Source organism: Lepisma saccharinum, chromosome 23 (genome assembly GCF_977018435.1).
Source record: "Lepisma saccharinum chromosome 23, izLepSacc3.1, whole genome shotgun sequence".
Lineage (NCBI taxonomy): Eukaryota > Metazoa > Arthropoda > Insecta > Zygentoma > Lepismatidae > Lepisma > Lepisma saccharinum.
Window position 1 is genome coordinate 19719575 of NC_139251.1, and position 72089 is coordinate 19791663.

A 72089-nucleotide genomic window follows, 5' to 3' on the forward strand; every position below is an offset into this window, starting at 1 on the left:
ACTGTACTAGGTAATATTTTTACATAAGATAAGTTGGCATACTCTGGGAAGATATATGTTTCAAGCTTCTAGCTGTAGAGCCTATTTGCAAAGTGTAAGTTTGGCTCGTCGAAAGCAACTCAAACAGTGTTGCCAGCTGTAGGTTAATTTTCCCCGTTATACAATTGCAAGAGGTGAGTTGCTTATACCCTGTCTGGAAAATATGTCCATGGCTTATGTCATAGGTTAATTTAGTTTGCAATAAATCTTGTGTGTTGGCCCTTACAAGTGATATAGCTGCCTTTCTGCCTTTGAGTCACCTGTAAGGCTATATGTGGGTGGGCAAGTGAGGTTAGTTTAGTTTACGATAGATCAACCTGTCATGCTATGAATTACTTTCTGCTTTTTGAGTTACCTGTAAGACTATATGTGGGTGGGTGAGTGAGGTTAGTTTAGTTCACGATAGATCACACTTTGAATTTGCTCACACTCTCTCTATCTGTGTGTCAGGTGGTCGTGTCGATCACTAGTTGTATGTTACAGCTTAACCCAAACTAGGTAATATTAACTGTACTTCAAAAAATAAAATTGTGTGTATCTCATATCAAACTAGAAATAAAAAAATCAAACATTAAGCATTCATGCAGATTAATTAAGCCGTAAGTTCAAAATTTTGACCCCCACACAAATCACATTACATACATACATACATGTGGAAAAACAGAAATATACAAGAGCCCCCCTGTAAGTAAGACTAATTGGGGGTGGACCTACAGTTTCAAAAACCACTTGTGCAAGTATCAAATCCTTAAATACCACTGCACCATAGAGGGGGGAGGCCCGGTGAAAGGGGGTAGAGAACTAGAAACATTAACACCACTATTGCCAGTTAGCGTCTTCTTCATCTTATTGCATACTTATAATCTTATAGAAGATTACGCCGTCAACTTGTAACTTGTAGGTTAGCCTCGCCTGTGAAATATCATATGTTTAAAAAAACAAGAAGTTTGTGAAGCAACTAGTCAGTGTTGCCAACTCCTATTGGACGAATCTTCGATGACAACCCCCTCGCACAATTCGAGCACGAAGACTACCGCGACAGACCTCGGTGTGAAAAATAAATTTCCCCACTGGTCCAAGCACACCCTTCCACGCATACGAAAACATTTCGACAAGCACATATACGATTTGGATTTCACCTCGACGGTGCTGCAAAATAACAACAATCCAGCCGATGAGGCACCTCTGATCAAATTAACGCTGCACACTACGATCAAAATCCAATATAAGTTAGTTCAATGCACAAATTAAAAAATAATAACTCACAAAACTCTACAGAAGCATTGGGCTTTTGATAGCCGCAGCCGTTAGAACTAGTGTTGAGCACCCACGCACCCTGGCAAGATTATAGGGGGCAGAAATCCTAAAAAAACAACAATTATTATTTGTTTGTTTGCATCACAATACAAAAATAATAAGAAGCGCCAGCGCGCACGCATATGCATGTGCAGCACATCGTTCCTGCAAGAGAGGTTTACAAAAACCGTGTCCTGATTGGCAAGCGCTCCACCCTGTTCTCTCCCCGTTGCTCTCGCATGCCGTCGAAGTCACATCCAAGTCGTCCGAATCTGCATGTCCCCTTGTAGTACGGCTGTCACTTTTCCCGCCAGGTGTCAGCCCGAACTTCACCCACTGCATGGGGGCGCAAACAAACATGTCAATGATTTCCACCTAACTACTCATATTAAAAATATAACACGCTATTTCATCATTTACATTTTCTGCATTATCGATAAAATATTAAAATATAACTGAGTTTTACATCCTCTAATCAGTAAATGTTGCCTGTACAAAATAAAAGTTAGAATATGGCTGCCAAGCGCAGCATCACAGCAAGTTCAAGCGTGCATCTGTCGCGCCTCTCTGCTCTTCCCTCCGACTCCACGTCTACCGCAAATTCGGACAACAAAAATTAGCTGAGTCCCCGGATGTAACGGTGCAGGTGACATCTGCTGCTGATTCGGACGCAACCCCCGGTCACCTCCACTAGTCAGTGTTGCCCATTCGTAGGTTAGCTTCGTTTGTAAAATATCATATGGTGGAATATTCTTAAGGTGAGTTGGCAACACTGGCAATTAATGTTGCAGAACCCGGCCACCTCCACTAGTCTGTGTTGCCCATTCGTAGGTTAGCTTCGTCTGTAAAATATCATGGTGAAATATTCTTAGGGTGAGTTGGCAACACTGGCAATTGATGTTCTTGAACCCATGCACCTCCACTAATCAGTATTGCCAACTCCCATTCGTAGGTTAGCTTCGCCTGTAAAATATCATATGGTGGAATATTCTTAAGGTGAGTTGGCAACACTGGCAATTAATATTGCAGAATCCAGCCACCTCCACTAGTCAGTGTTGCCCATTCGTAGGTTAGCTTCGCCTGTAAAATATCATGGTAAAATATTCTTAGAGTGAGTTGGCAATATTAAACCGCAATTGATGTTGCCAGTGTTGTCAACTCCCATTCATAGGTTAGTTTTGTCTGTAAAATATCATATGGTGAAATATTCTTAAGGTGAGTTGGCAATATTGAGCCACAATTGATGTTGCCAGTTTTGCCAACTCCCATTCGTAGGTTAGCTTCGCCTGTAAAATATCATATAGTGGAATATTCTTAAGATGAGTTGGCAATATTGAATCGCAATTAATATTGCAGAACCCGGCCACCTCCACTAGTCAGTGTTGCCCATTCGTAGGTTAGCTTTGCCTGTAAAATATCATAGTGAAATATTCTTAGGGTGAGTTGGCAATATTAAACCGCAATTGATGTTGCCAGTGTTGTCAACTCCTATTCATAGGTTAGTTTCGTCTGTAAAATATCATGGTGGAATATTCTTGGGGTGAGCTGGCAACACTGCGAGCCTCGCCGAGCGCCATTTTCTGGCACAGAACCTGGGCACCCCCACTATTTTGGTGATTTTTTCGAGTAAAAAATTGGCAACACTGCAAGAAAAACCTCAAGCAAGATTGCCAGCTCCTTGTTTTAGGTTAGGTTAGACCAAAAAACAACCTTGGTGATTTTTTCAAGTAAAAAATTGGCAACACTGCAAAAAACAGCCTCAAGCAGTATTGCCAGCTTCTTGCTTTAAGTTAGGTTAGACCAAGCTAAAACCTTGGTGATTTTTTCGAGTAAGAGGTTGGCAACACTGCGAGCGCCACCGAGCGCCATTTTCGGGCGCAGAACCGGGCCACATACTCTACTATTGTCCATGCCTAAAATATAAACACACACCACGTGACATAATTATAAGGTTATTGTTCCATCAGTATTGACTTATTTAAAAGGTTTATGGCACAGTAACACACTAACGAGGTAGTATGCAATCAATCCTGTAAACACTGACACTGCACAACACTATGAAATATTTTAAAGTTAATATTTACAAAATCAGCAAAGTTTGTGATACTCATCCGAGTTACACTTGCACACATATGTCATATTATCGATGTAAATTTCACCGTCTCTTACTTTAGTGTATCGTGTAAATATCGCTGTTGTTTTTATTTATAATATATGCCAAGTATCACAGTAAATATTTAATTAGAAAACTTGAAGTTAATCAAAATATATACGCTGTATCAGTAACTGTCCTTGAGTAATAATATATGTACATGAATTTATGTATTTGAAAATAAGAATATAATAGTGTTCGATAGATAAAATGACAGCACTAACATTTGTCCATAAAATAATCCTTGAGTTATACTGATTCTCACAAAGAGTTCAAGTAAAATACCATACTTTTACTCTTGTTATCGTCACTTAATAGTCTCTGCGCATAGCAATAAAGTTTCTTCTTGAACCAAACCATGTATATATGAATATATTAGTTCCTTGTGGCCGTGAAAAATGTTTTTCACTTTGATGCATTAACTTTGCAGCTACAAATATTGTCATTGATGAAAAACGTACAGTAGAGAACTGCATATCGTCGAATTGTGAATGTGAAGTATTTAGTTGTATGTAAATATTCCTTCAAATCGATGTATGTATTATCAGCGTTGAATATTAGCCTCGCTACTACTTGACTTCAGTAGGAGTTAATTGAATAGAATGAAGGAGATCCGTGTTAAACGATTTGGTGCTTATCAACTGATTTCGCTGAACTGCGTAATTAAAATTGATAAAAGGTCTAATTGTAATTTATGTTTCCACGTGTCAAAAAATTAAAAGAAAATCTCAGAAATAAAAATCTTGAGAAATTATCAAAAATGTTCGTAGATCAAAATAATTTCTCTGCGTCCTTCAGGTGTAAATCGTGTTGATTTCTTATTTCTCCAAGGTTTTAGCTGGTGACCATCTCTAGACGTTGACATCTGTGAAAAAGCTGAACTGAGGACTGTTAACATGGTTTCATAATATTGATAAAATATTCGTTTCACCGTTAAAATTTGAATTATCTGTGAGGCAATTCAGGTAGGTTTTGGAAAGGAAATTTGCTTCATATACCGAACAGGCATTTCCTCCTGATCGTTGGTGTAATGTTGTGTGTGTGAGAGAACTTAATATGTCGGTATGTGTAGAGGTTTTGTTGAGACAAGGGCGCCTCTAAGTCACCCTTATTTTAAAAAAATAGTGCTTGTAAATATTACAAGTATGAAAAATCTTGTAGTTGAGGGTTGTTACATTTTAGGAAATGGAATTTGAAAAGGAGTACCGATTCAGTCATAACATTTACTCTTACTATAAATTACCCAAATTCTAATTAATGCCATCCTTTACACACCAAATATAATTAGAATCTTGAAAAGATAAACAAAATATAACTACTAATAATTACTGAAAACAAATGGAACTTTACATATGAATAGAATGTAATGCTGTAAATACTCTTGAAGATGTTATGAGTGTATACTGTATACTACTGCAAAATTTTAAATTATAATTGATTTCTGAAAATATATGAATGCTTAAATTTACTGAAAATATTTATAAATAACAATTGAATGAAATGAAATACTTCAAATATTACCTAAAAAAAATAATGTGTCGAACGATTGTCCTTCTGTTAGTATAATATTGTTAAAAATAACGTCATTAATAAAGATTAATTGTAAAATATCCTGTGCACTTGCTAATATTGTCCACATAAATTGAAATACGTAAAATAATATTCTAAGAATTCGAAATCTCGTTGTCCATTATTGACTCTTTCCCCACTAATGATATTGCTATCAGTCTAAGAATATTAAATATATATATACAATTGTGTATACAAAAAAAATATGGAGAGAAAAAAATGAAAGTTGACAATTGGTAGTGTTTAACTATATATATAATCACCTAAAATTAAATGACATAAAAATGAAAACTTAATTGCAATTTATATTCCAAATGTTGCCAGATGAAGAAATATCGTTCTGAATGGACATAAGGTTGCATGTTCTTTTGTATCCTTGAAGTCGATAACCTGAGTTGAAAGAATGCTCTATCGGCAGTTTATTCAGTTCCCCGGCTAATGTGGAATGTGAGATATCTGCTGTTTAATTTGCAACGTGTTGGTTACTTCATGTCAAAGAGAATTTTGCCCCTGCCGATGTAGGGAGATATCGTTGCCGCAAGAAACGAATAGAATGCCTAACTTGCATATTTCTTCAGTTGTTCTGTCTTTCTGAATGTTTCTCAAGTTTCCCCATTGCTTAAAGAGGAAGGATTTCCGTTGCATCCGAGTTGAACTTTATCCTTTTGCTGACGAAAGACATATTACCATGAAGGCATTTGAAGTTGACTTTGGATATCGCTTCGAGAAGTGTGAAATACATGTAAGGGAAATTTTAAGTGGGAATTTTACAAGATGGGAAATTTCTACCATGCGGAAAAAAAATTAGGAAGTACTCTAAGTAACTTGATTATAACATTCAATAAACTAATCGAGTCGTATTTGGAATGAAATATCCCAAATTACATGGATCAATGTAATGTCTACATGTTTAATAAAAGATACTTTACTACTTCAAAACTGTCGTAATTCATCTCATGACTGTGTCGTTAAATTGTTAATAAACTGTGACAAGTGGCTGCTGATAACTCACGATCGTAGCTGTAACTTCTCCTATGTTCTTAATTGACTGATTAATCTTCGTATTAGATTTCAAATCTATCTTTTATGTAAAGTTATATAAGAAAGATATACAAAATAATTAAATCTCAATGTAAAATGCGTATAATTATAAAAGAAATGTTAATATTTATATTATTTCCATGTGATACATTTTATTTGAGCTTTATAATTATCCAAGAACCAAAATATTTACTATTCTCTTCGTATTATTATTATCTATATTATAATTCTTATTATCGCAATACTTATTTAGTTATTATTGATCTGTAGCTCGTTTAATTGACTAATTTACTGGCTGTACGCATATTCAGCTCTTATTATAACTGTTATCTATATTTTAAGGTTGTTTAAACCTTATAAAACTGTTAATCTCATATTTCTGTCATTTATTTAGTTATTAAAATTATAAATGTAATTATTATTTAAATTTAACAATTGAAATATTAAAATGTATACTTGTTTAAACCCTATTTTCACTAACCACGCTAAATCATAGAGAATTTTATTCTCATTTTCCTTACCGAATGTGCTTAACACATTTTATTAATAAAAAATACTAAAGTATATTATCGACTTACACTATTTATCTTTTGTAGTTCACAAAAGATTATTTCCATCAGTTCTCTGCAGGCCTACAGAAATCTGAGGAAAATTCCTTGCGCGCAATTTATATTCATCACCATTCCCTTTGTTCACTATCCGTGAATACAATAATATTAATTATTATTTTTGCGCGTTACTGTACTTGTTGTTCATTATATGAAACCTCGATGACTACGATTTATAACTAATGATTTTAGTGTGGTAATAACTAGTTTTACACTGCCGTGAAATTATTAAGGGCTAAACAATAATATTTGACATAATTTTAGTGTTTGTTCGTTTAAAAAAATATTTGCAAGATGTAAAATTTATTTAGTGCATCAGAGTACTGAAAAGGAAGTTACGTACAGGGTAAAAGGTATGTTCTCACTCATTCACTCCTGACTGTTCCTGTTTTTCAGTCTCATCATCACCATTGACATTCTCATCGCCGCTACCGTGTTCCGAAGAATAGTATTTCTTCAATCTCTGGACCGAAATTGAGTCCACGACTGTCTGTCCCTGTTTTGTCTTATATTCCACTTTGTAAACATTGGGATTTTCTTTTGCTATAATTTTACAAGGTCCTTTATATACTCCCGAGAAGCATTTAGCGGTGTGTACACGATGACTGCCATCGTATACTAGAACCAATTCTCCTGGCGTAAATTCAATGGACTGATGACATTTATCGTAGTACTTTTTTGCTTGTCGGTGGCGTTTCTGTAGAGACTCATAAGCTGCTTCTCGTGCTTTTTCGAGAATCTTGAATCTCATCTCGTTGTTTACATTCGCACTGGGCCTTAAATGTAGTCCGCTCTCCCAGACTAATCTACGCGTAAATCCATGAAGAAGAAAGAATGGACTGTTCTTCAAATTCTCCTGGTAATTAACATTGTACGACCACACGGCCGATTGCAAGTATAAAAGCCAATCTGTGTGTTTTGAGTTCACGAAGTTTTTCATAAGTCCCTGTAAAATAGCATGTGATCGTTCCAATAATCCAATTAAATTGTGATTGTCAATGCTGAATCAGTCAAAAATGCCGGTAGCATTTGCCTTTTCTTTGAGTCATTCCACTCATTAAGAATAGCTAAACTTTCAAATTTATCAATGAATGTTAATACATCCTCGTGAATGTTACCTTGAAACTGGATAGTTTCGAGAATGTCGGGGTGGATAAATCTAGATTGCGCCATGATTCTATGATTAGCCTATGCGCAGGAAAAATGCTTGATTAGCTTAAAACTAGCACTAAGTTGCTTGTTTTCCTTTCTCATCCCCCCTTTGCTTTGACAGGACATTATTAGCAATTCAATTGTTTACTCTCCCGGAAATTTAATTTGATAAGTTAGTTTCAAACAATCGCGTAACAGAGTGACGACAGTACCGAACACATATTTGAAATAGTTAACCAACCTTTATGCAACATCCTAATGTTAATTCTAATTTTTCCACAATCCAATCGCCGAATAACCTAGTTGAAACTCTACTCTTATTTATTTGCGCCTTACCGCGTAGCATATTGCTAGGCCTACCTTTTGCTTTCTTTTCTTGATACTTGGTAACAGTTGATAATTAACACAACGTGAAGCGCTAACAAGTGAAACTTCCGGCGCCATATCGCACGTATAATTTGAAAAGCTAGAAGGCTCTATTATTTTCATCATATTTCGGGATGAAATAGATGAAAATCGCAGTATTTCACGTACTGCAGTGTTTTCTCATCGCATTTGCAAAAAAAATGGATGAGAAGCCCAAAGCACGTCCACCACGTAACGCGACTCCCATGCTGCGTTTGGGATCGAACCAAGAACCTCTAGATTGAATGGGGTGATGTAGTTATTTGTCATTCATCTCTCAGATGGTTATCACTCGCTTGGCCTAAATGAGATAAATGCAAGAGGTTACTTTTAAAGGAATGGCGATAGAAATTAACTTAGCTTAGATATGGGTTTTATACTCTCCATGACTGAACCGATATGGATTGGTTAAGAAAAGGATATTACTTGCCTTACAAATATATGAAGATGTTCCTACGCTTGTCCTCTCAACTATCACTTGTCTGACCTCCCTGTCAGACATCGAATCTATCACACACCATCGTCCAATAATCGTTCTCCACTTTGCTTTTTCTCTCACAATCTGCAGACCTTACTCTGTCTCCTATTCTCGCCAACTGATCACACCTCCTGACAATTCCAACACTCATGCCACATACGCCTTCCAAGTCAATCACCCGACCTTTTCCTGATTACTTATTCAGCATTCCTTTCTCTGATACCTGCTATGCTAAGACTTTTTACTTCTTCCCCAATACCTTGGGTACGATACGATACGTATGCATATATATATTTTTTTTTAACGTTGCTTTCTACTACAGGGAGGTTATTTCAGTCGTTCACCGCCAGAGTGACGGCCGTTCCGCGGACTCTTCATGCAACAGGTCCCGGCAAATTGCGTTCAGGAAGTCCGTAACAGAAACCGCTTGTTTTGTAATGTTTCCACTTTTCACAATTACAGTTACAATTACAATTGAAATAAGCACGTACCTTGTCGCACGGATGCAGGAAAAGGTGTCCTCCCAAATACAAATATTTCCGGCACCTTATTTCTGACATCTAATCTTAGATTAGTCATCGCTACTTTATTCTCAGTTGTCGCGACAGCGCCTGCAGCTTATCGGGGGTTGGGTGAGTTGTCAGCCGCGAGAGGGCGCTTCATACTGCACGTGTCGGCAGTGATGCCAACCGTAGGGACATGTCCCTACGCATAGGGACTTTTCACTAAATTTCGCCCGCGTAGGAACGTAGGGACAGATTTTGCCAAATGAGGGAAAACGTAGGTACTTTTTTCAATCTTGGTAAATTACATTTTATGAATTAGTTTATCTGGATACTTTAGCGAGGAGGAGAAAAAAGAACTAACTAACAGATCTCCATCAGAATTTTGGAACATGTTATCGGTTACCAAAAACTTTCAAGGCAAGTTCCTTTTTGAAAACATTTCCACTCTCGCGAAAATAGTGCTAACATTGCCGCATTCTAACGCGGAAACGGAAAGAATATTTTCAATGTTAAGTGATACAAAAACAAAAAAGGGAAATAAAATGGGACCAAAATTGTTAAAGAATGCAGGAAATACAGCATCACCAACCAACATCTATCTCTTCACAGCAGCAGCATGTATGACTTCAAATAACATAATCAACAGTAAACGACTCAACGTTATTCATTAGGGGTGTGCTGGATTCTTTACTTTAAAAAGTCGTTAATTCTCGACGTTTTCTGCCTTGTAAGTTTCTGGAACTTATCGAAAGTTGTAAGTTTTTATTCTAGAAATGCAAAAACAATCACTTAAAGTGAAAATGACTTGTAAAATTCGAGATTTCCAGTGCTTCGGGAAATTTCGAACATTTCCCGTCCAGAAAATTTTCCGACTTGGTCGGGAAATTGCAAATTTTTCAGTCCCGAATGTCGGGATTTAAAAAAATTACCGTCCCGATCCCGTCCCGACCCAAAAAATTCTGTCCAGCACACCCCTATTATTCATTAAGGCAAGAATTTACAATACCGGACCCTTCTGTAATTTCTATGCTACGTCTTATACTCACGAAATAATTATTCGTGATTATTTATCTCAAGTTAACATGTTGGGGTGAGGGGGAAAAAATGTTCATTAACGTGTAGAAGTTGTAAAATAAGCTTTTCAATTCTCGCAATGATTCTCCGTATACAAGTATGGTAGCCATATTTGTTGATATGAACAAATTAAAATTAGTTACGCTGTCTACAGCGTTGCCACACTGTTGATTTCATACTTGGAGAGCATGGATCGTGTAAGAATGGCGGAAGAGAACAGTAAAAAAGTTGTTAATGTTGTACAGATTGTTAGGTGGAGTGTGCAGGAGGATGGCTGTGGGCTAATTAATAAACTTATGGATTTCAGTATATTGCCCAAAGAACGTGCTTACATGTGACAGCGACAATCACGATGTAGAAGAACTGATTTGATTACAGGTAAATTTGGCAACAGTACATCAATCATAAAATTGCAGGATACGAAAATGGCGTCTTCGATGATGAACGTTTGCCGTTAAAGTGCTACGAAAATAATATTTTTTATCGGTTCGTAATCACAATTACCGCAAAACCATTCAGGAATAGCCCCACTGACCATTCTCGGTAAGTTTAGGTTAAGTTAGGTTAGGCAAACATAGTTAAAATTTGGGCTCGAAAAAAACATGCACGGGTAGCCCAACAAACAATTGACGGATAGCCCCACGAACCATTCAGGTACGGTTAGGTTAGGTTAGGATAGGCAAACATAGTTAAAATTTGGGGTCGTAGTAATATCAGGAATGTATATTTCGTTTTTTAAGTATTGGAAACACAAAATCTTCCGGTAAATAATAAGCAATCGTGCCGATCGCGGACCACTCAATGTCACTTATTTTGCAATTTCTACACGTGACCCCCCAAATTTTAACTTCAAATTCGTGATTAGGAGGCCTCAATTAGTGAGTATGCGAAATATTACAAAAAATCGGGGAGAGGTCCTGTATTGTAAATTCGCTCCTTCATTAATTGTGGAAGCACCGAGCAGAAAGATTTGGTAAGTAAATGTGTATATTTTATCTTCTGTTTGCATGCTCATGAGGTGTTTTTTTTTTTAGTCACTTTACTTGGCTTAGGGACATTTGGTCAGTTGTAGGGACATTTTGACTACGTCTGTAGGGACATTGCCGAAAAATGGTTAGCAACACTGTCGGCTACCAGACGTCAGTGTACGTTCATGTTCACTTCTGTTCATTTATCAGTACGCGTGTTGCTTATACTGTGTTATTGTAATGTGCTTACTCGTGGCCAGTGCTTTATTGTGTGTTAATTGTTATTCATTCATTACTTATGTCGTTAAACAAATATAGTCTTGAACATAGAGTTTTTATGTACGATAATTACGTGAAAACGAATTCTTGCAGAAAAGTGGTCAGGGATTACGATAGACAGGATCTCTTGAACCTAAGAAACGTGTTGTATTGCTGTTGAAGGAAGTCATTTTCAACATCTCTTATAACACAGGAGGTTAGTGATCATCATTATTATTACTTTTAAATATCATTTTACGCTTTCGGTTTGCTTTATGCGCCGGGATGCTGTCTTCCCTTTCTGTCAACTGAGGATAAAGTAGCGATGTCTAATCTAAGATTAGATGTCAGAAATAAGGTGCCGGAAATATTTGTATTTGGGAGGACACCTTTTCCTGCATCCGTGCGACAAGGTACGTGCTTATTTCAATTGTAATTGTAACTGTAATTGTGAAAAGTGGAAACATTACAAAACAAGCGGTTTCTGTTACGGACTTCCTGAACGCAATTTGCCGGGACCTGTTGCATGAAGAGTCCGCGGAACGGCCGTCACGCTGGCGGTGAACGACTGAAATAACCTCCCTGTAGTAAAACACCTTAACACGTAGGCTCACCGCAGATGGCCAACAGCTGTTTATATCACTCGTGAACATGACCCACGTCCATCTTACGTAGTTGTTCCTAATTCTGCAGTCATTCAATAAAAGCTTTTTTGCAGTATCATGTACGATGAGATTTATGATTAAACTTCTATATTTATTCTTTAATGCTGTTTTCATTAGTAAAATATTTACACGTTAATGTTAATGAAATATTTCACGTCATATGAAAACGATTTTGTCAGACAATGTTTAAAGTTCACTTTATGCTCAGATAGTCTAATCGGGATTGAAGCTACATTTTAAACTGGGGTCTAAATCACTGGGCAAGGTGCCTCCACCGAGGATCGAATCCGAGACAGGAAGCGATTTCCTTACCAGGATTTAACAAGAAATGAAAGGATGGCTGAATAACATAAATAAAACAAACTCCATGGTGCATGTTCTTTGTTTCTTGGTTTCTATGTTGGCCAGCTTGAAATAATCTTGGAGTGACAGATAAGTGGTGTCGCCCTCCTCAAAGTAAGCCTATTGACACCGAAAGTTCCTGGTTCGAACCCCAGCCCAGAGATGAGTGGTAATCTGTATTTAACCTCTTGTCAATTACTCTAATCACCATCCATCCTCCGTCGTTGCCTTGTAACGATACCTGGTGGATCCCACTTTAAACTGTAGATCCAGTCCCGATTAGCTTATCTGTACGTAAAATTCATTCATCCTCTCTGTCAATACTAAGTAATTAGGTATAAAAGATGCATAAAATACAACAAAGCGTGTTAGGCAGTTAAAATATTGAAATTGAATTAATAAATTATAAAACATAATTACTGCATGCTAATTTATAAGAAATTATAGCATTTTAAAATTTGTTTGTTCCTTAATGGGAAAATAACTAGTAGCTTATTTCTTCTGTTCATTCTCATGTTAACAGATTTGTTTTCTTGGATAAATAAAATTGAATGTGTAAATTAAAAGGTTTACATGTGCACGAAGCGGAAGAGCAACTCGATCGAGTATCGTGGTGAGACAAGATGACTTGGCACATCGTTTCAACTCGTGAATGAGAATGCATATCTTGTTCGCGATTTGATTTCAAGTTAAAAACACCTGTCTGGCCTTGTTCGCTTATCGATTTCTAAAGCATAAATCGGTATCGTTACTTCAATTAGACGAGATTCTCGGACAGTAGATTTTACACAGAGTGTCTCTCATCATCTCACCAACTTTGGAATGGTTGGCCCTGTTTTCATTGCGATTTTGTAATGTCCTGCTACTTGTGAAACTGATTCACTTCCCACAATTTCAGTCACCTCTGTGGAGGAGTGGTTAGAACAGTGCGCTAAGAGGAATCCCGGAATTGAGTGTCACTTCATCAATTTTTTTCTGATTCACCCTAATAGCAGAGTGGTTAACGCTGTCATGTATTAAAATGGTTTGCGTGGCAAAAATTGTTATTAGTGTTGCCCACGAGACGAGACTTTGGCCTGTCTCGTCTCGTGGAAATGCTGTCTCGTCTCGAAAATATTCGTTTGTCTTATGACACATGGTCAATCTCGTCTCGTCTCGAATTTTTAAAAGCCTGTCCCGTTTCGTCCCGTGGGCAACACTAATTGTTATAAGTCCACTTTTATGCTCCAATAGGCTAATCGGGTCTCCCCGATGGCGTAGTGATAACGTCGCCGGTAATCAAGGTGTACCGTGTTCAATACAAAGGGGAGGTTCGGATCCCACTTTAAACTGTAGGTCCAGTCCCGACTATCCTATCTGCACATAAAGTGGACTTAAACAATAACAACTCAAAATATTGTAATCAAGAGGTCTCTACCTAACACCTTCCCAAAATTTTCACAAGACTCCCCTAATATATTTTACTAACATTTAATTTCTTGTAATTTTAGCGCTAATTTTGTCTGGACGTCATAACTTGGTATAGGCTTCCAGGGGCTTGACTTCCAGCGAAGAAACACAATGGTTTGGCCGAACTTGAAACTACAGGACAAATTTGTTGGCTGTTTTTCGTTGCCCGTCATGGCCTGGGGTTGCGCTCTCTCTCTCTCTCTCTCTCTCTGCAAACAACACTCGCGAGTCGCGAGCTCGCGAGTCGACTCCTTCCTTCGTTCAAAGAGTCGTGGCACACTTTAGCGACTCCTTCCCCTCTCATCGTACACGGTACGTTTCAGCGAGCTTCACTCAACTAGTTTAGGGAAAAGGAACAGAGAGGACCCCCCCCCCTCCTCTCCAGTCCCCATTTTCTGCCCGCAGAATCGACTTGCTTTCTTTCAAAAATTCCGGCCGCCAGGCGAGTATACACTTGCGCATGCGCCTTCCTCGCAAAATTCGTGGAAAGGAGAGGGAATAATGGAATAATAGTTGCTTGGCGGGCGGAGGAGTCGTGGCGCACATACGACTTTTTGAACGTGTCGTTCAATTCTGGTGAACGAGTCGTTCACCGCTCACAAGAGAGAGTCGTTACTTTTGAACGACTCGTTCACGAACGACCCATCACTAGCCACATTATAACATAATTAATTATTTAACAAATCGCTTGGTAATTTTGACTAAATTATTTGGTTTTACTAAGCAAATGGGCTCCATTTTGTTAGATTTACCAAAATAATATTTGGTTTTTATAACCAAAAAATTGTTTACGGCAAACAAATAGAACTTGGCCAAATCTCTTTGTACTGGTGATCAATTGTTTGGTTGATGCCTATTTAAACAAACGATTTGTTCATCACTACCATTTTTTGGGTTAATCCAAACAAACATTTTTCTCTGTGTACATAAACGCAGTGTGCTGCACACAACTACGTGGCATGTTCACTACATAACTCATATGTACGAACAAGAAAGGTACATACATGAAACAATCTCTAACGATTTATAATACTCTCCATCCAATACAATTACTGTATCTCGCATATTTTGTACAAATTAACTTTTCAAATGTCCTCCCTGAATACCACGTTGAGAGGTGTTTCATACAATGTATACAGCCTGTACGAACAAGTATGGTACTACATACTGTATCTTTAAAGCGTTACGACTTGCTCACTCTTTATTTTCCACGGACGCATTGAGTGTACTTCAAGCGCTATCACGAGCAGGCCGGGCAGCATACAAGTTCCCTATCTTATTCTCCGTATCATGCTACAACTACAACAAAGAGGTCTGTCAGCGACCTTCACATATATCCGAGCCCACAGTGACCTAAATAAATATCACGATCGAGTTGACGTAATGACTGAACAGGCGAGAAGGAGAGAACAAACACGTTTACCCGATGTGCCTGCCGTACACTGACCTCCTCCCACGGGTCAAAATCAAATTAGAAAAAACCGAACAAATACAACATACCACTGCCTATAAGTGGTACGAACAAGTCGGAAACAAACGTCCTTGGTTTCAAAACATGAATCTACCCCGTGCAGTAACCGTGCGAATGCCTACCGGCCACGTGATAATACACCCCAGATTATATACAGTGCCTGGAACTTCCTATCAGTGTGGAGAACCTACACAATCAATCACGCATTTGTTTCTCTAATGCCCACTTCGGCAACAACATAGCAATACTCTTTAAAAACAATTACAGGTCGTGGATATCCCATTTCCGATGTCCCTTTCGACTCTACTTTACGAACAACGGACTGACGTCATGTGGATATTGTACAGCTTTGCACAGAAACACAAAATCGTAACGTAAACGAACTTTCAAATAACAAAACACGCACGTGTTTAGAGGCATAGTATTAGAAGAAGAAGGGTGTTCACAGAACCGTGGCATACAAAGCATTTTTCGAATTAAAATCATTCAAGCAAAGCAAGCAATTTGGTGCATCATTTATTTGTTGTAGTATTATAAATATATGAATACTCATACACAGTGGCGGCGATTAGGAGGGGCCGTTGCCCCCAACTTTTCGCCACTTTTGACCCGCACTATGCTAAACCATATCTACAAAGGGAAATATACTGTCTTTGCCCCACCCAGTTTTAGCACTTTGTAACCCCCCGGTTTTGGAACCCTATCGCCGCAACTGCTCATACACCAGAAACATATATACAACACACGTGTGTCTTCATATATTTACTGTGTTACGATTAATTGTGTGTAATGTGTTTGCAATGAAATTTCGAGCAGAAAGTAACTTTAAAAATAACTTACAGTTACTTTTCAACTACCAGTAACTGTACTGGAGTTACTCTCTGAAAAGAGTAACTAAAAAGCAATTACTTTCTGAACGAAGTAACTGTATTTGCAAACTTACTTTCATAAATAACACGTAGAGGTCGCGAGAAATCTCGAAGCGATCCGTCAACACAAATCCATCCCCGTGAACTAACATTGTTCAACAAAATGAGAGAGGAAAGAAAAATTTATAATTTTAATAATCAAAAACAGAAATAACGTTCAGTTAATTATTATTCCGGCAGAATAACCAAAGGAAAAATCACATGCCATTATCAAATGATTTCAAAATGCAATGAAATTTAAAGAAATTTTGGCCACCCATGCCCTACAGAATTCTTCGATTATCATTTGAACCAACATTAATACATTTGTAGTGCATACATGGATTTGAGAGTGAAGTTATCAGTATGAAGTGTTTATTCTCTGTCTGATGTGATTGTGTGCCATTCACTCGCATTGGTCTTCCATACCTGTGCATAAAATTCAGAAACTGGTAAACAGTTCCAAGTTTTCCCGACAGATGGCCGGCCATCTGGCGACCATCGTGGGAACTACGTCGTGTTTTCGTGCCTTGTTGCTCGCAGTCATTACCTGTTTTCCACCTAAAGTTTGTACGTACTTCATAATGAAGCACGGTAAATATGTTTTATACTAAACTTCTGTTGTACCGCCAACTTTTGAGAAACATTCGGTGGGTTGAACTCCTAGCTATCTTTTATAATTTTAGGCTAAGGAATTGCTCTGAAATGGCTTTTTCCCCCTTGCGCAGAAAATGTAGGCTTTTAATTAAAAAAAATAACTTTCAGGCCTTTTCTGAGGGGAATACATGCATTTCATAGTGGCCGTTTTTGCCTATTAGTCACAATTGTCTATTTCGAAGATAACTGTATCTTTCAGTGACTGATAAAGGGAATATAATGAAAGATCTGCCGATGTTCATCGCTTGTAGTGCCTATTTTCAATTTTTCAGTGTTTTTTTTTCTGAACATCCTTGTTATAAGCCCTAATTCTTTCTTCCTTTCCTAATAAGGGTGTGACCATGGATGATGTTAATTATATAGGACACTGCCAAGTATCATATTCAAGATGTAACAAACTATTAATATTAAATATTTTGATAACACTCACTCAGTAATTAAGTTGTGCAATTATTTTACATGTGTAATGAAGAGAAATTTGGTTTTCTTAAGTGCGGAGATTTTTTTCTAAAATACAATACAATAACAGGCAAATTATTTGGTAGGCTCGAGCCCCACAGGCCGATACAAGTTGGCACCATTGCTAAACTTGTTTGTAGTAGGATACATAGTTTTAGTGTTGTTTTTTTACAGAATATAGCAATAAAGTTGAGGAATTTTATTCCGATAGCTAACATCCCCATTTCTCCATTACAAATTGTAATTATAAACAATTATGTTATTCCTAGCGTCTGCAGTAACTCTCCACTAACTTCTAGCTTTAGGCCTACACTATTTTCGCAAGTTGCCTTATACAGCATTTATATTTTTGTTATCATTATAAACATGATCGGTTTGTTTTGCATTAATTGCATAATCAAATTAACATTTCATTATATTACTTTAAAGAATTTTGAAAAAAATATGCATGGTTTATTTATAATGGATGATATACACATATTCTTCAGTTACAATATTATTTTCTTCATAACCTAAGCATGTTTCAGAATTTGTTAAGGAAAATATGTGCTCAAAGTGACAATAATTAATTGTAGGTAGTCTTAAAAATTGAATGATCGAACAAATTTTGACAGATTTTTCAAAAGTTGAAAATAGAAGTGCGTATGTACTCCTACAATAAATAACAATAATAATGTTCTTGTCAATAGGTGCGGGGTGTAAGGGGTTCTCCTTCCACGCAGTGCACCCAATAGTCAACCTCAATTCCACTTAGTACACCCTGGACTGCTGACTAACGAGGCTCTGGCGAATGGCCAGTATAATTTTGTTTGTGTTGTCCTGTTTTTTGTCCTTATTCGTGCTGAGTGCTCATTTACAGCCTCAGCTATTAACGAAAGTCGGAAGATTTTAATATTTTATATTTTATGATTTTAGTTATGCAACGTTAGAGTTCTTATTTGTAACGATAAGGGGCTGGACCCCATATAATGTGACGGGTGCAAAATAGCTTTAGTGCTGACGCACCCAAAATTTTAAATTCAAATTCAAATTGTCAATAGGAGCACAATGATGTACACACAATGAGATTCTCCAAAAGAAATGTATTATTGTTTCATTGTGAACTGTTTACTTCAGGTTTTGCCACTTCAAGTTTGTCCTGATGATAATAATATTAATTACTAAGCGTGTACAAATATAAACATTTACATTAAGCGACACTTACCTTACCTTACCACATGGCGCTACAGCTCCTCATGGGCTTTGGCCTCCTCAACTATGTGCCTCCATCTATTCCTGTCCTCTGCAATCTCCCACCATCTTTTCACCTTCATGTGACGCAAATCTTCCAGGACACCATCTAGCCATCTTGTCATTGGTCTTCCCCTTCTTCTTGTTGAATAGATTTTTTCTTGCATCACTTTCCTTTGCATTCTATCCTTTCCCATTCTCTGTACGTGACCCAGCCACCGCATTCTTTGTGATTTAATAAATCTCACAATATCCTCTTTCCCTAGTATATGGTTAATTTCTTCATTAGTTCTTATTCTCCAGAAATTATTTTCATTAACCGGTCCATATATTTTGCGTATCACCCTCCTCTCAAATCTGCGCAATGCTTCCTCTTCTGTCTTATTCATTACCCATGTCTCTGAACCATATGTTATTATAGGTCTTATTAACGTTTTATATATGATAATTTTGAGATTCCTGTTTATTAGTTTGCTCTTTAATAATTGCATGTTTGCATAATATGCTCTATTCCCCACGTATATCGTTTCCTTTATCATGCCATCTTTTTATTTTGTTCATTTATGATCAGCCCTAAGTATTGGAATGACCTGACTCTTTCAAATTCCTTCCCATTTATTTCTATTCTTTCCTCTCTATATTTGTCAGGTTTTTGGGTAACAATCATGTACTTTGTTTTATTGACATTTGTTTCTAGTCCTAACCTATTTGCAGTTTCTTCTAATCTCTGGTATGTTTTCTTTAAATCGTTTCTTGTTCGTGTTATTATTGCAATGTCATCTGCATATGCGCATATTTGAGTGCTCTTTGTAAAAATTGATCCTCTCTTATCTACCTTTTGAACGGCCACGTGTAATGCTAATATGAAGAGTGTGGTTGACAGTCCATCTCCTTGTTTGACTCCTCTGTAATATGGAAATTCTCTACTTGTTTCATTCCCTATTTTCACTTTTGCTCTGGTCTGTTTCATTGTCATTTCTATTAAATTTATTAACTTGATGGGGATTTTTAATTCTTGCATAGCTCTACTCAGTTCGGGTCTCCTTATAGTATCAAATGCTCTTTTGTAGTCAATGAATAGAATTAGGAGGTCTATTGCATATTCATAGTGTTTTTCAATTATCTGTTGTATAACGAATAATTGATATGTTGTACCCCTGCCTGGTCTAAATCCACATTGATATTCTCCTACTATAGCTTCAGTATATTTCTTCAGCCTTTCAGTAATAATACTGGTAAGAACTTTGTACACCACATTTAGCAGCATTATTGGTCTATAGTTACTACATTCCCTTCGATCCCCTTTTTTGTGTATTGGGCATATTATTCCAACTTTCCATCATTCCGGCATTTGCTCTTCTTTCCAGATCTGTTCCAGGAGTTTATGGATTTCAATTTTCATTGTCAGTCCTGCCATCTTTAGCATTTCTATTATTATACCGTCTTCTCCTGGTGCTTTGTTATTTTTCGCTTTTCTAATTGCTATTTCTATTTCCTCCATTGTTGGTGGGTCTTCAATGCTTCCCTCATTGTATCCATCTATTCCTGTTGTTCCCACTAGTTCCTCTTCCTTTCCTAGTTGTTCTTGATAATATTCTGCCCATCTCTCTAATTTTCTATGCTGATCTCCTATCACTGCTCCGTTTTTATCCTTATAGCCAATTTCCTTTGGTTGGTATCCTTTATTTACTTTCTTGATTGCGGTATATACTTTTCTTGTTTCATTTTGTCTACTCAAGTCATCTATCTCCATCAGCTGTTTCTTCATTATCTCCTTCTTTTTCCGTTTGCATGTTTTATTAGCTATATTCCTTTTTTCTCGATACCTTTCGACATTTCCTCTCGTTTTTCTTTGTATCATTTTTTGTCTAGCTTTGTTCTTTTCCTTTATTACTTTCTCACAATCCTCATCGAACCACATTTTTTCCCCTACTTGTTTATCTTCTCCTATTATTTCTTCTGCTACTTCTTTTAGAGTTCCTTGTATTTTCTCCCAGTGTTTTCCGGTTGAGCTGCTGTCTTCTGCTGTCCAACTTTGTGTTTTTTGAGCTATTTCATCTTGGTATCTTTGTCTGATTTCTTCTTTTTTCCATTTCTGCATATTCCATTTTATTCTTTTTAGTTTTTCTGTCTGTTGTGTTGTTCTTATTCTCTCTCGAACTTTTACTTTCAAAAGAAAGTGGTCAGAGTCGCAGTTAGGTCCTCTGCAACTTCTAATATCTGTGATTGAGGAGGAATATCTGTGACCTACCAAAACATGGTCGATTTGGTTTGTTGTTGTTCCATCTGGGGATCTCCAGGTCCCCAAATGTATATCTTTATGTGGGAAACACGTGCTTTTTATTATCATTTTGTTTCTAATTACAAACTGATAGAGTAGATTGCCATTATTATTGCTTTCTCTATGTAAGGTATAGACTCCACTTATTCCTTTTCTCCTATCCTCCTTGCCAATTTGTGCATTAAAATCTCCCATGATAATAATTGAATCATATCTAGGTGTTTCTTCTAATGTTTCCTCCAGCTTATCATAAAATTCTTCTTTCTCTTGATCACCTTTGTCTTCTGTAGGTGCATACACTGTTATAATTGTTATGTTTCTGAATGATCCTTTAACTCTGACACTTATTACTATTATTATTAACGGTCTATAACTATTAAAATCTTACTATCCTTAAGCTGATGAATGTTATAATGCTCCACGAATATTTTCATATAAAGTAATTTTTGCTATAAAAAGTGTTGTAAGATTCTTGTGGTAACATTGTGTCATTTCCGTTTACGAAAAATGATTAAAGAAATGTTTTTGAACTTACCTTAAGAGTATGCTGTGAAACATTTAAGACTTGAATCTTAAAAGCTCATCTGAAACACGATTCTGCATTTCTCAGTTCCTTGCAAGTCCTTCTCAGTGAAATATTGGGTAAAGGCAGGGTACTTCGGTCACTTCAAGTTTCTCTGATCCCCCTTCAACGCTTCATTACGATATTTCCAAACAGCAGACAAGAACTGCTAATCCCTTCACCCTTGTAGCAGTGTTGCCAACGAGTGTTTTAGAAAAGCCTCCATGACCTTCTTTAATCCGATTGTAATTTTTTTGTTCGCGTGCGGAATCAATTGAAAAGTACACAAAGTTATATTACTATCATTTGCAGCCCGACATGAAAACCATTTTGAGCGGCTTCCTCGTAGAAAATACTAAAACCTTCAATGGAACTTTCATACGGGTCTTATCCAGTTTGTAGTAAAGCATTCCCTACACATCCGCTACCAACCACTAGTGTACCCAGACTTTCTTTTTGGAAGGAGGATGGAATTGTAAAAGTGAGTACCACATAGCTGCTTTCAAGGTAAGATCTGGATAACCATAACATACTCTGAAATTACGGTTTTCAACCTTCGTTTTAAAAGTTGTTCAAATAACAAAATGGTAATTTTAAGGGGGAGCTTATAGGGTGTTGTACTTACTTTACCACTGTAGTTTTTCCATAGTTTTTTCTATTTTAATTTGTACATTTTATATTCTCAAAATTTCTGGAGGGCTGTAATCCCTTAAGCTCCCCCTTGCTTACGCCAGTGTTATCAACACGATGATGAAACGGCCCCAAGCCGCACGAGTCCTCTCGCATGAAGGATTTCCAGTGGCGGCGATTGGGTTCCAAAACTAGGGGGGCAAGGTGCAAAACGTGTTGAGGCAAGGACAGTTTCCCTTGGTACATAAGGTTTAACATACTGCGGGGGCAAAAGTAGAAAAAAGTGAGAGGGCAACTGCTCCCCTCGCCCCCCCTATTCGCAGCCACTGAGGATTGCATTTAATTCCGAAGGCTGGTGTCCAAGTGGCACGTGTTGATTGTTAAATCTGTTTATAAGCTCCATGAGACTACGAACGACTAATGTGCAACTAGCTTGCTCCCCCCCCCCTTTCCCTCCTGGGACCATATAATTATTGTGGTTACCACTTCTTGAATTGCAAATTCTTATTTTGTACCGAATTTAAGTTGACCCTCATGATAAACAGTAAAAAATCTAGTACTACTTTAAACACTGTCCCTCAAACATGAAACAGTAAATAAATGGCATTGAATAAATCAGACAACCAAATATTAGTAATAATTTAGTTCCTTCCACAATTGGTTCCACAAAAAAGACAATTTCTTGATATTTCATGGGACCCCTTTCTTCTGGCTGCTGCACCCTCAACAACAACAACAACAACAAAAACAACAACAACAACAAACTTGCAATTTAAACGAACTTGATATGATACGTCATCCCACAAATTACATCTTTACTGGATTTTTGCTTACGAAAAAGAATGATAATGATGTTTGCATTTCTGTTTCGAGTAAAGTACATTTTGTCACATTTCTTTCAGGCCACATTCTATCTCATATTCGAGGTACCTTACTTTAAACATATGTAATACACGAAAAAGGAAAGGGGGGGGGGGTAAACCACGTGAACCGAGTTGAATACTGGTTCTCTTTACTAACAACTTGCACCAAAAGAGATTCCCTTTACTTGGATAGATGTTTGCAAACAATATCCACTTACTTTGTAACACAGCATTTTACCTTTAGGGCAGATTTCGCCCATATGTCAGTGAACCAAAATACTCGATTCCTAGCAACATATTTTAATAGTTGGCAAAACTGATTACAAACCTACTGCAATGCAGATCGGGCATTAATACATTTAGAATTTTTTTCCGTTTGAATGAATTCGTTGTCGTCAAATTCCTTTACATTTCGAGATTGTTAAGTATGAACATACTCTATTTTGTCCAAAGTAATTATGCTTCTTTCTGTTCATGACAAAGTCCCTTGACAATGCTCATCGCATACGTATCGGAACTACTTTGTTATGTGGTCTGTACACAAGAGCAAAGTGTCTTGCATGCGACCCTGCCAAGGTGAACAATATGCAGGTTGCCAATTCATCTATTTTGTAGCGAAACTGGATCTTTTGAATGTCTTGGAACTATTTGAATCCTTAATAATGGGAAAATAAAATATCTTGCTTTAAATAATGCAATAATATAATAATAATAATAATAATACAATAACAATAATACAATAAAATTGTATTATATCAAGCAAGACAGACGTTTAACATGATTGATTTGTTGTTTTTAAGTCCACTTTATGCACAGCAAGGCTAATCGGGACTGGACCTACAGTTTAAAGTGGGATCCGAACTACTGTGCCATGTGCAGACGTTTAACATGCATGTACATCATACATTCATGTTTCCTTAAACTCCAAGGAAAGAAAAGAAAATCGAGATTTTTTGTTTAACCGAGCCTAATATTTACTCTGCTTCAACAATGATCTGCTAGCTTCTATGACAAATGAGTTTAACTTTGATTGTAAGTAAATAAAGTAAAGATCGCCGTGCACATAGCACCGGGCCATGAAGGCACATTTATGGGATGCGGGGGTAGGGGCCCACGCATTCTCGATCTCAGCCATTTTGGAGGTGATGTAATCAGCATCATGCCCCGGCCGCCTTTATTCCCCATTGATTTGAGGCTGTATGGACCTCAGAGCCGCGTTATGCTGGGGAAAAATCCGACCTTAGATCATTCTCTTCCCCTTTCTCAATTATATCATACGTATATAATTATCAATATATATATAATTTTCTATTACATTATCATTGTGTCGAACATTCAGCACGTCCCCAAGTCCCCGTCAGTGCCTGCGAAACCAAGCGAAGGTTATTTGCCTTACCCCCTTTCGAGAGCCCACAAAAGGGGATGGCTATATTTACACTTTCTCTCCCAGAAACCCCTTTGTTTTCCCAACGTCCAAGATTTTCAATTCTTTCCCGCAAGCAACCCCCTCCTCCACGTCAGCCAATAGAAACTGGACGTGTACAAAACCCTAACCATAGACAAACTAGTAGGAGAGACTTGCGAACTCAATGTTATAATCTGTGGTCTTATTACGTCACGGGCGAAACTAGCTACATCTATTGGCAGTGCACCAAACTATGTTGCCGATTTGCTTCTCTGTGGGCACGCTAGATGGCAGGCTGGGCAGAGGAGATGGAGAGGAGGGGTTGTATCAAACAATGTATTTCAAAACATTTCTAAGTTTCTCCTTTTTACCTTTTAAATGTCATCTTCTCTTCAATGTAAGCATGAGCGAAATAACTTATTTTGCAGCTATAGATTACGATAAGAGTGTTTTAAACAGCATCCACTCACTGCCGTTGCTAACGAGTTCAAAAACAAAGCAGCCTCCATACATCACGCGGCACCCTCGATCCTTGTCCATCCACGTCCTTTATCCAACTGGATGACAGAAAGTATGGTAATTGCATTGCGGAAATAAATATCAATGTGAAGCGCTGTGTAATATAAGCTTCATATTACAAGCAGCAAATACCAAGGATTAGATATAATTCACAACTAATGCTGATTATCAAATAATTCGTTTTAAGATGAGTACAGTCTTCTTTGGGAACTAAGGGCTATGTTAAGGGCCAGGGAATATATTTCAAATGGTACACTTCATAAGATTTATCGTGTTTCTTATTCAAGGAAAGAAGTTCAACACTGTGTTACATAATGGACATTATGCATAAGACCATGTCGCATCTCGGATGGCGTAATGAAACTTCGTTCGTTCGTTGACATGTAATTAAGGTGTGTCGGGTTCGATATCACACTGATGGATATACGAGGGGGTATCAAAAAGTTTTAATTATCCCCATGAAATAATTGAGACAGAAAGTTGAGTTTTATATCCTTTTATTGTGACTTCTCTACATAGTCACCATGCAGAGTTACACATTTCTCCCAGCGTTTTTTGATCTGTCGAAGATCATCATTGTAGAACTCTGCAGATTGCATGGCAAACCAGCGCTCCACCTCCAATATGACATCGTTAGTGTTGTCAAAATGGCGACCCCGAAGTGGATTCTTCATATGTGGGAAAAGGAAAAAGTCACTTGGTGCTAGATCGGGAGAATAGGGCGGGTGCGGTAATAATTCATAGCCACAACGGTGAGCTTCAAGAACCGCTGTTTGCGATGAATGAGCGGGTGCATTGTCCGCAAGGAGACGGATCCCTTTGGAGAGCATGCCGCGACGTTTTTCCTTCACAGCATCTCGTAACTTCCTCAGAAGTGAGCAGTAGTATGTCCCAGTGATAGTTTCTCCCTTCCGAAGGTAGTCTGTAAGGATGACCCCATGACAATCCCAAAACACTGAGAGCATGACCTTCCCAGCAGACTTTTGCACCTTTGCTTTTTGGGGGGAGGGGACGAGGGGTGCTTCCATTGTTTGCTCATCTCTTTTGTCTCAGGATCATATAGGTAGATCCAATATTCATCCATAGTTATCATACGGGCAAAAAAATCTTCCTCGTTTTGTTCCAAAATGTTCAACATCTGACTCGACATGTCACGCCGTGTTTGTCTCTGAAGAGGAGTGAGCAAACGCGGAACCCAGCGGGCCGACACCTTAGACATATGCAATTCCTTATGCATAATATTCCAAACACTACCATACTGAGTCCACTTTGTCGCATGATGTATGGATAGTATGCGTCGATCTTCCAGTATCAGATCCTCGATTTTCTTCACTGTGGCGGAGTCATCCGTGGATGATGGGCGTCCAGATCTAGGTTCATCTGTAACAGACATGTGACCTGTTTGGAAATGTCTCTTCCACCTCACAATAGTGTCATAGGATGGGCAATCACCACCATACACAACTTTCATTTCTTCATGAATTTGGCGGGCGTTGTGACCCTTCAAATGCAGAAACTTAATAACGCTGCGAGCTTCGATCTTGTCCATTTTGCACTTTACTGACAACTAGCGCCACCTATAAAGAACAGAAATAACACACATTAATAATTTTCACTACAGAACACATAGAAGGTCTAATGACTACAGAAGCAAAGTTTCTTCGAAATCACTCAATAAATTCTGGGGGGTAATTAAAACTTTTTGATATCCCCTAGTAGTGTTCGAAGTGGAAATTTTTAGATGAGGGAATGTTTGCTCGAGCCGTGTGTCTAGTTGTTGTATGTTCCTGTGTTTTGAAATAATAAATAATAAAATAGAACAGGCGCGGATGCTTTTCGTAGGTATTTCTATCTTAGAGATACCCGTCACATCGTTGCTAATTGTAAGCATTGGATGGTGTGGATCCCATTTTATCCTACTGGGCCAGGCCCAAATAACCTATCTGTGCATAAAACAAACACAAACAAGCTTAAGATTCACGACTTCTTCTGGAGATATTCCTGCAAAAGCTTTCAAGTAGATGTCCTATAAACGTTCGTTGTAACTAGGATCAGCAAATGTATATTGTGGTTGGTTTCACTGTTAGTTGACGATTGCCTGACATCTAGCGTAGAACTATGAAATACTTCGCGACTGAGAAGCGCATAGATTGGGTGCACTGCCAATAGATGTCGCTAACATCGCTGGAGTCACGAAGATCACAGCTCACGCCATTAGAGTTTCACCCCTGACCCTAACCCAACTGTGAATTTTGGCGGTTGAGGGAATTCAGTCTGTGTTGAGAATTCAGGTGACAAGTGTGTGTCTAGAACTTGTACCGGAGAGTCTGTTGTCGAGAAGTTGCGATGAGAGTGTGAGTTGAGAATTCAGGTGACAAGTAGGTGTCTAGAAGTTGTACCGAAAAGTCCGTTATTGAGAGGTTGCGCTGTAAGTCTGTATTAGAAGGTGATACAGAAGTGTGTTGAGGATTTGCCAAGTCTTTGTCAAGAGGTTGCGCTGAGAGTCCGTGTTAAAAAGGGTTATACTGAACATTCTGTGTCTAGAAGTCAGTGTCCGTCAATGCTCAGAGCATAGCATTCAACGCTTGATTTACGATGAACGGGACAGTTTTCGCTACAAAACAGACATATAACTTTTACATATAAAAGTATGCATTCAAGTGGTCAGTGTACAGAACATTGGTAAGAAGAAAGTGTGTCCCTACGTCATCCAAGGGTAGTGCGTTCTACACCTGAGGAAGCAGCCGATGGTGTAACGGTGCCAGTGAAAGAAATGGGAACTCTGTCCGAGTTCCATGCCGCATTGACCGACACTACGGACACTTGTGACAACGATGTTCCCTAACGGCAGACAATAGATTCATGAGTGGACAGTAAGTGTGACCGGAAACAAAATTAAGGTGTGGACTTGCAATTCTCATATCATGTAGTTATTCTTAACAAAAAAAATACATATTCACATATCACCGTCCATGTTTATGTGCACCGTACAGGTACAGCAGGGAATCGAACCCTGGACAGCTTTGTCCTCAACCGCCTATTGTTCGGCTTCAACCAAGCGGCCCAGTGTGTGCGGGGTGGTGGTGGGTGGGGCAAAGAGCTAGCCTGTACGGCCACACGGGTCTCCAGCGTAGGAAGTCAGACGCATTACCGACTAGGCCACCGCGGCTCTAGCGATTATAGGTGATTAATATTATTAAATATGACACTTTTGAAGTATTATCTATGTTATATTGTTGTAGAATTCATTAACAATGAAATGTGTTAATTAAAAACTTTATATTTACAGGAATATAGTACTTCTTACTCAGAAGTTACTAATGAGCTTGCAAACTTTATTTTCTGGATAATATTGCCCTCTATGGACTGATGCAGGAACAAAAAACTTCACTTTGCATAAGAGGAAGATAATGCGAGTAATTAAATATGTTGCCAGTCATGGGCGTCGCCAGAAATCAGGGGTGCCCACAGGGTGGATCATGCCGCAGACTGCGCCATCGAAATTTTTTTGGGGGGGGATTTTTTCTTTAATGTAATATAAAATTCAACACATATATTTTTTCGAAAAGAAATGTAAAGACGTTTACACCTTAGGTACACCATATTTAATCCATTAGATGAAGAAAATGAAGTATTTAGAGGTAGCGTTGATGCCCACAGGTGGGTTTGTGAACTCACGTTATGTCCAAGCAACTTATTTGGGGGGGGGACGATTTTTTGTGATGGAAATTTGATGTGAATCAGTACAACATTTGGCACAAGTTGAATTACGTTATTAACTATCCATTGCTGTTACATAAATAGCAAATTCTAGACTGCCAAGGAAATTGTAATGGGTAATATTATTATTAAGGAAGGGGAGATATCCAACTCTTACACATTGGGTCTTAAATCAACACGTGGATTCTGCTGGGGGATTGAGGATTAAACTTTGGGGGAGGGGGGAAATATCCGACTATTGAATATCAGTGTTAAATCTTAGATTATCCTGGGAATTTTAGTTAGGGGCTGAGCATTAAATTTTTTTTGGGGGGGAATATCCAACTCTTGTGTATTAATATTACGTCTGAGATTGTAACGGAAAATATGGTTTGGAGACGGAGATTTTTATTCTTTTGGAGGGTGTAATATGTAGGTTGATGGATTGAATATTAAATTTGAGGCGAGGAGATATGGAGCTCTTAATAAAGTGAAAAATCTTAGATTGTCAAGGGATTTCTTTTGGGTTCGAATATTATATGTATATTTGGGGACTATATTTAGCGATATGGTATGCGCACGTTTCGGCGCAGAACATGCGAAAAGAGAAGCTGGAAAGAATAAATATCGAGGGATCCTATGAAAGTATTGACGTCCCATTAAATTAATATTCTTGCAAACCTGCAAAGAAATGGATATAAAAATTTTCTTAAATGTGTGTCTGGCATTTTCATGAGATGATTGTGAAGAATTATACTGCAGCTGCATTACAAAACATAAACAATATTCTCGATATTTATTAATAATATAATTTCTTAATATATAATGTTTAGTGTCGGTATACTGCTTAATTTAAAGCAGGTGAGTCAGTTTGATGATATGGTTCTATTAGCAATATTATTCTACGTATTATTGATTCCCTGTAGGCTATGCTGCAATAGCTGTACTAACTGTGTACTTCATAGTAACGCCTTGCACATTACTCGATCAAACAGGAAAATAAATAGTGTCAAATTCGCATTTCTAACTTATTGTTGCAGGGTAATTTTACTTAGGAAGTGAAATTTGCACTTAAAATGAAATCCATGTAATTATTGCTATGGATTACTAAAAAAATGTAATTACCCCAAGCAGAGGGGGTGAGTTCTTTGAAGGAGACACCTTATTATATTCTCGTCCCGTCCTTAGGAATTTCTAGCTAGGGTTCTGTAATTTTCGATCTTAAGTTGTGTAAGACTTTGTGTTAAATACCCAAATTGTGGGTTATTAAAATCTTGTTCTCCAACCACAAACACTGTTAAAATATATATTTATATAATTACGACACTTGAGATTGCTAGCTTTCCGTTATTTCGAAATTTTGAACCATTAACAAATATGGTCAGTTTAACAGGCTATTGTATTCAAATAAAATGAATGATTACGTATTCACTAAAATATTTTGAGGGGTTTAGCTTTGGGATGGAAACCTCTGTTTAAGGAGGACGGGCAGATCAAGTATCGTGTTCAATAAAGCTTAAAAAAACGTTACTTTCAGTAGACACGCAATCCTAATTAAATACTTCATGTGGATTACAACATGATTTGGGGGGGACGCATGACGACATTGGGGGGATGGGCACCCCTGCCAGAAATTTTTGCAGGGGGGTCGGGAAAATGATAAAAGTTGAATAGTACATAAATAATAAGTATTATTACCACGGTTATAAATGTTATTATACAATAATAAATCTCGAAACTAAAAAAAATTTTTTTTTGAAATAATAATAATTATTATTATTATTATTATTATATAAATGGGGAGACTCGATCCACCAAACGAGTGAATACCACCATAACTATTCTCCATTATTTATTTTGCATTTTATGCAGTTAGTATTTGAATGCATTTTGATATTAACCTTTGCATGTCTCGTTCAAGATAAGGCGTTTTTTTATACAAAGTGAGTTGTGTGACCTCTCACCTACAACTATAATTATTAGAATTTTGAAAACTGTGAAACCATTTGTTATTTGGATGAAATGGTAGAATGTAACCTTGTTTCTGCATTTTTTACTCAAATGCATTCTTACTTTGATTATTCTCTTCGAATACTAACTAAATGAACTTTATTTCTGTTCTTAACAGTAAGAGTAACAAACTTTCTGGTTTCTTGTGAATCTTTAAAATAACTATGTCAATTTCCAGGGGGGAGGGTCCACCGACCCGTTCGACCCCCCCCCCCCTGACGCCCATGTTGCCAGTGTCTTTCAAAGTATTAAGCAAGCTAAAATACCAGCTTAAAGTATGATTTTATGCCATATTACATTTTGCCACTAGTAATCGTGACGATGAGAATAAAATAGAGGGCTAATGATTCACCTCGTCGTAATCAATGGGTCCCGGGTTCAGTTCCCACTAGAACTGTAGATCCAGTCTTAAGCTTTGAGGGCGAAGAGGATGGAAGAGGTACAAAGATCCATTGATATCATGTCCGGGATTTCAACCCAGAATTCCAAATTTTGCAGCACCATTCGCTAGTGACATACAAGAGTCATAATTATTGTACAGTGAGATCTGTGAGTATTATCGTGAAAATTGTCCATCTCCATGTTCGTGCACAATACCTATTTGACCCAATAAGAGCTTCAAGAATTAAAAGAAAACTCAAAATAAGCTGTTTACAACTTCTGCACCAAAATACATAAAAATACATGGCTTAAAAACACACAGGATGTGAGAGAAAAATTAGTAAAAATAGTCATGAACGAATTGCATGGTAATACTCATGAATCCCACTGTACGTAGGTCCATTACATGATCGCTGAAAATCTATGCTACACGTTCGTATTGTATTTACAAATATAAGGATGAATTGGAAAAGAATGTACGAACACAGTCACACATTATCCATGATTCAATCCGAACTAATTTAATGATTCGAGTTACGTTAGACAAATTAGCTCCTTTTTGCCAGTCAGAGTCGCCAACACTGTCGATACGATAACGAAGCGCCAAGAAAGTCTGGTCTTGTTTCTGGCGACTGTGGTTATGATTGTGTGTGAAATTGTGTTTTATTGCGAAAATATTGTGCGTTTAACTGTAGTTCTAGTTAATATTAATACCTTATAGTAAACCATTTATCATTCCATAACGTACGCTAGTGAACATGCGAAATTACAAGTTAAACAATCCATTTGCGTTGAATGGCGAAAGGTGCTACGTGCTAGGAGGGAAAACAGTGCCAGAAGCTAATCCTGTTAACTTCCATTCCGACCCCAAGCCGAACCATATTAACGGTAAGTTCTTAACGTATGTTATAAACCCTGTTACTATACTTATGATAAATAATGTACATGAAAGCTTATTTGCATTAGAGAAGTAAAAACTATGTATAAATTAAAATAATAATTTTGATTTTCTTCTTTTATCGTGTAGATGACACTGCAGACCTATTTTTTATGTCAGTCACAAGATGCAATCCATTTTGACGTTGTTTCGTTAAATTATAAACTTGGTATGGGCATTAATCTGTAACACAAGAGTAGGAAATGGATATTGTATCAAATATTCGTCAAAATCCAGTATTATGCGATTATATATAGTATTATACAACAACTCGTATGTCGTTGCGATGCTTAGGGTTTTCCATTCAAGATTTAAACCACAAGCTGTATGTATAATTACGCCATTCGTTTATTTCTACCTTTTGAGGTTATACCACGTTATACCACTGCATAAAGGTGAAGCCTGGTTATCGTGTAAGTTCTTATGTTGAGAATAATATAAATGTAGTAGTTATATTACAGTGTTGTTGGGCAATAAAATCGTGAATGGATAAACAATAATATACTATTTTGCCACAGTCAAGGTCGACCGTAAAGGGTGGGGGGAGGGGGTATTTGGCGCGGACTGCACCATCAAACTTTGGTGGGGAGATTTTACCTTAGAACAGGGGTGCCCACAGGGTGGATTATGGGGCACGCTGCGCCATCTATGTTTTTTTTTTGGGGGGGGGGGGTTTCCCTTCAAATAATGTAAAATCCAACATTTATATATAGTTTTCCAAAATATATGCAAAAATTTTACAACATAAATGCACCATTAGAAAAAGTGTTTAAGGGTATTTTCGAAAAGGAGGGTAAATATCCAACATTTAGATATTAGACCTTAATTGACACTTGGGTTCTGGGGGGGGGGATTCTGAATTAAACGTTTGGGGGGGACAGTATCTAACTATAGGTATTTTAGTTTGAGAGGGATTGAATTCCTGTGTATTACTACTGTCTTAGACTGTTGCGGAAACTCTAGTGTGGAGACAGAATTATTTTTTTGGAGGAGGTAATATCCACTCTTCAATACCAACAGTAAGTCTAAAATTGGCATGGAAATTTTGGTGGTAGGATTGAGTATTGGGGGGAATGCGCCATTGGCCTTGGGGGTGATGTACACCCCTGCCTTAGAATAATATATAATTCAACTTGTATGTACCTAAAATAAATGGTTACACCTTGGCACAGTGCTACAATATGTGCTAAGTGCTATGAAACAGGCTTGGGGGAAATCAGAATATATTTCCTTAGTTTTACTTTAGCTGAGTCCAAATCACTTTTATGTAGGTGCACAATATTTAATTCGTTAGGTGACGATAGAGAAGAATTTAGGGGTGGGTGGATGAAGTAAAGTGTTCAGCAAAGCTAAAAAAGTGAATATCAGTAATAGTATAGTAGTAGTCCTAATTAAATACTTTATGGGGACTATGGCATGGTCTTCGGGTGGGGGATGGGTTCATAGGCTTTAGGGAAAGAGTCATGAGGATGGGCACCCCTACCACAACACATCTTTTCCACTTGTAAATATAACTACTATAGTATGATGTTGATGGAAAGGTTAAAATCACCATTTTCCCTATAACCATAAATATTTACATTTTCACTGATCAATTTTCAAAACAAGAAAACTTTTTCTGTGAGAAAGGCGTGGGTGACATGGATGATTTAGCATTGATTTGTAAGGAATGTTTATGCTAATACCCCCCCCCCTTTTACATTCAGAAATTCATTTCAAATTGAAAAATTTTGTTTTCCTTCTCCCAGTGATACTGTCACATTTTTCTTATTCACAAAGAATTTGAATTATTAATATTCTATATGGTGCCAGATGGCACTGCATCTCCTGTGTATATAATACTAGCATTTCAATTTTTTCCTGAGAATATAATTTTAGAAATGTAGATTCAACAACTGTATACAAATTTACTTATATTATTGTTTCATTTTGGAACAATTACAGTTTGGTGCGGAAGAATGTTTCTTTCTGTCTTACATACACGTGAAGTCTTTGTAAGAGATTATTTCAACAAATATATGAAGAACCGTGATAGGCACCGTTATTTCTATTTATGCGTTGTAAAGCATTTCAAAGCTACCAATACCGCAGTTTAAAGGTGTAAAATAAATACAGGGTGTTTTTGACAGTCTGGAAATACTGGAAAAGTCCAGGAATTTATTTTTTCTTGTAAAGTCATTGAAATTTCAGGGAAATATACTGTGTTTCTGGAATATTCAACACTTTGTTGAAGTAGTGCACTAAAAGCACGGTTTTGAACAAAGAAATAAAGGACAAGAAAGACATTTTAAACTTGTTGAAAAACTGTACTTCAATTTGATATACTAAGTATTACCAGGAGTTAGAGTAAAATTTGAACTATTTTCATGTGTAAATCTACTACAATAGGCGCAGAGCTGCCAACTTAAGATAAATTTTTGGGGGACAAGGTAAATTTTACTTACTTACTTTCACAGGTATTGCTCCCATTCTATCCGAGGTCTTCCTTGTTGGGATCCCATAATCTCAGGTTTTGATGAAAGTTGGCACATTTACTCCAAACCACATTTTTTTTGTGTCTAACTTGTCTGGTTTCATTTTTATAGCTCCTCAAAACTTTTAGTGATTCATCATTTCTTCCATTCCCAGACCCTCCAAGTGTTAGCTACATTGACATAGAAAAATAAATATATTTCCCTCATAAATTAGTAAATCTTTTTGAAACTTCACAACAATGTTAACCAAGCAATAAGGATTCCAGAAAAAAATATATCAATACATCACATTTATATTTTAGTGCATCAATAAATTATTATAATATTATTGTCTGATTTTTTTTAACCAAAAACATGATGTACTAAAATTTGAATTATTTTTGAAAGCAAAGGTGAAACACCAACAAATTAACTTAGATACATAATCTAACTTACCCAGAAATAAAGTTGATGGATTTTTCATTCCTTCTGAAAACATGACAACTTATTTCTGAAAATGTTCAAAACTGGCTACCAATTTTTTTTTTTTTTTTCAAATTAACTCAAAATCTAAGAATCTAGCTTGAAAATATCATTGAAGGCAATTTTTAGAGCATAACATTTTAAATAATGTTTTCACGGGTGCTTGGAAGGTTGGGCAAGGTGAGCCGTGTTCCCTTCCCTGCAAAATGAATGTCAGCCTAAAAGTATGTATTTCACACATATAATTTTATTATTTTTATTAAAAGGATATTGCAGGAACATGATATCTTCATATCGACGGAGTTTTTATTTCAGGGGAACATTATTATGGGAGGAATGTGTCTCTCGCCCCCCCCCAACAAAAATACTTGCGGAGTGATTATTTTATTGAAAGCATACCTTTACTTATATACGTAGTATGTGACTGTGTGGTTTAGGAGTGGTATGAGCAGGGCCCTTGACCGACAGTACTCCTTGAGAATTACGTGAATTTTTTTATGTATTGGTTTAGACTTTGATGTAACATAAAATGTGTTTCCTAGTGTGAAAATCACAATAACGGAGATTTTTATCACAAAAGTATGGCCCGTGAAAAAGAACCTACCTCATAGTACTTTCACTGTGCAGGACTAGAATTTCATCTGCAAGGAGGCTCAATTGAGGAAAAATTTGGGTTGAAAATGGTCATAAAATGAAAGTATTTGAAATGCATGTGTTCAAACACATTGACTATCTGAAACAAGTTGGTTTAAAAGTTGTAGCTGAAATTGTATATAAGGGAACCCTCACAATGTTGTTAACCATCCCCTCCCCTCTGTTTTTATATCTGTGTGGGTGGGTGGGTGGTAGGGGAGCTAGTTCTTCCCCTCAGCTATCAACTAGCATGGTTTAAAAATTGGTGCAATTTAACAAATTACATTAACAATATGCACAATTCACATAAAAAGCAACATTAAAATATGCTGCAACTGCAGTATTAAAAAAATGCTGAAATATGCAAACCAAATATATGACTACAAACACAAGATAATAAAAAGCATCACACAAGCCTCCCCGATGGCGTAGTATCCCACCTGAGCACACAGCAACAAACAATATTCATGCAATAATATTCAGAAACTGTCACGGAATAGATTTTTTTAATATTCGTATGCAAAAAGATGAATGTGGATTGCAAAGGGAACTAAGTATTGTAGGCATCAAAGTCACCAAAGCGATAAAAGTTATGAAAGTACATTCCCCATTAATTTCATTCAATGTATTAAGAAGTTAGAGTATCAACTATTTTTTAAAATGAGCCCTTTTCCTAAAAAATGTAAATAAACTAAATTTTAAGGGTATCCTTTCAATCAAATAATAATGATTAAGAACAAAACATTCATTGACATCCGCAGGATTTTCTTTGGTGGTGTGGGGATCGGGTTAAACGAGACATATTCCCCCCATAATAGTGTTACCTGTGAAAGAAACACTCCGCCGATATGAAGATATCATGTTCCGGCAATATCCTTTTAATAGTAAACTCAACCGACTGTGACTGAAATAAAATTATATGTGTGAAATATTCGTACATGTTTTTAGGCTGACATTCATTTTCCAGGGAAGGAGACACGCACCCATGAACATATTATTTAAAATCTTATGCTCTAAAAATTTGCTTCTAATATATTTAGAAGCTAGATTCTTAGATTCTGAGTTAATTTGAAAAATGTAAAATCTGGCAGCCATTTTTGAAAATTTTCAGAAATAAGTTGTCATATTTTCAGAAGGAATGAAAAATCCATCAATTTTATTTATGGGTAAGTTGGATTATGTATCTAAGTTAATTTTAAAAATACCTGTGTTGGTGTTGCACCTTTCCCTTTCAATGATAACACTGGGGAACAAAAACAAGATTTTATTTTGTGGCAAAAAGTTTAATAACAGTTTCAGCACACAAAACAGCTGTGATTGCCAATTGTATGATTGGTTCAGTTGAATTGACTCCAGTTTAAAAAATAATCACACCATGGAAAATGTAGGAGGTAAAATTACTCCACGCTTTTCTCGGTAATATCAAAATTTGATAATGGGCTCAAATTCCCATTAAGAAACTTATTAATATATTTTTAAATTGTTGCTAGGCAACTTATGAAGCATTGCTAGGCAATATATCTCCTATGTTTGTGGGATAGTCGTGCTAGAGAAAAGCATTGGACGATAAAAGTTTGGCCTCCAAGGGAAAATATTACAGTGGGAAAAGCTAATATCATTCATGAACCGCTGATAGATAGGGACAAAATAATCCTTCCGCCACTGCATATTAAACTTGGGTTGATGAAACAGTTTGTCAAGGCCTTAGATACAATTGTTGATTGTTTCAAATATATATGCCACATTTTTCCAGGACTAAGTATAGAAATATTGAAGGCAGGAATCTTTGACGGACCACAAATTCGTACACTTATAAATGCGTAACGAACCTTAAAGTTCGTGGGATCTTAAGAGTATCTAGCAGGTTAACCAGTTAGTTGATGGGGTGATGTAAACTACTCATCATTCATCCTCTTGATGAGACCACTCGTCATTGACATGACGAGTTATTGCTTGGCATGCGAAAGGTACAAATCACACAAAGGAATTAAACTACTGAAAAGACAATGGTCACTCGTTGGATTTTGTGAACCGTTGAACCTGTATCATGGCTGGGTGTAGGATAATTACCTGTCTAACTGAAGTCTCTGAGCTGAATGAAAATAGCGAAGTCCTCTGTAAGCTTCTCTCTAATGCTGACCAAAGCGTGCTTCCACTATCGACCTCCTGCCTTGCTGACCACCTCTCTCTACCAACTCAATTCCCAAAAGTCCCGTCACTTCCCAGCTTGTCTCACCTCTATATTCCCTGGCCATCGAGCTCTTCCTCGATGCCGAATCGCCGAATCGTGTTTATTATAATTGCTACCATGCAAACCGCTGACACCAAACCCAGAAGTGTTACCTGTTTCCTGAATGCTCAGGAGGTTTGCATGGCACAACACAATGCATTGTAAACATGCCTAAGAGGCTTGAGACAGCTGAGAAAAACAAGTGAATGCCCTGGTCAACATGAAGCGTTCAGAGAGACTTAATAAAATAAACATACAATCTTAGGGATTGTTACGAATGATACTAATTTTACATGTCTTACATCGAATCTGAGGCCTGGCTGAGCTTTGTGTCCGTCGTCAAAAACTTTTGGGGGAATCACAGAGCAGAAAACTACCGCGATGTAGTTGGAAATACGTTGAAAAATTTTTAGAAATTGGGAGCTAATATGAGTGTGAAGATACATTTTCTACATAGCCACATTGACAGATTCCCTGAGAACCTTGATGATTTTAGTGAAGAACAGGGAGAAAGGTTCCATCAGGATATAAGGATAATGGAAGAAAGGTACCAGGGACGGTGGGATCGCCACATGATGGCCGACTACTGTTGGAGCTTACAGAGGGATTGTCCTAAAAAGCAATACAGCAGGAAATCGTATAGAAAACGTTTCACATAGTTTGTTACTTCATTGTGTACATATTTTCTTAATTATTATGACCATAGGCCTATATAAATTTATTTTTATAATAATTATTGTAATCACAAAAAGAAATATTAAATTGTTGTTGTTGTAAGTTCATTTATATGTATGCCTTATGTTTCCGCCATTTTGATTTAGTTGCATTTATTTCATAAATTAGAGCCAATTCAGGAAATATATTATTATATCATTATTCAGCAGCATGAAATCGCCCTAAATTAGCTCTCAAACAATGTGCCGCAATTTCACTGTTCCTCAGTGTAATTCAAATTTTAGTACACCATGTTTTTGGTTTATATAATATTAATTTATTAGTGTACTAAAATATAAATCTGATGTGTTGACATATTTTTTTCTAGAATCCTTATTGCTTGGTTAACATTGTTGTGAAGTTTCAAAAAGATTGAATAATTTATGAGGGAAATAGATATATTCTTCTATGCCAATGTAGCTAACACTTTGAGGGTTTGGGAATGGTAGAAAGGATGAATCACTGAAAGTTTGAGGAGCTATAAAAATGAAACCAGACAAGTTAGAGACAAAACATTATGTGGTTTCTCACCACCATGGATGGTTAATGCACGTTGACAATACCGTTTTATTGTTTCGTGTGAATAGCTTCGGTAATCTTACATGAAAGTGTTAAGGATGTCAGCTTAATGATCATATTGTCCGCCTTTTATCATATATTGAATCAGAGTGTAGCGCACTAGTTCCATTTCTGCTTTGTAACTACAAGTCTGTTATCCACTTAATACAGTTATGTTCAATATTCTGTTCCTATTCTACATGCGTTCCTTGTGCTTCCATCTATCAACTGATGGAAGAACTAGCTCTTCAGAGCTTTGAGAGTGTGCTGCTTTCTGCTACTTAGTCTTGGAACTACGTGAACTTTTGAGATAAAAAAGTTGCGTTGAAGAAATTTGGCAGAGACTGAATTAAGATGCATTACTAGCGCTATATGAACCGATAATACTTGTGACGTGCGTGTTGTTAGACCGTGTTCGATAACCCAAATGACTTGATAGGTATTCAGAAGACTTAGCTACGGTTTTCCAGTTCAATTTAATGAAGGCAATTTTCCCCTTTCGTCACGTCATAAATCATTGGTTCAGGAACTTATGTGCCAGTGGCTCTAGTGTGATCTGCTTCGTGGTTACCTATTTCAAGTAATTCTGGGGCTCACTCATTCTCCTGTCAATCTTCTTGAGCATTAAAGGATGACCACCTCTGGCGCTAATATTGATCATCTTTCACGAAGTTGAAAATAAGTGAAACCTTATTTACAAGTGCTCTTTTACCCGAATGTGATCAAAAACTGAACTTCCGTTGCAATGTAAAGATTTGCTTTCAAGATGTGATACACTTCAGTGGTTCATTTTTTTTGAACTGGAGATTCAGCATATATTAACATCTGTGCATAATTTGGACTGTCAGTATATTTTGCACAACCATCCAATTGTACGCCAATGCTGTAAGATGCCTAATTTCGATGACTCTGATTCGGGACCATACTCAACTCACTCTTGCTAAATATTCCAAGCGCTTTGTCTGATATAATGTCCTACTAGAACAATTACTGTGTTAGCCATCTTTACATTCTTACTGCCAGTGGCGTAGAGCGATTTTTGTGGCATACTTCCATGTAAAGCCCTTAGCGAAAAATAATATTAGCGTTTTCTCCTACTTTCCCTACGATTTCTATTCGCGATTAAAATTACCATCTGAGCGCTAGTGTTGCTTCCAATATGGCCGCTCTACGTAGGATAGATCTTTGTTTACATTCAGTAGTAGTACGTAATAGCAGTGTGTTGTCATTGCTGGTATGGAAGGAACGTTTAAATTACGCGTTATATTTAAATATTGCGAATGCGAGGTGAATTCCAGAAACTATAACGAAGGTGAAGCTGTGCTGAGAGCAAAGCATTTAATTATGATAGGCAAGAATAACATGGAAAACGCAGACGAAGTATACGCAACTGGTTCTTCAAAGCAGTGCTGTTTCATCTGCACTTCGGTTGTAACTGGGGGCTCAGAAATGATTTGAAAATAAAGCAACTCTCTTGTATTGCAAAGCTTGAGCAGGAGAAAGATGTAAAAATGCCGTTGCAATTCTTTCCCAAAAGAGGCAGGCTGGTTTAATAACAATACAGGATAATATTAATAATAATAATAAGAAGAACAACAACAACAACAATTTCATTGAGGCTATCTTCAGTCTTTACTGAAAATTAACTTACTGAATGAAACAACATCATTAGCATGTCAATTTCCTTTTTCTGACTTACCTTTACGATTACAGATATTAATTAATTCTCAAACAATTTTCATCTTCGCACTTAATTGACTTGCACCTGTTCCAAATTACATACGTAATACATTGCTTTCGAAAAAAAATGTTATATCCATAAAGAACAATTCAAAACTTACTTTCATGGTAATAAAATCATATTTCGGAAAATAAAGCATACAGACTCGTGCATTCCTCGTAATTTCCTTACCGCATTTCAGTTATGCCAATGAGTTATGTTTTCCCTGATTTATTTACAATTTTCATTTTGTTGATTCCACGGGATGGAAAACACATGTAAGTTTTTCAATTGCTCTGACCCACAAAACGATTTAGAGCAAAAACTGAACAGTAGAAGTTACTTTTTCGTATGTTCCCGATGCTTTGAACGGGTTCAACATAGCGAAGCGCAGCTATGTATCCTACGTTCCTGAAAATCTTACCAGATGGCATATCGGATAATTTTAATCGCGAATAGTAGGGAGGTAGCCTCCTCGATATTGCTTGGTATAGTAGTAACGTCGTCTCCTTATAATACCCAGTGGAGGCACAAATTAGTTCGAAAACCCCGATTAGCCTATCCGTGTCTAAAGTGAACTTAAAACGTACTTGAACTTTAGTAGGGAGGTAGACAATGTCCTACTATGTATTTGAGAAACGATCCTTCTATTCCTACTTTTCAGTTCACATGTGTAAGATTTCATTTCTCACAGTCAACATACAAGTCACAATTGATTGATTTGGTGTTTTAAGTCCACTTTATGCACAGTAAGGTTAATCGGGACTGGACCTACAGTTTAAAGTGGGATCCGAACCACTATCTTCCACCACCGGGTATGTCACAATTAACCGTACAACTCCCTTCCAGAAGTAGACACATCACTATGGTTAGGATTTTTAGAACATAAAAATCACAAAAATATGCAAAATGCGAAATGCTCTTATGACCTAAAATTGTAAAAGAAATTCACTATAACGTGAAAAATATGCCCTTTTTCAAACAACAATATGTATCATACGCTGAGATATTTTCGCATACTATTTTTGGTTAAGTTTATGAGCCATGAGTTGCAATGTAAAATGAATACTTTCTTAAAAATTTTAAATAAAAATGATTGCCTATTGTCAGCCAGCAAAGCCTTGTACTGAAAAAGACTTCTTTCTACTTCGGCTGACACAGGAGGAGCATATTTAAAGTAATTCGGCTCATGTTCTGTAGTATCGATAGAAAATTCTTCTCCCAACAAAATTTTTGCAATACAGCACAACCTTCGTTTTCTCCCACAACTTTCCTAATTTTCATTGGCACTTCTTGTCCCACTTCACCACAAGCACCATATGTAATTTATTCCACTACTGGTACTCCTGATTGTTCCAAAGCAGAGATCCAAAATTTTTTCACCATTTTTGAGGAAATATACTAGGACGTATAATTGTAAAAAACTCAACAACTTGAGTGAATATGGGAATAAGAACGAATCCACTTCGAAAATGGCTGTACATTCCTTGAAAAAGCTAAAATATGCCTAATATGACAGAAAATCTATCAACAATATGCTCTATCACGTAAAAATGACCAAATATGACCCAAAAAAGCACCTCAATTTAATTAGTTCCTTCACAATATGAATTTCTATATATTTTTTTGGAACACATCACCCTTACCAAAATAAATATGCTAGGTCATGAAAATCCTAGGACTACACATCACATTCTTTTAACAACGAATTAAGATTTCCCCCAATAATTTTGATTACAATATCACATGTTTCTCTATAAGTTGTTACTTCTTGAAAGAGACCTTCCAATGTAACAATTTGCTCCAAAGATCATGTATCGGGATAAAACTCCAATGGAATGACGTTTTTCAAGAAGGTATAACTTTTTATACTTTTTGACGAGGAAACTGAATGCGAGGTCTGTAATGTATATAGCAAGTACCTTAAATCAGGAAACCAGGATGGATAAGAATCACGATTTTTATATAAAAAATCATTTTTTTTCATTTAAATCAATTCTTTTTATTTAAACCGACTTTTTTTATTTAAAAAAAATATGCTTAAACATATTTGTATTGTTTTTGGCACCATACATATAGATACATTTTTTTTATAGAAAGGCTTTTTCTGATAAAAGGCCCTGTAAAATATTTGAATAGTTTGTATAAAGCAAAGTAAAAAAAAAATGTGTAAATATATATTTTTCTATTTCTGATTCTGTAGCCTATATATGGATTTACTATGGATAGAAATGTTTATTTGGTGTGTTAATGAAACCATAATATTTTCAGTAACTTTACTTCTAGTAAAAAAAATGCTGGATGTACAGTCATGGACATTTCTTGGTTGTAACAATCCCATTAACTTTACAACCCAAAAGTGTCCATGACTGTACTATATAATTAATATATTTTTTTACATTTTTTGTAGCTGAATTTTGGTGATAGTTTTAATGATAGTTTGTAAAATATCAGCTGCCATGTTTATTTATAGTTTTAATGATGATGACACTATTTACGCTGAAACACTATTAATAGTTTGTATATTATGTTTGTTATTTCTTGCCTATAAAATTATTTAATTTTAAATCAAGAGAAATGTGTACATACTTCTTCACCCCTTTAGTATATATATTTTATTCATTTCTTAGAGCCTAATAAACACCATTAAATGATTACAAGATTAATGTACTTTCACCAAAACTGATTCTGATATCTACAAAATCCTTATGTACATTATTCTATAAATTATTTCTTTAAAGTGGTTTGAAACAGTGACTTTTTCAAAGAAATCGCCTGATTTAAAGGAATCCACCTTGCTGGAAACCATTAAGGGAGAATTCACACTGAAAAGACACCAGACATGCGACACGTGTCGCGTGGAAGCGAAACCTCAGTAATCAATGCAACCTTTCGAACCGAAGAGACACGGCTTACGTGCCTCTCGGACTGTACCGTTTTCTCAATACCGTGCATCGTGTAGCTTCAGTCGCGCAAGCGTAACAATCTGTAGAATTGTTGAAATGTAAAACACAAAGACCTCCGAACCCCAGACATTTAGCCGTCACCTTCCCAGTCAGGAAATAGATCGAAACATTTAAGGAATGTCTTGTCAGACATTGCCGAGCTTCCTTGAGCTTCCTGGATCGCGATTGTTGCAAAGAGGTGCAACCAACCGCGATCAAGGAAGAGTCGTCAGATAACTGAGTCGGCGATATTGAGTAAATTGAGTTGGAATAAATGTCTGTGAGGAGAGAGGTCAGTGGTCAGCTCCAAACGAGCAATTCTAAACGGCGAGGGAGTCGGACAGTCGATTTGAGTACGGAGCGTCAGGCAGTTAGTAACAAACCTGAAATGGAGCAGGGGAGAAGTACGGTTCAAGGAAGAACGTTTTACGTAGCGAGTCGCGACTCTTGTACAGTGGCCATCAGAATCAAACTTCACAGAACTTAGACTTCACTCTTGTTAGCCATGCTGGTCCAGTCTGTAGGGGGTTCAAACTCAAGTGTTATGTTTGCCATTCAAGTGTCTAGATATTTGTACCTTTTGCTCATTACCATTAGGCTTGCCATGAAGAGCGAGTGCTGAAATGAAGAGGATGAATGATTAGCGAGTTACATCACCCACCTGGATGGTTAAAGGTTCTTGGTTCGATCCCACGAACCTCAGAATTCGTTACGCAGCACAGCGAATGCTTCATTCCAACGAGCTGTATTTAGACTCTAGAAGAGAGCCCAGCCGGCATTATGTTTGAAGCTCTAATTTGTTGATATAATAAAGTATCGATATGTACAATGTTTTAAGATTTAAACACAACGTTCTTGTCGCCTTATCAAGTTTTTTGATGGAGTTATCAGCTGTAATTGGGCTTTAACATCGTGTAAAGAGGCCGTGTTATGGCAATTTACAACGTGACTGCTCTTATTTGAGAAAGCCAGCATATGGAGGCACGTTAGTCCAAAATAGATCAATGAAAGTACTCTAGTGTATTGTTTCTCAACCGCCGGGCCGCGACCCGATACCGTGCCCTCGTATCAACTGTACTGAGCAGTGAAAGGTTCTGCTGAGAGTGATTGACAACTATCATAATCCCAACATCATATTTGAGTTGTGAGTTTTTGTTTCTTAAGTCCATTTTATGCACAAATATACTTATCTGGGCTCGACCTACAGTTTAAATGGTACCCACGCCGTGCCTCCACCGGTTATAGAACCGGGGATCACTTGATTACAAGGAGACGACGTTACCACTTCGGCATCCATATTTTTATATTTGGCAACAATCCTACACGTAATCAAACTATTATTACTCTTTATGATTATGCCAGAATCTATTTATCATAATTTAATACTAAAAGTGGTAAACTGTAAGTGCCACAATAATTCAAACACCGTTTTCCACGTTAAACTGTGAAATGTGCCATGCTTTATAATGTGGTAAACGTGAAATATGGCTGGTAGCCCTGTAAGTAGTTCAAAGGGCGTGTAAAGAGGTCACTAGTGTGCACGTTCTTACGGGCTGATGCGGAACGATGCGATTTCCCAACACTTTCACTTTTGGCACATACAAGGCACTTTTAGTCCTCATTTAATTTCATAGGTTAATTAATACATACAATCTTAAATACTGTAAAGGTATTTACGAGGAAAATTCTTGGGCATTGAATTAAAAAATACCAGGACATGGTTTCACGAAGGTAGAGGACCATTTCTCTAGTGTTTAGGTATTCCTGTCGCGTGCATCTTCGGTGTGAAACTCTCGTGTCGCGTGTAGCATGTCGCGTATCGCGTGTCTCTTCGGTGTGAATTCTCCCTTACACTTGGAAATTAAAGAAACTTGACCCTCATACGTGTATTTTCAATCACGCTATCAGGTCTCCCCGATGGCGTAGCATCGTCGCATTGTAATCAATATGCCTCTCTTTGGCTTTAGTTAATAAATAAGTGTATTCTATAATACCAAGTCCCGGGTTCGATACCCACGGAGGAACATTGCTGTTCGGATCTCACTTTAAACTATAGGTCCAGTCCCAATTAGCCTTACTGTGCATAAAGTGGACTTATAACATCAACTCTATCTATCAATTATACTATCCCTCTCCCTACAACACTACTCTTTCCCTCACATTTTGACGACATTTTGTCCCTTTCTATTGAAAACCCACTGAAATACAAATCCAACCCTTAAGCCATCAGCATACCGTTAAACCCCTAAACCGCGGGGTGAACGTAAGATAAGAAGTAAAATAAAATTAAAAATGTACATCTCATTAGTTTTCTGAATCAAACGGAACATATTTAGTCTTGTATTCACCGCGGATACTTAATTGCAAATTTTACATTCAATACTTCATTCCTCCACAACCCTTTACCATTCTCTCTCATCTAGTACTGAAACTCGCCACAGCTATTGAGAGCACTGAAGTCAGAAGTATGTGCTGCCACCTGCAGTGAAGCTTGTCAACTACGTGAAAACAGCTCTGAAAATTCTCCGATAAGCTTTTCGGCAGTTATGTTATTAAGTTTAATTAACCAAGCAATATTTGTGTGATAACGTTTGCTGTAAAACAAAGAACATTAATAACTGATTATGCAGACTGTTTAAAACTTGCAAATGTGAAAGGAAAAAGGAAATTGTGTAAAATTTTCGCAAATGTGCGACTAAATTAACAAACATTTCGCGGAGTAATTTTGAACAATGACGGGAATTCAAGATAAGCCCTAGTACATATTATATGTTCATCAGTCTTTCGGCAGTATTAGCTATTTTTACGATACTGTACATAGTCCCAAATGACATATTTCCAGCAGGACATTTTCTTGTGATTCAGTTCGCATTCAATAATTTTCGAAGTTAAAATTTCACTAAAGAAAACAAATAAATGTTGGGTAATTTGAATTTTAGTATAATTAGCAGCCGTGACTAAATAAACAAACATGTCTATAATATATGATTATGAAATTATTTTAAATTATGTGCAAGGCTTCGTTAAAACTAACCAAAGAAGAGAAGGTGCATAATAGTAACAGTAGAGGACCTCACTGTTGGTAACATCGTGTGGTTCATACTTTGAAAAGATAATGTTACGTTTGTCGATGTTAATGAGTAAACAACTGTGCTATTTCGTGAAAAGAAAATTCTAGTTTATACATGAGTTCAACAAGGTCACCAGACGTAATAATATGGATTGATATGATGTATCTATCATATCATTTGTTTGGATATTATTTCTTTAATCCATACTTAACAAAACGGCCCTTTTAGGACCAAAATTTATTTCGGCCCTTTTTAGGACCAAAATTCTGTGGGCCCTTTTAAGGACCACAACATTCAGTTCACAATTGAACTGCCATCGCAGACCGAACCTCGAGCGACAGTTGCAGAGGTAACAGAAGCCAATTCATCGCACTACGCCACTACCACAACATCAAAACAGATGGAAGTCAAGGAAACGGCACTTCAACAAGAAAACTTCAAGAATCTTCAACGTCAACGTAAGACATTAGGGTCATAGTTTTGAGACTGATACCTATTTGATCAGACCTCATCATGTTGAGATTCTTTTAAGGTAAGAACAGAGACATCATACAGGGTGGCCCAAATAAAACTATCCCAAAATTAAGCCAGTTTTTATCATAGAATGTTTTTGTAGTTGTTGTCAGAGACTTCTCGAGTGACGTGTTTTTGGTTTATTCTTTAAAATTTGTCAAAATTTTCTAAATGTTAACTGCAGTTGCCACATTACACACCAGTAGCTTCATTCTAAATCATTCTGAGAAAAGCACATGTGCGCGGACAAGGCCACTTCCAACATCTGGTCCCAGCAGTGACTGCATTTGCTCAAGTTTTAACATACAAGTTGCAGATGTTCTTGATCAATCACTCTTCGCTTCGTTGGGTATAGTTTTGTTTGGACCACCCTGTATATGAACTTAGGCAGGGTGACTTTTCAGCCACCCTCTAGTCAGATTCTGTTAACCAGTAGATACAGCCACTTCAAATCTAAATTCTACCCTACGCCACAATTCTCATAAAATATATTGTCCATTCCAACAGTAGGCATTACTGTATTGTTAATACGTTTGTATATTGACCACAATATTATCTCACTTCTGCCGTATTCCCAATTGAGCCAGACACTATTTTTTCCAACGTAAATATTTATTTGCCCTCTTCCCTTCGATTACGAGTTATAGCTCCCTTGCGGTTCGTGGTGTGGTGTGGGATGGTTATTTCAATGCTTTGTCCAAGTATATAAGAAATAATTTCCATATAGAGTGGATTGCGTCCCAGTGCAATGAATTTAGTTGTTCTTTTTTCCACGTTTTCCTGTACGGAAGAATGTTGAAGAATGGGGCTATATCCCCCACCAACCCCCCCCCCCCCCCCCCCTTCGACACGTTACTGCTAGCTAATTATATAATGTAAAATATTAAGTACATTGTAAATACATACTTCTTGTAATTTATTTGTTTATATTCATATTTGTGTAATTTACGTCGCTTTTCTTACTCTTTTGGCTAATCGCGACGAGGAGTTTTGAAATAATATTTATCCAACATAAAATTTAACTGTGGTTTAATCACTTGATGTGGCATTCATGTTTGTGTGTGTGTATATCTATAATGAGGGAGTTTAGTCGGTTGAGCGTCTGACTGCCAGGCGGGAGACACGGGTTCGATTCCCGGGGTGAGTGCTCTAAGTTCGGCATTTTTCCGGTCATGTCCCCGCATAAAGCGGCTCCGGGTCTCACCCAGCCTCAAATCAATGGTACTTGGGCAACTTTGGCGCGATAAAGACGGCCGGAAATTTAATCTAATCACCAACACCAACTCTGGTTCCTCATACAGTGAATTGGCAACACTGTTGTTACTCTTCTATTGAGCCTTGACTCAGAGGTGTCGTTATTCTGAGTGAACTCGGTACAGGCAACTCAGACATTAGTAATGCCATGACAAACGATGGATTACGAGAATTCCCAGAGCCGAGAAGCAAGAGCTACTGCAATTTATATCCAGGCGCGAAATGCGAAACGGCAAAGCAAAGCGCCAAGTTGACAAACCCCCTTCTCCATGACTTAGTGCCTGCTAAGCCGACGCCAGCGAGCCTCAGTTTTGCAGTGGATGTGAGAAGAAACAAACATTTTATCGAGCGATGCTGTTCGCGCGATAAATCATTCCGCCCAAGACAAAGGTTGCCGGATTCAATTTGTCACAAACGCCCACGATGCAGGGCGAGAATCCCCTGAGCAAAATAACACCGCAAAGACAAAAATCATGGAAGAAATAACAAAAGAAAGAGGCTAAGTTTCTTAATGGGACGGCAGATGGCATTCTTCTTACACTTCGCACTTGGCAAGGATGTAGACATTCCTCTTGAAGTCTTGACAGAGCTTTACTCTCAGTTTCATTTACCTAAAACTGTCAACCATATAGTGATTGATCACCTAGTCCAGTATTTCTCAACTTTTTGAGCTAGAGTTGGTTACTTTACCAGCCTCCAACGTAGTTCTATTTTTCAACAATTACACTAACGCATTCCCTTGGAAAATTACGAAAGTATTTTGTCAACATGCGTCATCAGATTTACGATAGGTGGCGAGTTTATATTACAGTTAATGTAAAACTATTCATAAATCGATTTTACGGCACGGCAGTAGTTGGGCAACCCTGGCATACAGTATATGTCTTAATCCCACATGTTCGTTAGTTCCGACGTATCTCCTGATTAAGAACCGAATGCAGCTGATTTTGTCATCGTTTAGCACCGAAACGGACGAGATCTGGAATCAGAACGCGCTACTTTCGGGGCACCCTGCACCATAAAGTGCCCCCTCAGCCGTAAAGTCAAATAAATATGATTTTTCTGATCTAAAAAGCCAGATAATCTTGCATTACATGTGCATTTCTCCCATAAAGCGTAAATTGGTCATATTACTATAATGTATTTTTTAAATTTTTAGCAGTATTGCTGATTTTAGCGAGAAAAAAATGATAATAACCACAATTGAAGATTTTATATAGAGTATTCAAATTAAAAAAAATTGAATCGGTTGATAAACAGCGGAAAAAAAAGCCATTTTGACTCTAATATGGCGGCAAATCACCGAAATGAAGCACAATGCTTCTAGTCAACTTGGATGTGCTCTTTGATGCTAACAATGATCAAATTAGATGAGTTAATTTTGAGATATAGGTCTCTGAAAAAGGGTTCAAATTTATTAATTAAGTTTTGGGGGAGGAGATTTTAAGATCGATAACTCAATAAATATTTGAGCAGGCAGGATACTATTTAAACACCTGTGCGACAAGCTCATGGCCAATTAGCTGGAGAAACGGCAGCCTCTCAAAGTAATTTATTCAGTACTTAAATCCCCCCAAACTAAACTACTTATTACTCTAAAACTTTGCAGGTCTCTATGTGCAAAGTTCTACAGGTTGTATGTACAACTTGTAGAAGTTTCGTCAAAATTGAAGCAGGGACTGAATTTAGGCCACTTGACATGAAAATACCCATGCAGTCACCTTATTTTACATTGTCACACGTTTATATATATTTTTTTATTTTCTGATGAATGCACTTGTTACTGATATGATGAAATCTGTCTACTTACAATTCATTCCATGTTTTCGGAATTGTCAAAAATGTTTGATTGATTGAATTGGTGTTTTAAGTTTATTTTATGCACAGTAAAGCTAATCAGAACTGGACCTTGTAATGATGCGATCATTACTGGATCCTTTTTTATGTTATAAATTGTGTATGGCTATGTCTATGTCCTGTTCTTTTGGGTTCTTCGCCGTTGGGGGAGCGGTAAGTTTCCAGTAACGGTTTAGGTCATTAGCGGGGCCTATAAAAGGAAGGGAAGGCAGCAGTCGGCCTCAGATGTTTCGGTGCAATACGGCGAGGTAAAGAGGTGTCTCTTCTCTATGGGGCGAAACGAAGACTTTTCTTGATAATATGAATAGGCGGATACTTTAACTTTCTCTCTTTCTTTTAGTACACACACTTGCTCTCTTCACATTATTCCAATAGTTTATTTCATGTGGGAAACCGGCAGGGACGTAGCTAGGTTGATCAGTTTGGGGGGGCCCAAAGCTAAAGATTTTTTCCTATCAAACCATTAAAAACTAACAAACTATTAATATACCATATTGGCCTATGTACAGTATGTGTGTGTGTGCTTTATATATATTATATATACATAAAAAAATTACGAATATAGACTCGCGAAATCCACAGCCATTATTTGGGAATCTAAATGCAGAATGAACTCATTAACTTAATGGCATCTAGACGGTCTTTAAAAATCCATGTATTTTCTCTTATGTTAGATTTGAGACACCAAGAACAATGCCATTAGTCCTTACTCCTTAGATATGTAAATTTGATCGAAGGAAATTGAGAAGTAGAGAACACCGTGGCTTTTGTTTATAGCAGAATCGAATCCAGCGCCCTTTAGTGCAAGGCGACACCGTTAACCACTATTCTATGGGACATGCCCGAGTCTTTGTGGCGGCGTACTGTACACATTGGAGAATGATGACGATATATAAGAAATTTTATGCACACATCTAATTTCTTAAAAGAAATCTTCTTTGTACGTGCAAAACTGAATATATGATGGCAATAGAAATAACAAAATTCCCGCGTGCTAAAAATATCGCGCTCTCGTCTTTGGTACGACAGATTCAAGGTTCGATCCCTGGTAGGAACTCCAAAATTTCTGTGATGGCCCAACATCGTGAGGACAATTGGGAAGCTACTTGAAATCAATATGTAAGCATTCAATCTCATCGTCGCATTTAACCCAATATGTAGAAAAGCAGCGTAAAATAACGAAATAGAAATGATTGATTGACTTGGTTCATTTTTACTTCACTTCTCAGACACTTTTTGGCTAATCGTGAAGATGAGAATGAGTTAAGATTAAATTGATGAAAGGACCATCACAAAGAAGACACATGCCCAGGCCGAGATTCAAACCCGCGACACACTGCTTCCTAGCGTAACCTGCTAACCACTCCACCACGAAGTTGACGGCGCAAATAGAAATGAAAATTAGAAAATGCCGTCTTGAATTTGCAGGAACCGAGTTCATCACCAAGGGCAAAAGATTTTCGCTCCCACTAGGATAGGTAAATAACAGAATATGCTTGATAAGTAATTTGACTCTCCATATTTCATGATATTATTATGTATGTAACTATTATTCGTTATATAACTTTGGATTAATTCTATTTGTATGTGTAGTAAACTTTCCCGCCTAAGCAGCAGCCACAGCGTCTGCATTTGCGGGTGGAGGCCAGGGTTGTTAAAGGTCCAGGAATTTTAAATAAATGCAATTCCGGTCCAGGAGAGAAAATCAGCAAGTGTAAATGGGTTCTGGACCGTAAAGAACCTTTTCATCTGTAATTTTCAATTCGGTCTAGGAATATTTTTTCCAGATGAATTTAAATTCGGTCCAGGAACCTTATTTCCTGATGATTTTAAATACGGTCAACGAAATTTTTTTTTCTGGATCAGTTTAAATAGGATCCAAGTTCCGTATTGAAGTGAAAAAATTGGCAACTTCATACGAATTTCAATTGTGCGAGAGAAAAGGTTCCGGTCCTGTTACGGAACCCTGTAGAACAAATTAGAATGTATGCGTTTCTTGATCTTTAACAATGCCAGGGTTGTTAGAGTTCCAGGAATTGTAAATAAATTCATTTCCCATCCGGGAGAGAAAATCAGCAAGTGTAAATGGGTTCTAGGCCTCAATTCGGTTCAGGAAGTTTTTTTTGCGCATGAATTTAAATACTGTGCAGGAACTATTTTTCCGGTTGAATTTCAATACAGTCCGTTAATCTTGTTTGCGGCTGAATTTAAACACTGTCCAGGAACCTTTTTTCACGAATCAATTTAAATTCGGTGCATGAATATTTTTCCAGATCAATTTAAATGCGATCCAGTAACCTTTTTTAATGGAACAATACACTACTTGGACCAAATTTATATTGTGCGAGAAAAAAGCTTCCGGACCTGCAACGGAACCCAATAAAACCCATTATAACTTATTGGTTCCTGGACCTTTGACAACACTGGTGGACACTAAATGAAGAAAAATCAGAAAAAGTCATAAAAATATGCAAAATTTGGAAACATAATATTTCTAGAGCATGCACACTACTATAAAAAGTTGACTACTTACGTCGTTTCCTTCCATGAATGAAACGTGACTTATTCTTCATCGTATGTGAGATCAAACATGTGGTTGATCAGTCGACCCTACTTCAATTTTTTCGAGAGGAAGACAAGCTGGCAGCTTCGCCGGCTCCCGTGGCGGAGTGGTTAGTACATCGTGCTACGATACCAGGTGTCCCGGGTTCGAATCCCGGACTGAGCATGGGTGTCTGTAGTGTCCATTGATAAATTTCATCATATCATCACTAATCCCCATCTTCGCAATTAGCCCAATGTGGCAGAAAAGCGACGTAAAATGAACCAAATCAATCGAAATTTCACTCGCAATGCATGAAAATGAGATCTGAAGCACTCCGTGATCCTACCGGAATCTCGAGTTTACAGAAGCTAACTATGAAACCACTTCTCGGATCAAGCTGTTCTTCGAACTAGCTGACAGTCATCAATTGTCGACCAATCAACACAGTAGGGCAAAATGAAGCAGATGTTTCTTGAAAATGAGTGGAAAGTTACCAAGGAAGGAACGAAGGATATATAAAGTCGGTACATTACAAAGGATTATTATAGCCTTTCCCTTCATTGCAGGTTATGAGCACAAGGGTTGAGTGTGGGAACCTGAAGGAACCGCGACATCTTTGTCATTCATCTCCCGCCAGAAAAGAGACAAACAGTAGAATTTTGTCTCTTGCAATTTGAAAAGCCTATGTCCATGCTGAACCATAAAGTAATTAACCCAGAAAGTCCTAGCTACCTGCAGTGCGTTTCGGCGCGGCCGATAACCAGAGCCAGATGAAGAGAAGATTTTGTGGGAAGGGGTGACCTGGTGAGTTTCAGAAATTTTGCACCAAAACACCCAAGAATTAAGAACCATATTTTTTTCAGTACGCAGCCGCACCTTTGTAAATCTAGCCCCTTGGATGTGAATTTTAGCTCCATTTTGGGTGCGATTTAGCCCGTTTTTCTCTCGTACTGTTGGCAACACTGCTCCACCCATGCATGGAACGCAGGACCCCTCGATTACAAAGCAACGACGCTACGACGCTATCACTGCGCCATCGGGGAGGCATCGTTTGTTAAGGATGATTCTCAAAATCGCTCTTCACGAAATCGAAAAAAATATGCGACTCAAGAAATCGTACAGTTTGTGCAGATAATTACTTTTAACATGTTGCGTGTTTTAGACTGTTTCAATAGTAGAATAGTTATTTGATGCGAGTAATACTACTTGCAATGAGATATAATAATCTACATAGGCATCCTGCCACCATTATACTTATTTTATCGTGTATTGCGTTCTGATTCGGCACCACTTGTAACTGTTTGCATATATGTGGTTTACCGCTGGCAAGCGATCGTTCTTCAATCTGGTCACAAACTACTCAAGCTCGAAACATTATTTGGACGCAACGGTAACAACCAACGCCCAACCCTGCCTGTTGTTGACCTGCGAGTGCGAGGGGTGGAAATATCGCTCCCTCAAAATTCCGAGAAACATCGAAGTGCTAGGTTCCTACACTGACATCCACTATAGCTAGAACCAGGAAAACAAGAAAAAATGTATTGTTTGGGGTTCGTGCCACTCAAATTCAAGAACAGTGTTTCAAACTGAAAGCAAATTTACTGAAACACTATTTTGCAATATTTGTCATGAAAGTAAACTTTTCAGCAAGTGTAGAACAGTTTGCCGGGGCCACGTGAACGTTTCGGGGGGCCAGTGCCCCCCCGTGCCCCCCCCCTAACGACGTCCCTGGAAACCGGGTACACAGCACACATACCTTCAGCCACCTTTTTTGGTACTGAGGGATATTTTTTTTTTTTACTCGTGGAGCCAGTGGCTACGCGAGTCTACACACTCTCTTCGGGAAGGGGGGACAGGGTACACCGGAATGTAATTTTGTGAATAACGGCCAAGAATTAACTTCTGTAAATATATTAAGAATAAACCTATATATATCTAAAAGGAAATGGGCGTTAAGTTGTAATTTGAAGAGGTACGTGTCTATTGCCTAAACTAGCATCCACAGAACTTCAGGTACTGCATGTTTTGAACCTCGGGACAAGGATTCAAAAATGTATGGTAATGTATATTGTGTATGTTGCTGACAATCAGCTTAAAAGCACAAAATATACCGTTACATACTGGGGGCTCAGAGTCGGGATATTTTTTGTGAGAAGTACTGAAGGCATATGTTATTGCGAAGTGGAAAGAAAGTAACAGAAGACAAAATGGCAATTCAAATAGACAGGGAGCTCATTGGCAAGTTGCTAGGCAATGCGAACTTGGAGGGAAGGCCTGAGGAAGATATTGTTGGGGAACTTGAGAGACTTTCTCTAAACCTTACGCAAGGAACTTCGGCAAGGACGGGCGAGGAGAAAATGAGCAAAATCTTGGAAAAAAGCAACATTAACATTCCGATCTTTAAGGGAAACGTCGGCGATGTAAGTCCACACGATTATTTGTATGAATTACGCAGTTATCAGGAAATCATGGAAATTGGGGATACTTTTCTCTTAGATAGAATCTTGCCGCTTTCGTTGAAGGAAATCGCTGCAGATTGGTTCAGATTTTTGAGACCTTTCGGCACTGTTAGGGAATTCGAGAAGGCTTTTCTTGAGGAATACTTTAGTGTCGATTATGATTCGGAAATAGCAAGGATCATTCAGAACAATTACCAGTCACCAGACCAGTCTCTTCTTGCATTTATTCGACACATCAGGATGCTTTTTGCAATGAGGGAAAAACGGGGGACAGAAGACGAGGTCATCCAGCATGTTTTGAAATTTTCCCATCCTAAATTCAGAACACACTTGTACAACAGAACATTCGCAACAATCAAAGATTTGGAAACCCATTCTATGGACATGCAAAAGATATTGTATTCAGAAGCTCTGTACTATTGTTCAGAGCTAAGAGATAGCAGTTTACCACTAGCTTCAACTTCAGGGAGTGTCGCAAGGCAATTAGTAGCCGCGGGGGCAACAAACCCTTTCGGCCGCGTGGGAACAGAAGTATCAATGAGTGCCATAAATCCGGATCTTTTCAACCGCTTGAGCCTTTCCGGGAATATTGGTTTGATTGATTGATTGATTTAAAATTGTTTGGGTGCGTCGGCACTTAAGGCCATTTTGCACCCTTCTATGTATACGGGGAAATAGCTCCTTATCTAAAATTCTGACTCAAAATTAAAAAAGGGGTGTAAATAGCCCCTTAGGAAAAATAAAAGTGCAGGTTGTAAAAAGACCTGCACGATACAAACACAACACATTAAAAAGTCAGAACAAACAAACTAAAAACCTCCTTACAGACGGTGGAAGAGTCCAGCTCTTCGTAAAAAACTAAAAACATTTTATAAAATATTGCTGTCATCACCCAAGAGGGATGACAAACAGCCGGAAAGGTTAAAAGTCTGCCGGAGGTAAGCAAGATCGACACATTCAACGAGAATGTGTCGAATGCTTAAAATAACATTACAAACACGACGTAACGGAGGTTCCAGCCCTTGTAGCAAGTGACTATGCGTAAGACGGCTGTGTGCTAGACGCATGCGGGTTAGAATGACTTCTTCTCGCCGAGAGGTACGGGACGAGGAACGCCAAGCACCTGTGGTGGGCTTAATAGCGTGAAGCTTGTTCCCCGTTTCCGTATCCCACTCGGCCTGCCAAGTGTCAAGAAGGCGACAACGGAACATGTTCTGCAGGTCGCTAGCTGGCAAAAGGTGGACGAGAACATCGCCGTCTGCATCAGCAGACTTGGCGGCAGCGTCAGCTGCTTCGTTCCCCTGAATGCCCATGCGGCTAGGGACCCAACAGAAGTGTACATCCGCACTGGCAGATAAGGACACAAGCCGTCTGAATATTCGTTGGGCTACCGGATGCCGGGAATACGGCAAATCCAGGGTCTGCAACACGCTGGTCGAATCACTGCACACAAGGACTTTCTTCAGACCATTGACGTCTGCAAAGTCCAGTGCCTTTAGAATGGCGTATAACTCTGCCGTAAAGATGGAACACGCAGGATGAAGCGAGTAACTGGAACTTTGAGAGTCTAGGACGAAGGCGCAACCAACTGATTCCACTGTCTTGGACCCATCCGTGTAAAACACATTAAAATTGGGGTGCTTCACACGAAGTTCTAAAAACCGTTGCTGGTATACAACCATTGGTGTTTCTGCTTTTGGAAGAGCAGTTAGAGAAAAATCGATGGAAGGTGCAGGAAACTCCCAGGTAGGGAGAGGCGGAATGAGTGGAGAGACGCCAGGAAAATCACTGTCAACACCAAGTGCTGACAGGATCTCGTCTGCACGAACACCAAATGGTCTAGTGACACTAGGGTGGAGCCGATACCTTTCTCGTCTGAGATGGTGTCAAATGAAGGATGTGAAGGCATCAAGCGAAGATGGAGGAAGTAGTTCACTACCAGCCGCTGTCTTCGCAGAGACAGCGACGGCTCAGATACCTCTACGTACAAACTGGCGACTGGACTGGTACGAAAGGCACCAGAGCACACACGTATACCAGCATGGTGGACGGTGTCTAGGATGCGAAGTCTAGATGGGCGGGCAGAAGAATACACAACACATCCATAATCAAGCTTCGACCTGATCAGTGCACGGTACAGGCGAAGCAGTACCGTCCTGTCAGCACCCCAGGAAGTGCGAGATAAAACACGTAGAAGGTTGAGAACTCGAAGACAAGAGAACTTTAACTGGCGAAGGTGAGGTAGCCATGTCAATTTCTTATCGAAAATGAGACCCGGGAAGCGGACCTCATTCACGAAGCACAGGGGAGATTTCCCCATGTACAAGTCAGGATCGAAATGACATGTACGTTGACGACAAAAGTGAACACACACGGATTTCTCGGATGAGAAGGTGAAACCTGTTTGGGAGGACCACTCAACCAAACGGTTTATCGTCAGTTGGAGTTGACGAGAAGCTGACGCGAGATTCCGTGAGCGACAAAAGATCGTGAGGTCGTCTACATACAGAAGACCATGTACAGGGGCAACAATGCTTGCCATAACACTGTTCACTGCTATGGCAAACAGAGTCACACTTAATACGCTGCCCTGCGGGACACCGTTCTCTTGTTCGTGAAGATCCGAAAAGGAGTTCCCAACACGTACGCGGAAAACACGATCTGATAAAAAGTTTTGAATGAAGTACGCCATATGGCCACGCACGCCCCAAGAATGGAGCTGCTTGATGATGCTAAAGCGCCACGTTGTGTATGCTTTTTGGAGGTCAAAGAAAACTGCAACTAAATGTTCCTTGTCGAGGAATGCATCCTGAATGTGTGTTTCCAGCTGAACCAGATGGTCCAGTGTGGAACGGTTGGAGCGAAAACCACATTGAAAATTACTTATCAATGAGTTTTCCTCCAAAAACCAGGTGAGACGCTTGTTGATCATGCGTTCCATCAACTTGCACACACAGCTAGTTAAGGCAATAGGCCTATAACTCGAGGCTGCGGTGCGTTGCTTACCTGGTTTCAGGATGGGAACAGTAATAGCTTCTTTCCAGGAAGTGAGGAAAGAGTCCTCCAACCAAAGCCTGTTGAATACCGTCAAAAGGAAATTTCTTGCGCCAATGGGCAGATGACGAAGCATCTCATAGTGGATCATGTCCACTCCAGGAGCTGTATTCTTAGAATTTCGAAGCGCCTGATCGAACTCCCGTTCAGTGAATGGAGAGTTGTATGGCTCGGTGTTATGACTTCGAAAAACTAGAGGGCGTAGTTCCTGACGGTCCTTCTCGCGGCGGAAACGTGGTTCATAATTTTCAGAGCTAGATGCATCAGAAAACTGCGTGGCCAAGATATTAGCTATGTCTCCGGAATCAGTGTACAACGTCCCATCGTGCTCGAGAGCACTAAGAGGAGTAGATGCACCCCCTGGATGCGACGTACTTTGGTCCAAACGGCTTTCGACGAAGCCTGCTTCGTCAGAGAAGACACGTATTGGACCCAGCACGCCTTCTTACTGGCTCGAATGAGCAGACGGGCACGGGCACGTTTAATGCGGAACTGCTCGAGGTTTGCGGCAGTGTGGTTTCTATTGAATCGATCTAGGGCATGATTGCGGTCCTTGATGGCTGCACTGATCTCCGCAGTCCACCATGGGACTGGGCATCGCCTCGCAGGTCCACTGGGATGTGGAATGGAGGTGCGTGCTGCATCATGCACTTTTGACACAAATATATTTAAGGCGTCGATTGGTGGCAAAGTCGACGCTAGATCGACTTCAAGGTCCACTGCACGCTCGAAGGCAACCCAGTCGGCCCGACTGAGATGCCAGTGAGGGTGTTGTTAACGTGAGTGCTGAAGGTGTTCGAAAGTTAGAAGGAGTGCGAAGTGATCACTCCCACAGAGATCAGGGTGAACGCTCCAAGATGTGGTAGGAGCAAGGCTGGGACTGCAGAAGGACAAGTCCAACGCAGAGTATGTGCCTGAGGAAGGACTGAAATATGTGGGAGTCCCATCATTCAGCAACGTTAAACCTGATACCTCACGGAATTGATCTACAATTTGACCCCGGGGCTCTGTACGAACGGAGCCCCATAAACGATGGTAGGAATTAAAATCGCCCAAAAGAACTACAGGAGACGGAAGTTGTTCGAATATAGAAAGGAGGTCCTCAAGAGAGAATCGCTCCTCCCTTGTGATGTAGATACAGCACACAGATATTGGCTGTGGTAGATGGACCCGCACGGCGACAGCTTGGAGGGGGGTGGTGAGAAAAATTGGTGTTGAGTGGATGGTATCTCGAACACCGATTGCAACACCACCGTGTGCACGACGACCCTCAGGAAGCTTGTCGGTGCGGTAAAGCGTGTATCCGTTCAGAATCACTGATTCATTTGGACGAAAATGTGTCTCTTGGAGACATATGATGGCAGGGTCAAATTCAGATATTAAGATTTGCAGTTCCTCAAGATGAGTACGGAAACCGTTAAGGTTCCATTGGAGACAATAAGCCATAGCTGGAGGTAGTATAGTTACCTTTTGAGGCGTACTCTATTTCTAGGCCCTGTCACCTTGATAAATTCCTCATCCGCGGTTTCGTCCTGTATCATGTCCTCGAGTAAGGACACAGAGGGCAAAGGGGATGAAGAAGGGGGAGTGGGGGCGGGTGCTTTGAGCGCCCGCCGGGCAGCTTTCAGCTGCGCCTTAAGTTTCAGGGTGGTGGCTGTCACCCTGACTGGAGAGCTACTGGACTTCAGAAAGTATTCTTTGGAATGCACCTGCTTGAACTTTTTCTCTGTGGAGCGAGGTGTGGTTGCTGGTTTCCTCGAAACAGGACGAGCTACTACGGGAAGCGTTGTTGTTTGGGTTGACACGTCGCTGGTTTGTACACCTACACTGCGACGGGTAAGAGCAGCTGCAGCAACTGTAGCGAATGGCACAGGTAAAGTGGTGCGTATGCTTTCACGGAGACGTTGTTTTGCTTCACCAGCAGAGATTTTCTCTGTGACGACCAACTCTCTGATTTTCTTCTCTTGTTGGAAAGAGGGGCAGTCGCGATGCCAGACTGGGTGTTCGCCTTGGCAGTTAATGCATTTGGGACCTGAAGAACAAGGTTCGGTCCCATGATCAGGCAGACTACACTTACTACAAAGGGCGGTAGTGGCCTTGCAGGAAGGCTGAGTGTGCCCAAAGTGCTGGCATTTGAAACACCGCATCGGGTTAGGGATGTACGGCCGGACTTTGAGTCTCAAATATCCAGCCCGTACAATATCTGGGAGAGTGGTCGTTTGGAAGGTCAAAATAATGGAAGCAGTTGGAACAAGTTCTCCGGACTTTCGTGTCTTGATTCGCTGCACTGCGGTGACATGTTGGTCCGAAAGTGCTTGAAGAATCTCTTCCTCCTCAGCATTTAGCAGATCCCAGTGGCGAATCACACCTTTACTACTGTTAAGTCGACGATGTGGTTCAACATTAACAGGGAAGTCGCCCAAAGATCTTAGCTTTAGAAGATTGTTGGTCTGGCGATCTGTGCTGGTCTGGATAAGTAGACTCCCGTTTCGCATCTTTTTTATTTCTGGTACATCTGAACCAGCGGCGTAGTCTAGCTGTTTCTTGATAAGAAATGGTGACAAGTCCTTCAATGTAGCAGCTCCATGTTTCTTCGATGTTGTTCCAGATTCATCGTCGGTCTTCTCAACAATACTGATAACAAGGTAACGTGGAACGTTACTTGTATTTTCCACTAATTGAAGCGGGCTCGAAGGCCAAGCTCGTTTTGGGGGTTTCCCCCCGTTTGAGTTGTTTTTTGTACCCATATACAAAATTGTTTTATTGTGGAGGGTCCATAAATTGTCGCCTCGACATGCCCTCTATGCAGAGGAAGGCCTACCCCCAAAAATGGAGGCTACTCGAGGACCAAACCGAAATCCCCGAGGCCACGTTCGCGACTGCACCTACCCCTGCAGCCAACACTGTCCCATCGGCACGTGCAACTCACACCTTGGGATAGGTTTTTTTTTTTATCGAGGTTGTCTCCTCTAGCAGGACCCTTAGTTATAGGGAGGTCAAAGATATGGAGATGAATGACGTGATGGAATGGTGAAAGCGTGAGATATGGATGTGAAGAATGAGTGAAATGATGAGATGAAAATAACCTCCCTACCTTACTTAATAGGGAGGTCAAAGATATGGAGATGAATGACGTGATGGAATGGTGAAAAACGTGAAGTATGGATGTGAAGAATGGGTGAAATGATGTGATGAAAATGGCCTCCCTACTAAGCCCCCTCGCCCCGTCAAGGCAGTCCTACATGGAGGGGGCGGGAATATTGGAACCCCGTCGAGAGCAGAAGAATCGGCGAGGAGAAGGGGGTATGATGGTCCGCAGAAAGGCGCCACCTTTTCCGTTTCTAAAGATACCGTTAGACCAGAACAGATAACTCCAGTACTTGCACACGTAGAAGGAAAGCAAAACAGGGGGAGGAATAGGGAAATACGCAACTGCAGAAATTTCACTTCTGGCGACAAAAAACCGTTAGTCACCTGTAAGGTTCAGGGAAAGGACTTCTCGCTATATTTGGATTCTGGTGCGTCTGTGAGCACCGCGTCTGTTGAGATCGCAAGAGAACAGGAAAAACAAGGAAATAAGATTAACAATAAACGTATTAATATTTCTTTGGCAGTAGGCTCTGTACAATCATGTGGGGAAATGTATCTTACTGTACGTTTGAATGGGATGAAATTTAAGCATAAATTCGTCGTGCTGCGCAATTGTTTCACGGGATTTATCGCAGGTCGTGGGTTCATAAGGAAGGCCGGCATATCGCTACATTTGAAGCAGGGAGGCTACAGTTTTGAGAACAGTAACGTCATTCATTTATTTTCTGCGGAGAAGAGGGAAGTGGGAAAGAGGCTTCCGTTCTCGCAGCAGGGGAGAACGTCGACTGTGGAAGCTGGAGCTGGGCTAACCGGACGATGACTGCGACGATGGGAAATTGCAAACCACACCCCGAAACTGAGAACATGATTGACCGTGTTGAATGTTCGACGGACACTGTGCAGAAAGCAGTTGCAGATTTCAGCGCTTTGTGTACTGCAGATAGTGCGAAGCAAATGAGGAAGAAACAGAGGGAAAATTTGCTTCGGAGCACAAAACTGCCCATGGTTCGTCCTTCTGAAAGAAAAGATATGGAAGATTCTTCATTGTTGCCATTCTCTGCCACTGAGGGAAATGAAGAATACAATTCTGAGGAGCCACGTAGGCTTCTGGACACAGCCTCCCTCATTTCCGAGCAAATGAAAGACAAGTTTCTTGCTGACGTAGGGAGTGCTACAAGGAATGAGGAGGTGGAAGGAACGAAGAAGTACAAGGAAAAGGTGAAGACCCAAGCCAAATCTTCGTATTTCGACAACGAGGGAATTCTTAGGAGAAATTTGCCTACGGAAAAGTAAAAAGAGAAGGGAAAAGGGAAAATATGGGCACCTACTTCTCTACGTTCGCAAATTCTCGTGTCGTTGCATGATAATGCATTCACTTGTCATCCTGGGAGATTGAAAACGTTAGCTAAGGTTAGGGAACAATACACTTGGATAGGCCTAACTAAAGACGTTATCCAGTATTGTAAGTCGTGCCAGCCATGCTGCGTATTAAAAGATGACAGGAATAAGAAGCAAGATTTCATGTCAAGTAAGGAGGAAACGAAATTCAGGATGGAAGACGCCAAGAAGAAAGCTTGTGATAGGAAACGCCGCAAATGCACGTTTCAGGTGGGGGATAAAGCTTGGATTAAGGAACATCCTATCCCTGGTAAGGCCCGCAGAGTAACCAGTAAATTCTCGGGGAAGTCCTCTGGATCACACGCAATTGTGGAGCAAACTTCGGCAAATACTTTCAAAATGAAACACAGCGAGGACGGAAGAATATTGAGAGCCAACAGTGACCAGTTGAAGCCTTATTTTTCGCCACCTGACTTTGCAAGGAAAGTAGCCGAACCCAATTCAGCAAAGAGAACGCACGTAACTTCGGCAGGAGGAGCAAGACGAAGATGTATCTCGGATGCGTTACAAGCTGAGAAACAGATTCTATTCTAATTTCAAAGGGGGATTTTTTGAAAATATTGTACATAGGGACTTATCTATCTTTTCTTTATTCTATCTTTCACTTATTTTCTCTACCTCATACCTCATACAGTACTCATACAAAAGTGTCGTTCCGCAGTCAATTTCATCTCGAAAGTAACGCAAAGTTAGTGCGTATTCTTTTACCGTGTAATTTCGTCGAGAAATCGCAGTTCGGTGGCGAGTGAACGCAGTTCTAGCGCCGGGCATAGCAGTGACATCTTCGGATGTAGAGCCAGTTCGATCCATTCATGTGGAAACCGGTCGAAGCGGTGACTTCCGATCTCGGCAGGAGCGCAGAGCAGTGGCGTTGCCGGGAGTCGAACCAGCAGCCTTGATGACTTGGATGGATTTCCAGGAGACTGTCTCTCATTGGTCCAGGAGGAAGGATGGAAGAGATGCTGAGTGGGTAAGAATCGACGTGTGTTAACCAGCTCCAGTACTGAGGGAAGATCGCGGATCTCGAAGTACACTTGTGGACAAAATTAGGGTGAACGTTGGGGAGCGGTAAGTTTCCAGTAACGGTTTAGGTCATTAGCGGGGCCTATAAATAGGAAGGGCAGGGGAGCAGTGGGTCTCAGATGTTTGGCGGAGTACAGCAATGTAAGAGGTATCTTTTTCCTCTGAGGGGAGCGGCTGGGCGAGCTTTCTTTCCTTATTATGTGAACCGACGGCGGGGATGTTAACTTTCTTTCTTTTAATACACACACTTGCTCTTTTCATATTATTTCAATAGTTTATTTCATGTGGGAAACCGGGTACACAACACACATACCTTCAGCCACCTTTTTTGGTACTGAGGGATATTTTTTTTTTTACTCGTGGAGCCAGTGGCTACGCGAGTCTACACACTCTCTTCGGGAAGGTGGGACAGGGTACACCGGAATGTAATTTTGTGAATAACGGCCAAGAATTAACTTCTGTAAATATATTAAGAATAAACCTATATATATCTAAAAGAAATGGGCGTTAAGTTGTAATTTGAAGAGGTACGTGTCTATTGCCTAAACTAGCATCCACAGAACTTCAGGTACTGCATGTTTTGAACCTCGGGACAAGGATTCAAAAATGTATGGTAATGTATATTGTGTATGTTGCTGACAATCAGCTTAAAAGCATAAAATATACCGTTACAACCTCCAGTTTAAAGTTGTATCCGAAGCACTATGTGCTTCAACCGGTTTTCGAACCTGGGACCCCTTAATTAGAAGACGACGACGCTACTACCACTGTGCCATTGGGGAAGACCTAATGTCAAAAATGAAATGCCAAACAGTTTTGAATAATAAGTATTATCTTCAATTTTGCACACTTCTACACACAAAAAAAAAGTGGAGGAAAAAATTGAAATGTGTTCACTGTTTCCAATTTAAAAAATACTTTTCTTGACTTTTCCGAGTTTTCGAACCGTGATTCTAACATTCTCTGACTTTTCCATGACTTTTTCATCCTGAAGTTTATTTCCCTGGCTTTTCTAGAATTTCCAAGTTAGTAAACTGCTTGTCAAGTGACGTTTCGCTTCCTGTTGCATAATAGTATATCCAAAGTTTTTCAATGATAAATTATAATCATCTAGTTAAGAGTATAAACATGGCTAAATGCCCTAGGCCTAATTTGATCTAACAGTTTATATTCTGTGACTTTGTGATCATGGATTGTGAGGTAATAGTGTGCATATGGTAAAAGTTCGGTATATCGTAGACACATTTCTTCATTTTTACACAGGAACTACTTACGGAAATGAGTTTCTGCAAGCTTTCCAACATTCGTCGAGGTATTATCTTTCATCGTGGAATATATTTGACCGGGAAATCATGTATTTTTCAAGAGAAATAACTCACCGACGCACAATTGTCATTGCTTTTTCTACGTGAACTACATGCTGCGTACTTTCGATGGCGTAACCCCCTGTCAGTGTTTCCAACCCATTTTTTTCACTATGCTTGCCTAACCAAACCTAACCTAACCTTATCGGAAATGGTTCGTGTGGCTATCCGTGAATGGTTCGTGGGGCTATCCGTCAGCTACCGTGCATAATGGTTCATGGGGCTATCCGTCAGCTACCCGTGCATAATGTACAATTTCCACCGGTGACGAACACGATAGTAGGTATTTTTCGGTGAAGAAGGTTGGAAACACTGCATACCCAAAACGTGAGTTAAGATGTGCCCGCCATAACGTGTGTTACGGAAGCGAAGAAAGGTATATATAAAAAAACAATGTATGTCTCAAGGGAGTACACCTTACTATATATTTTCTCTGTATTGTGTACAGTTTTCAGAATATAGATCCGCTTTTTAACTATATCATCTTGGCTATAAAACGTTTTCTTATTTGGAATTCTCGAAAAAAGAACCTATCCCCTGAGATTAAGATTGCTACGATCCTGGGGGGTACGTACTTGACTATATAATTTATACCACGGCTACAGAAATCTTAATTTGTATGAGTGTTTATTTGTGACAAATCTTGATGATTCACTTGTAGATTGAATTGTATCTTCTGCAAATCTACTGTATAAAGAAATACTATGTGAGGTGGGTGTACAGTTGAAATAAATTATTATTTTATTGTTTTATTCAAGAACATATAGTTTAAATTGAACAATTGACGACAAGAATAAGGATTAGTATGGAAGCCTCCATATTACGGTTATTTGAAGCATTTAAGACCAGTGGCGCAACCACAAGGGGGAAGGAAGGCATTTCCCCCCAACCTTGGACGGAAATCGATTGTAGGGGGCAAGGAGGCAAATATTGACGGCCAAGGGTACCTGCATGGGGCACAGAGGGGCAATCGCCCCTTCGATTTCAAATTTGATGCAAATAAAAATACATTTCCTAAAATGTTATTGCTCGCTTCGCTCGCAGGACCTGGTGACACATTGCACAGTGGTTAGGATTCCACTCTAAACTGTAGGTCCAGTCCTGATTAGCCTTTACATAAAGTGTACTTATAACAAAAACTCACTCACCTCACCTAATTACCTCCCTCCAAACTACGACGCACTGGTCACATCCTGTTTCCCGCGGTTTTCTGTGTACCCCAACATAATACTTCCAGCAGTTTTAATTTTATTGTGAACCATTTTTTTTCAGTATAAGTATCATGTAATATGACCCGCGACCATTAGCTCACTGTTGGCCTCCGTGGCGGAGTGGTCAGCGCTACGACGCCAGGGGTCCCGGGTTCGAATCCTGATCTGGGCATCCCCATCTTCGCGATTAACCAAAAAGTAGCCAGAAAAGTGAAGTAAAATAAACTAAATCAATCAATCATTAGCTCAAGTATTAACTTGCCCTGTACGTACAAAGATTTTGACTTTATTGCTAATTAAATCTAAGAGAAATATTTGAACTAAAGAAAGTTACTTTTAAAATATTTATTTATTTATTGAACTCAACAGGTATGTACAGCGGGATCCATAAATATTACTCAGGAAATTGTCCATTGCAATTTTCGTTGGTTTTTCATCTTCACCTTATGTATTTTTAAGGGCTGTGTTTTTACGAGGTAATAAGCAGATTGTTTGGTGTTTTGTGTCAGTTCATGAAGCTCTGATTGCATAAAACAAGGGGAGTAAACGTGGGAATGGACAATTTGCTTAGTAATACTTATGGATCCCACTGTATATACCTAGTTACAGAGTCCATTAGTTTAATAAAGACAAGTTTTCTATGTTTGTGCTTGCACAATAAACATATCATTTCATTAACAAATTGTGTATATTTATGGTCCAGCGTTATAATAATGATTTTACCGAGTTCATTTAGGTTCATAGAAAGGATTGCAATGGTCTTATTTCTAAACAGAAATTTATTTTAACTCTTGCTCGTTCTCAATTATGGAGATTTTCTTTTCATTGCTCGATCGAGCCCTCTTAAGGAAATAACGTCATTCTTCCGTCTATAGTTTTCATTGACAGAATTAGAAAATTTGAGAGTAGGAATAATCTTAATTTCTATGATACTTAAATTCGATAGGGAGTACTAAAATTTAAATAATAACCTAACCTTGCAACCATAACATTCTTGGTTCTGACTTTCTGAAGAGAAATTATAATTGCGGCTAACGAAGCTTTGACACAGATCGAGCAACTTCATTTGTGTTTCTGTAGATTTTAAAGCTTGCTAAACGTTTAAAGACCGAACAATATATTTTGAACCTTTTGTAAACAGTAAACGGTAAAGTAAACAGTAAACAGTATAGTAAACAGTAAACAGTATAGTAAACAATAAACAGTAAACAGTATAGTAAACAGTAAACAGTAAAGTAAACAGTACAGTGAACAGTAAACAGTAAAGTGAATTGATCCAGAATTTTCCATCGTCGATCAATACATAACCTGTGCACTCAATACGTTTTAAGGAAATGTCTAGAGCATACAGTCCTCCTCCGTAATAGACATTCAATGTATTCATCACAAGCGGGCAGTGTCCGTGACTGTTCATGCCTTTTCCTCTATCCCAGTGAATGGGCGGCGGGTAGTTGCAGGCCCATTGCCATCACCTCCAGCGTGACCAACTTCACAACATGGTAAAACCTTTTACGCTTGTTTAAGGGAGAGTATTCTTGTTTTGTGAACCCTTCACTTTCATTTAACGATAAGATAACTAAATAACAGGAGACGCCGTGGCGGAGTGGGCAAGTTAGGGGGTTCCAGCTTCGAACCCCGGTCAAAACATGTATGTGGTATTTTGTTTTTCCAGAAATCGGCGCGCATTAGAATAATATCTGGTTTTTCCATCAAAACCTTCGTATTGGATTCAGTTCTTTAAGAAGGAAAATAAAGATCACTTAAACATTTTCATAATGTAACCCCAATCCAAATATTGATATATTTTTCGCAACTTCTTTGATAGGTGTAGGTACATACAGCATTGTCCACAACGTTATTCTAATAACCCCTTTTTACGGTTTGTGGCGGAGTGATTAGCACAGTGCGCTTCGACATTATAGGTCCCGAGTTCGAATCCAGGGATTGGGCATGGGTGTATTTTCCCTTCATTAGTTTCGTCATATCATCAGTCATCCTCATCTTCGCGATTAGCCAAAAGTGGAAAAAAGCAAAGTAAAATATATAAAATCAATCAATGAATTAATAACACCTTTATCCAAATTGGATTTACTGATTTGATTTATCTTACTTCGCTTTCCTGCCACTTTTGTTTAATCGCGAAGATGGCCAGTAGTAATGATATGATTACATTGATGAAGAGACACTCACAACAACTCTGCCATCTGTGGCGAATACTATCATATTATTTATTACGCTTCAATTTTGTATATACCACTACTATCCGATATCAAAATTCTCTAAATACAATATTGAAGCGTATGATGTTTTGGGAAGCTGCTACCTTAGTACGTATTATTGTTTCGCCAAACCCAATATACTACCCTGAACTACGTGGATCGATTTTTGGCTTGCTCCAGGAGACAAAGAACTCAAATCGCCGAGTGCACCAATCCGGGTTAACGCAATCTTATTGAGAAGTGGGGGAATCGTCTAGTTCCCCCTCTCAAGAAAATTACGTACGCCCAAAACAACCGAGATAAATTATCACTGTCGCCCTAGATTATTCTACGTGAACGGCTATTTTGCAAAACAATAACAACTTAGTCTATTCTTTGATTGATTAAAAATTGTGCTCAATTTTAACAAGGTTTTATTCAAGAACCGTTTAGGTTTGTAAAAAAATAACAGCGACTTGATCAGTACAATAGGTTCAATATCTTAATTTCCCGGAATATAACAATTCAATGAAAATATACGGAGTCAATAATGTTCACAATTTAAAGTTAAGCGGACCTCAAATACTATTTTTACATTCACTTATCGCTTACTTTTGTCGTTTACTTATATTTGTTCCTATCCTAAATAGCCTATAATAAATAGCAATGAACTCTTCCCAAAATTTAATTTCTATATACACGCATTCAATCCCCTTCCCAATTCTTCATTAAAATATTAAAACCAAATAAATATTAATAGATACACCCGTTTGAAACAAATCCCAACAATCGTGCATACACTATTTGAGGTGGTGCCGAAACAAGTCACTGATAGAATTAGTTAAAAAAAAAAAAAAAAGGGTATACGTCTAATAATTCAGCCTGTTACGGAGTGGAAAGACAAAAAAATAATACTTATTACTGCTAAATTTATTTTTTGTAAAAAGGAAGTAGATTCAAGTTGCTCATTAATTTAGAATTATTACTCTTGTTACTAAATCAGTCGTGTACCCGAGTTACGAAAAATGAATTAGACAAAAGCCCCATACTGACCTCCTTCCTTCCCCGTTACGCAACATGGCAGAATCCAGATGGCTTGGAAGATGTGGCAGCTCAAACGTATAACGTTAGCTAAAATGCCATGCCAATTACGCAACGAAGGGGAGGTAAAAGGTCGGGCACCTGTTGCGCGCACTACTAGATATACCTGTAGTCTCTCCGCTCCGGCTGGCGTCTAATGCTGATCTGTCCTTGGTATCGAGTGTATCGGAACTGTACTGTGTCTGTCTCTCGTTCACCCAGTTCCCAACGCTGTTCGGGCAACAAGTATATTTTACGCATGCGCGAGTGACGTGCCGAGGCAGCGAGCGCCCTCTATCGAGAAGCTGCGCAACTTGATACATTACGTAACCATCAGTGACTTATTTGGCGCGTGGCATATTTCACTCTCGAATGTCAAGAGAAAAGTGAAGCTGTGGCGGGATGATATTTATATAATGTATATCAACCGTCACACATCGACAGGCCGGAATTCAAACCCGGGGCTCCACGCGTCGTAGCGCCCTGTACTAACCACTCTGCCACGGATATCGGTGGTTATCTTTGGAAACGAGGCTTATGCTTCCCCACATTTCTTGCCTGGCTTTGTAATGTAGAACCCCCTTTCGCCGAATTATGCAAATATACAGGGTGTCCGAATTGAAACGCCCTAATTTAAAATGTTTATATTAAATATAATTTACAGTCAAGAACAGTGTGGTAGGTGATATATGGTAGTTTAGCTGTGGAAATTTTAAGTAGGTAAGGAATAATAAGGATTCGTTTAGTTTGTATCGTTCCAGGTGGTGAAAAGTGAACCAATGCTGAAAAAGCGCAAACTGTTTGGTGGTACGCAGAATTGGGATCCATTATTGCAGTTCAACGACGGTTTCGTGCAGAGTATCACAGATACCCTCCCGTTGATAAGAGAATCAAGACGTGGAAAGCAGAGTATCTAGAGACAGGATCTGTCGCTAAGAAGTGGTCGATCACGAACATCAGAGCAAAAAGTTCAGCGCATTTGCAGATGCATTTGCACTAAGTTCCAAGAAACCCGTTCGTACGGCGTCACGTGAGATTGCTCTCCCAAAATCCACAGTCCACGATGTGCTTCACAAGCGTCTTTTGCTTTATGCCTCCCAATTCTGCGTACCACCACACAATTTGCGCTTTTTCAGCATTGGTTGTCATTTTCACTTTTCACCACCTCAAGCGATACAAAATAAACGAATCTTTACTATTCGTTACCTATTTAAAATTTCCGCAGCTAAGCTACCATATACCACCTACCACACTGCTCGTGCCTGTATATTATGTTTAATATAAGCATTTGAAATTAGAGCGTTTCAACTCGGACACCCTGTACATCTAAACTGAGTAACCAGTTAATTGTTTACATCTATAGATGGCAACATTGGAATTTTGCTGCGCCAACCTGCCTTTTTCTTGACAAAACCCATATTGCCCCCTCGGATTTCCACTTTCCCCAGAGCTCAAGTTGTCGCGCGAGACCTATAGTATTTCAGTCTGACCTGTGACTGATTGATTTAACTTGAGTGCCAAACATTAACATTCCATGCGGGTAAAAACAAAAGAATGATACATTTTTGCTCCTTGGCTGGTGTACTATTATGCGCAAACGTATTACCAATATATCTAAAATACATCTTACCTTTCCGTAAAGGAGAATATGCCATGTTTTTCACACACTACTGTATAATCTTTAACCCTTAACCGACACACCTATTAAGGTTACACTTAAGACATACCTGGGTCTTTGTGACCCAGATTTATATTTTATTTTTATGTACATAAAAATTTGGAAATACCCAATATTTGTTCATGCTGCCTTAAAATCTGCTTATTGGTAGTTGACGCAACAGTATGTTGATATGATAAAAAAAATAGCTTTTGATAAATATATTTACATCATGACAAAATATACATATATAGAAATTAGAATATATGAAGAACTATCTGCGTCATTGTCTTCAAATCTTCATATGTGAGATGCAGTAATGTGCCAGTAATTAAATAGTAATTATATTAATTATAAAACACAGAAATAAGAATAATAACAAAACTACAGTTTTACCAATGCCTCACGGCGAGAGCGCTGGTATAGTACCTTTCTCTATCTGATTTTTCTCACTTTTCAAAACAATTTGGGCAACGTATACCTGTTTTTACTATAAAAAGAAATTAGATTTGTCAGTCTTACTGCCATATTCAGCTTCGTCTACATCTTCTTCTACATTGGCGGA

General features: G+C 38.7%; 1 protein-coding gene across 1 annotated transcript; it reads right to left on the bottom strand.

Moving 5' to 3' along the window:
• Positions 1–25855: 25855 nt before the first annotated feature.
• Positions 25856–26536, bottom strand: LOC146005441 (histone-lysine N-methyltransferase SETMAR-like). The gene has a single exon (XM_083144684.1). The coding sequence runs from the start codon at positions 26534–26536 to the stop codon at positions 25856–25858; it is 681 nt and encodes a 226-aa protein (XP_083000810.1).
• Between the last annotated feature and the right edge of the window lie 45553 nt (positions 26537–72089).

What these genes read in the sequence shown, in the direction of transcription:
- LOC146005441 (XM_083144684.1), bottom strand. Translation starts at nt 26,536, where the DNA reads ATGGACAAGATCGAAGCTCGCAGCGTTATTAAGTTTCTGCATTTGAAG.